Source organism: Myxocyprinus asiaticus, chromosome 39 (genome assembly GCF_019703515.2).
Source record: "Myxocyprinus asiaticus isolate MX2 ecotype Aquarium Trade chromosome 39, UBuf_Myxa_2, whole genome shotgun sequence".
In the NCBI taxonomy this organism is placed as follows: Eukaryota; Metazoa; Chordata; class Actinopteri; order Cypriniformes; family Catostomidae; genus Myxocyprinus; species Myxocyprinus asiaticus.
Window position 1 is genome coordinate 41,259,307 of NC_059382.1, and position 72,089 is coordinate 41,331,395.

A 72,089-nucleotide genomic window follows, 5' to 3' on the forward strand; every position below is an offset into this window, starting at 1 on the left:
CTGACTTTATTAACACGAGACTGTACGGGACTTCATAAACACGAGACTGTACGGGACTTTATAAATGCGAGACTGTACCTGACTTTATTAACACGAGACTGTACGTTACTTAATTAACACGAGACTGTATGGGACATTATAAAAACGAGACTGTATGGGACTTTATAAACACAAGACTGTACGGGACTTCATAAACACGAGACTGTACGGGACTTCATAAATGCGAGACTGTATGGGACTTTATAAATGCGAGACTGTACCTGACTTTATTAACACGAGACTGTACGGGACTTCATAAACACGAGACTGTACGGGACTTTATAAATGCGAGACTGTATGGGACTTTATAAATGCGAGACTGTACCTGACTTTATTAACACGAGACTGTACGGGACTTCATAAACACGAGACTGTACGGGACTTTATAAATGCGTGACTGTATGGGACTTTATAAAAGCTGTACGGGACTTTATAAACACGAGACTGTATGGGACTTTATAAATGCGAGACTGTATGGGACTTTATAAACGCTGTACGGGACTTTATAAACACAAGACTGTACGTGACTTTATAAATGCGAGACTGTATTTGACTTTATAATGGCGAGACCGTACGGGACTTTATAAATGCTGTACAGAACATTATAAACACGAGACTGTATGGGACTTTATAAATGCGAGACTGTATGGGACTTCATAAACATGAGACTGTAGTGACTTTATAAATGCGAGACTGTACGGGACATTACAAATGCGAGACTGTACGGGACATTACAAACGCGAGACTGTATGGGACTTTATAAATGCGAGACTGTATGGGACTTTATAAATGCGAGACTGTACGGGACATTACAAACGCGAGACTGTATGGGACTTTATAAACACGAGACTGTACGTGACTTTATAAACGTGATACTGTACGTGACTTTATTAACATGAGACTGTATGGGACTTTATAAACACGAGACTGTACGTGACTTAATTAACACGAGACTGTATGGGACTTTATAAATGCGAGACTGTATGAGACATTATAAACACGAGACTGTACGGGACTTCATAAACACGAGACTGTACGTGACTTTATAAATGCGAGACTGTATGGGACTTTATAAATGCGAGACTGTACCTGACTTTATTAACACGAGACTGTACGGGACTTCATAAACACGAGACTGTACGGGACTTCATAAACACGAGACTGTACGGGACTTTATAAATGCGTGACTGTATGGGACTTTATAAAAGCTGTACGGGACTTTATAAACACGAGACTGTATGGGACTTTATAAATGCGAGACTGTATGGGACTTTATAAACGCTGTACGGGACTTTATAAACACAAGACTGTACGTGACTTTATAAATGCGAGACTGTATTTGACTTTATAATGGCGAGACCGTACGGGACTTTATAAATGCTGTACGGGACATTATAAGCACGAGACTGTATGGGACTTTATAAATGCGAGACTGTACCTGACTTTATAAACGCGAGACTGTATGGGACTTTATAAATGTGAGACTGCACCTGACTTTACAAATGCGTGACTGTATGGGACTTTTTAAATGCTGTACGGGACTTTACGAATGCGAGACTGTATGTGACTTTATAATAGCGAGACCATACGGGATTTTATAAATGCTGTACCGGAATTTATAACGCGAGACTGTACGGGACTTTATAAACGCGAGACTGTACGTGACTTTATAAACGCGAGACTGTATGGGACTTTATAAATGCGAGACTGTATGGGACATTACAAACGTGAGACTGTACGGGATTTTATAAACACGAGACTGTATGTGACTTTATAAACGTGATACTGTACGTGACTTTATTAACATGAGACTGTATGGGACTTTATAAACACGAGACTGTATGGGACTTTATTATCACGAGACTGTACGGGACTTTATAAACACGAGACTGTATGGGACTTTATAAATGCGAGACTGTATGGGATTTTATAAACGCTGTACGGGACTTTATAAACACAAGACTGTACATGACTTTATAAATGCGAGACTGTATTTGACTTTATAATGGCGAGACCGTACGGGACTTTATAAATGCTGTACGGGACATTATAAGCACGAGACTGTATGGGACTTTATAAATGCGAGACTGTACCTGACTTTATAAACGCGAGACTGTATGGGACTTTATAAACGCTGTACGGGACTTTATAAACACAAGACTTTACGTGACTTTATAAATGCGAGACTGTATTTGACTTTATAATGGCGAGACCGTACGGGACTTTATAAATGCTGTACGGGACATTATAAGCACGAGACTGTATGGGACTTTATAAATGCGAGACTGTACCTGACTTTATAAATGCGAGACTGTATGGGACTTTACAAATGCGTGACTGTATGGGACTTTTTAAATGCTGTACGGGACTTTACGAATGCGAGACTGTATGTGACTTTATAATAGCGAGACCATACGGGATTTTATAAATGCTGTACGGGAATTTATAACGCGAGACTGTACGGGACTTTATAAACGCGAGACTGTACGTGACTTTATAAACGCGAGACTGTATGGGACTTTATAAATGCGAGACTGTACGGGACATTACAAACGCGAGACTGTATGGGACTTTATAAACACGAGACTGTATGTGACTTTATAAACGTGATACTGTACGTGACTTTATTAACATGAGACTGTATGGGACTTTATAAACACGAGACTGTATGGGACTTTATTATCACGAGACTGTACGGGACTTTATAAACACGAGACTGTACGTGACTTAATTAAAACGAGACTGTATGGGACTTTATAAATGCGAGACTGTATGGGACTTCATAAACATGAGACTGTACGGGACTTTATAAATGCGAGACTGTATGGGACTTTATAAATGCGAGACTCTACCTGACTTTATTAACACGAGACTGTACGGGACTTCATAAACACGAGACTGTACGGGAATTCATAAACACGAGACTGTACGTGACTTTATAAATGCGAGACTGTATGGGACTTTATAAACGCTGTACGGGACTTTATAAACACAAGACTGTGCGTGACTTTATAAATGCGAGACTGTACGGGACTTTATAAATGCGAGACTGTACGTGACTTTATAAGCACGAGACTGTATGGGACTTTATAAATGCGAGACCGTACCTGACTTTATAAACGCGAGACTGTATGGGACTTTATAAATGCGAGACTGTATGGGACTTTACAAATGCGTGACTGTATGGGACATTTTAAATGCTGTACGGGACTTTACGAATGCGAGACTGTATGTGACTTTATAATAGCGAGACCATACGGGATTTTATAAATGCTGTAAGGGAATTTATAACGAGAGACTGTACGGGACTTTATAAACGCGAGACTGTACGTGACTTTATAAACGCTGTACGTGACTTAATTAACACGAGACTGTATGGGACTTTATAAATGCGAGACTGTACCTGACTTTATTAACACGAGACTGTACGTGACTTAATTAACACGAGACTGTATGGGACTTTATAAACAAGAGACTGTACGGGACTTTATAAACGCGAGACTGTATGGGACTTTATAAACGCTGTATGGGACTTTATAAACACGAGACTGTACGTGACTTAATTAACACGAGACTGTATGGGACTTTATAAATGCGAGACTGTACGGGACATTACAAACGCGAGACTGTATGGGACTTTATAAACACGAGACAGTACGTGACTTTATAAACGTGATACTGTACGTGACTTTATTAACATGAGACTGTATGGGACTTTATAAACACGAGACTGTACGTGACTTAATTAACACGAGACTGTATGGGACTTTATAAATGCGAGACTGTATGGGACATTATAAACACGAGACTGTATGGGATTTTATAAACACGAGACTGTACGGGACTTCATAAACACGAGACTGTACGGGACTTCATAAATGCGAGACTGTATGGGACTTTATAAATGCGAGACTGTACCTGACTTTATTAACACGAGACTGTACGGGACTTCATAAACACGAGACTGTACGGGACTTTATAAATGCGAGACTGTATGGGACTTTATAAATGCGAGACTGTACCTGACTTTATTAACACGAGACTGTACGGGACTTCATAAACACGAGACTGTACGGGACTTTATAAATGCGTGACTGTATGGGACTTTATAAAAGCTGTACGGGACTTTATAAACACGAGACTGTATGGGACTTTATAAATGCGAGACTGTATGGGACTTTATAAACGCTGTACGGGACTTTATAAACACAAGACTGTACGTGACTTTATAAATGCGAGACTGTATTTGACTTTATAATGGCGAGACCGTACGGGACTTTATAAATGCTGTACAGAACATTATAAACACGAGACTGTATGGGACTTTATAAATGCGAGACTGTATGGGACTTCATAAACATGAGACTGTAGTGACTTTATAAATGCGAGACTGTACGGGACATTACAAATGCGAGACTGTACGGGACATTACAAACGCGAGACTGTATGGGACTTTATAAATGCGAGACTGTATGGGACTTTATAAATGCGAGACTGTACGGGACATTACAAACGCGAGACTGTATGGGACTTTATAAACACGAGACTGTACGTGACTTTATAAACGTGATACTGTATGTGACTTTATTAACATGAGACTGTATGGGACTTTATAAACACGAGACTGTACGTGACTTAATTAACACGAGACTGTATGGGACTTTATAAATGCGAGACTGTATGAGACATTATAAACACGAGACTGTACGGGACTTCATAAACACGAGACTGTACGTGACTTTATAAATGCGAGACTGTATGGGACTTTATAAATGCGAGACTGTACCTGACTTTATTAACACGAGACTGTACGGGACTTCATAAACACGAGACTGTACGGGACTTCATAAACACGAGACTGTACGGGACTTTATAAATGCGTGACTGTATGGGACTTTATAAAAGCTGTACGGGACTTTATAAACACGAGACTGTATGGGACTTTATAAATGCGAGACTGTATGGGACTTTATAAACGCTGTACGGGACTTTATAAACACAAGACTGTACGTGACTTTATAAATGCGAGACTGTATTTGACTTTATAATGGCGAGACCGTACGGGACTTTATAAATGCTGTACGGGACATTATAAGCACGAGACTGTATGGGACTTTATAAATGCGAGACTGTACCTGACTTTATAAACGCGAGACTGTATGGGACTTTATAAATGTGAGACTGCACCTGACTTTACAAATGCGTGACTGTATGGGACTTTTTAAATGCTGTACGGGACTTTACGAATGCGAGACTGTATGTGACTTTATAATAGCGAGACCATACGGGATTTTATAAATGCTGTACCGGAATTTATAACGCGAGACTGTACGGGACTTTATAAACGCGAGACTGTACGTGACTTTATAAACGCGAGACTGTATGGGACTTTATAAATGCGAGACTGTATGGGACATTACAAACGTGAGACTGTACGGGATTTTATAAACACGAGACTGTATGTGACTTTATAAACGTGATACTGTACGTGACTTTATTAACATGAGACTGTATGGGACTTTATAAACACGAGACTGTATGGGACTTTATTATCACGAGACTGTACGGGACTTTATAAACACGAGACTGTATGGGACTTTATAAATGCGAGACTGTATGGGATTTTATAAACGCTGTACGGGACTTTATAAACACAAGACTGTACATGACTTTATAAATGCGAGACTGTATTTGACTTTATAATGGCGAGACCGTACGGGACTTTATAAATGCTGTACGGGACATTATAAGCACGAGACTGTATGGGACTTTATAAATGCGAGACTGTACCTGACTTTATAAACGCGAGACTGTATGGGACTTTATAAACGCTGTACGGGACTTTATAAACACAAGACTTTACGTGACTTTATAAATGCGAGACTGTATTTGACTTTATAATGGCGAGACCGTACGGGACTTTATAAATGCTGTACGGGACATTATAAGCACGAGACTGTATGGGACTTTATAAATGCGAGACTGTACCTGACTTTATAAATGCGAGACTGTATGGGACTTTACAAATGCGTGACTGTATGGGACTTTTTAAATGCTGTACGGGACTTTACGAATGCGAGACTGTATGTGACTTTATAATAGCGAGACCATACGGGATTTTATAAATGCTGTACGGGAATTTATAACGCGAGACTGTACGGGACTTTATAAACGCGAGACTGTACGTGACTTTATAAACGCGAGACTGTATGGGACTTTATAAATGCGAGACTGTACGGGACATTACAAACGCGAGACTGTATGGGACTTTATAAACACGAGACTGTATGTGACTTTATAAACGTGATACTGTACGTGACTTTATTAACATGAGACTGTATGGGACTTTATAAACACGAGACTGTATGGGACTTTATTATCACGAGACTGTACGGGACTTTATAAACACGAGACTGTACGTGACTTAATTAAAACGAGACTGTATGGGACTTTATAAATGCGAGACTGTATGGGACTTCATAAACATGAGACTGTACGGGACTTTATAAATGCGAGACTGTATGGGACTTTATAAATGCGAGACTGTACCTGACTTTATTAACACGAGACTGTACGGGACTTCATAAACACGAGACTGTACGGGAATTCATAAACACGAGACTGTACGTGACTTTATAAATGCGAGACTGTATGGGACTTTATAAACGCTGTACGGGACTTTATAAACACAAGACTGTGCGTGACTTTATAAATGCGAGACTGTACGGGACTTTATAAATGCGAGACTGTACGTGACTTTATAAGCACGAGACTGTATGGGACTTTATAAATGCGAGACCGTACCTGACTTTATAAACGCGAGACTGTATGGGACATTATAAATGCGAGACTGTATGGGACTTTACAAATGCGTGACTGTATGGGACATTTTAAATGCTGTACGGGACTTTACGAATGCGAGACTGTATGTGACTTTATAATAGCGAGACCATACGGGATTTTATAAATGCTGTAAGGGAATTTATAACGAGAGACTGTACGGGACTTTATAAACGCGAGACTGTACGTGACTTTATAAACGCTGTACGTGACTTAATTAACACGAGACTGTATGGGACTTTATAAATGCGAGACTGTACCTGACTTTATTAACACGAGACTGTACGTGACTTAATTAACACGAGACTGTATGGGACTTTATAAACAAGAGACTGTACGGGACTTTATAAACGCGAGACTGTATGGGACTTTATAAACGCTGTATGGGACTTTATAAACACGAGACTGTACGTGACTTAATTAACACGAGACTGTATGGGACTTTATAAATGCGAGACTGTACGGGACATTACAAACGCGAGACTGTATGGGACTTTATAAACACGAGACTGTACGTGACTTTATAAACGTGATACTGTACGTGACTTTATTAACATGAGACTGTATGGGACTTTATAAACACGAGACTGTACGTGACTTAATTAACACGAGACTGTATGGGACTTTATAAATGCGAGACTGTATGAGACATTATAAACACGAGACTGTATGGGATTTTATAAACACGAGACTGTACGGGACTTCATAAACACGAGACTGTACGTGACTTTATAAATGCGAGACTGTATGGGACTTTATAAATGCGAGACTGTACCTGACTTTATTAACACGAGACTGTACGGGACTTCATAAACACGAGACTGTACGGGACTTCATAAACACGAGACTGTACGGGACTTTATAAATGCGAGACTGTACCTGACTTTATTAACACGAGACTGTACGTGACTTAATTAACACGAGACTGTATGGGACATTATAAAAACGAGACTGTATGGGACTTTATAAACACAAGACTGTACGGGATTTCATAAACATGAGACTGTACGGGACTTCATAAATGCGAGACTGTATGGGACTTTATAAATGCGAGACTGTACCTGACTTTATTAACACGAGACTGTACGGGACTTCATAAACACGAGACTGTACGGGACTTTATAAATGCGAGACTGTATGGGACTTTATAAATGCAGACTGTACCTGACTTTATTAACACGAGACTGTACGGGACTTCATAAACACGAGACTGTACGGGACTTTATAAATGCGAGACTGTATGGGACTTTATAAATGCGAGACTGTACCTGACTTTATTAACACGAGACTGTACGTGACTTAATTAACACGAGACTGTATGGGACATTATAAACACGAGACTGTATGGGACTTCATAAACATGAGACTGTACGTGACTTTATAAACACGAGACTGTACGGGACATTATAAACACGAGACTGTACCTGACTTTATTAACACGAGACTGTATGGGACATTATAAACACGAGACTGTACCTGACTTTATTAACACGAGACTGTACGGGACTTCATAAATGCGCGACTGTATGGGACTTTATAAATGCGAGACTGTACCTGACTTTATTAACACGAGACTGTACGGGACTTCATAAACACGAGACTGTACTGGACTTTATAAATGCGAGACTGTATGGGACTTTATAAATACGAGACTGTACCTGACTTTATTAACACGAGACTGTACCTGACTTTATTAACACGAGACTGTACGGGACTTCATAAACACGAGACTGTACGGGACTTTATAAATGCGTGACTGTATGGGACTTTATAAAAGCTGTACGGGACTTTATAAACACGAGACTGTATGGGACTTTATAAATGCGAGACTGTATGGGATTTTATAAACGCTGTACGGGACTTTATAAACACAAGACTGTACATGACTTTATAAATGCGAGACTGTATTTGACTTTATAATGGCGAGACCGTACGGGACTTTATAAATGCTGTACGGGACATTATAAGCACGAGACTGTATGGGACTTTATAAATGCGAGACTGTACCTGACTTTATAAACGCGAGACTGTATGGGACTTTATAAATGTGAGACTGCACCTGACTTTACAAATGCGTGACTGTATGGGACTTTTTAAATGCTGTACGGGACTTTACGAATGCGAGACTGTATGTGACTTTATAATAGCGAGACCATACGGGATTTTATAAATGCTGTACGGGAATTTATAACGCGAGACTGTACGGGACTTTATAAACGCGAGACTGTACGTGACTTTATAAACGCGAGACTGTATGGGACTTTATAAATGCGAGACTGTATGGGACATTACAAACGCGAGACTGTACGGGACTTTATAAATGCGAGACTGTATTTGACTTTATAATGGCGAGACCGTACGGAACTTTATAAATGCTGTACGGGACATTATAAGCACGAGACTGTATGGGACTTTATAAATGCGAGACCGTACCTGACTTTATAAACGCGAGACTGTATGGGACTTTATAAATGCGAGACTGTATGGGACTTTACAAATGCGTGACTGTATGGGACATTTTAAATGCTGTACGGGACTTTACGAATGCGAGACTGTATGTGACTTTATAATAGCGAGACCATACGGGATTTTATAAATGCTGTAAGGGAATTTATAACGAGAGACTGTACAGGACTTTATAAACGCGAGACTGTACGTGACTTTATAAACGCTGTACGTGACTTAATTAACACGAGACTGTATGGGACTTTATAAATGCGAGACTGTACCTGACTTTATTAACACGAGACTGTACGTGACTTAATTAACACGAGACTGTATGGGACTTTATAAACAAGAGACTGTACGGGACTTTATAAACGCGAGACTGTATGGGACTTTATAAACGCTGTATGGGACTTTATAAACACGAGACTGTACGTGACTTAATTAACACGAGACTGTATGGGACATTATAAACACGAGACTGTATGGGACTTTATAAACACAAGACTGTACGGGACTTTATAAATGCGAGACTGTATGGGACTTTACAAATGCGTGACTGTATGGGACTTTATAATAGCGAGACCATACGGGATTTTATAAATGCTGTACAGGAATTTATAACGCGAGACTGTACGGGACTTTATAAACGCGAGACTGTATGGGACTTTATAAACGCGAGTCTGGACCTGACTTTATTAACACGAGACTGTACGTGACTTTATACATGCGAGACTGTACCTGACTTTATTAACACGAGACTGTACGGGACTTCATAAACACGAGACTGTACGGGACTTCATAAACACGAGACTGTACGGGACTTTATAAATGCGAGACTGTACCTGACTCTATTAACACGAGACTGTACGTGACTTAATTAACACGAGACTGTATGGGACATTATAAACACGAGACTGTATGGGACTTTATAAATGCGAGACTGTACGGGACATTACAAACGCGAGACTGTATGGGACTTTATAAATGCGAGACTGTATGGGACTTTATAAACACGAGACTGTATGTGACTTTATAAACGTGATACTGTACGTGACTTTATTAACATGAGACTGTATGGGACTTTATAAACACGAGACTGTATGGGACTTTATTAACACGAGACTGTACGGGACTTTATAAACACGAGACTGTACGTGACTTAATTAACACGAGACTGTATGGGACTTTATAAATGCGAGACTGTATGGGACTTTATAAACGCGAGACTGTACGGGACTTTATAAACACGAGACTGTACGGGACTTCATCAACACGAGACTGTACGTGACTTTATAAATGCGAGACTGTATGGGACTTTATAAATGCGAGACTGTACCTGACTTTATTAACACGAGACTGTATTTGACCTTATAAATGTGAGACTGTACCTGACTTTATAAACGCGAGACTGTATGGGACTTTATAAATGCTAGACTGTACGGGACTTCATCAACACGAGACTGTACGTGACTTTATAAATGCGAGACTGTAAGGGACTTTATAAATGCGTGACTGTATGGGACTTTATAAAAGCTGTACGGGACATTATAAACACGAGACTGTATGGGACTTTATAAATGCGAGACTGTATGGGACTTTATAAATGCGTGACTGTATGGGACTTTATAAAAGCTGTACGGGACATTATAAACACGAGACTGTATGGGACTTTATAAATGCGTGACTGTATGGGACTTTATAAAAGCTGTACGGGACTTTATAAACACGAGACTGTATGGGACTTTATAAATGCGAGACTGTATGGGACTTTATAAACGCTGTACGGGACTTTATAAACACAAGACTGTACGTGACTTTATAAATGCGAGACTGTACGGGACTTTATAAACACGAGACTGTATGGGACTTTACAAATGCGAGACTGTATGTGACTTTATAATGGCGAGACCGTACGGGACTTTATAAATGCTGTACGGGACATTATAAGCACGAGACTGTATGGGACTTTATAAATGCGAGACTGTACGTGACTTTATTAACATGAGACTGTATGGGACTTTATAAATGCGAGACTGTACCTGACTTTATTAACACGAGACTGTATGGGACTTTATAAATGCTAGACTGTACGGGACTTCATCAACACGAGACTGTACGTGACTTTATAAATGCGAGACTGTAAGGGACTTTATAAATGCGTGACTGTATGGGACTTTATAAAAGCTGTACGGGACATTATAAACACGAGACTGTATGGGACTTTATAAATGCGAGACTGTATGGGACTTTATAAATGCGTGACTGTATGGGACTTTATAAAAGCTGTACGGGACATTATAAACACGAGACTGTATGGGACTTTATAAATGCGTGACTGTATGGGACTTTATAAAAGCTGTACGGGACTTTATAAACACGAGACTGTATGGGACTTTATAAATGCGAGACTGTATGGGACTTTATAAACGCTGTACGGGACTTTATAAACACAAGACTGTACGTGACTTTATAAATGCGAGACTGTACCTGACTTTATAAACGCGAGACTGTATGGGACTTTATAAATGCTAGACTGTACGGGACTTCATCAACACGAGACTGTACGTGACTTTATAAATGCGAGACTGTAAGGGACTTTATAAATGCGTGACTGTATGGGACTTTATAAAAGCTGTACGGGACATTATAAACACGAGACTGTATGGGACTTTATAAATGCGAGACTGTATGGGACTTTATAAATGCGTGACTGTATGGGACTTTATAAAAGCTGTACGGGACATTATAAACACGAGACTGTATGGGACTTTATAAATGCGTGACTGTATGGGACTTTATAAAAGCTGTACGGGACTTTATAAACACGAGACTGTATGGGACTTTATAAATGCGAGACTGTATGGGACTTTATAAACGCTGTACGGGACTTTATAAACACAAGACTGTACGTGACTTTATAAATGCGAGACTGTACGGGACTTTATAAACACGAGACTGTATGGGACTTTACAAATGCGAGACTGTATGTGACTTTATAATGGCGAGACCGTACGGGACTTTATAAATGCTGTACGGGACATTATAAGCACGAGACTGTATGGGACTTTATAAATGCGAGACTGTACGTGACTTTATAAACAAGAGACTGTACGGGACTTTATAAACAAGAGACTGTACGGGACTTTATAAACGCTGTACGTGACTTAATTAACACGAGACTGTATGGGACTTTATAAACGCGAGTCTGCACGTGACTTTATAAACGTGAGACTGTACGTGACTTTATACATGCGAGACTGTATGCGAGACTGTATGGGACTTTATAAATGATGTACGGGATTATATAAAAACTGTACGGGACCTTATAAACGCTGTACGGGACTTTACAAACGAAAGACTGTACGTGACTTTATAAACGCGAGACTGTACAGGACATTTTAAACACTGTACAGGACTTTATAAACGCTGTATGGGACTTTACAAACGCGAGACTGTACGGGACATTACAAACGCGAGACTGTATGGGACTTTATAAATGCGAGACTCTACGTGACTTTATAAACGCGAGACTGTATGGGACTTTATAAATGCGAGACTGTACGGGACATTACAAATGCGAGACTGTACGGGACATTACAAACGCGAGACTGTACGGGACATTACAAACGCGAGACTGTATGGGACTTTATAAACACGAGACTGTATGTGACTTTATAAACGTGATACTGTACGTGACTTTATTAACATGAGACTGTATGGGACTTTATAAACACGAGACTGTATGGGACTTTATTATCACGAGACTGTACGGGACTTTATAAACACGAGACTGTACGTGACTTAATTAAAACGAGACTGTATGGGACTTTATAAATGCGAGACTGTATGGGACTTCATAAACATGAGACTGTACGGGACTTTATAAATGCGAGACTGTATGGGACTTTATAAATGCGAGACTGTACCTGACTTTATTAACACGAGACTGTACGGGACTTCATAAACACGAGACTGTACGGGAATTCATAAACACGAGACTGTACGTGACTTTATAAATGCGAGACTGTATGGGACTTTATAAACGCTGTACGGGACTTTATAAACACAAGACTGTGCGTGACTTTATAAATGCGAGACTGTACGGGACTTTATAAATGCGAGACTGTACGTGACTTTATAAGCACGAGACTGTATGGGACTTTATAAATGCGAGACCGTACCTGACTTTATAAACGCGAGACTGTATGGGACATTATAAATGCGAGACTGTATGGGACTTTACAAATGCGTGACTGTATGGGACATTTTAAATGCTGTACGGGACTTTACGAATGCGAGACTGTATGTGACTTTATAATAGCGAGACCATACGGGATTTTATAAATGCTGTAAGGGAATTTATAACGAGAGACTGTACGGGACTTTATAAACGCGAGACTGTACGTGACTTTATAAACGCTGTACGTGACTTAATTAACACGAGACTGTATGGGACTTTATAAATGCGAGACTGTACCTGACTTTATTAACACGAGACTGTACGTGACTTAATTAACACGAGACTGTATGGGACTTTATAAACAAGAGACTGTACGGGACTTTATAAACGCGAGACTGTATGGGACTTTATAAACGCTGTATGGGACTTTATAAACACGAGACTGTACGTGACTTAATTAACACGAGACTGTATGGGACTTTATAAATGCGAGACTGTACGGGACATTACAAACGCGAGACTGTATGGGACTTTATAAACACGAGACTGTACGTGACTTTATAAACGTGATACTGTACGTGACTTTATTAACATGAGACTGTATGGGACTTTATAAACACGAGACTGTACGTGACTTAATTAACACGAGACTGTATGGGACTTTATAAATGCGAGACTGTATGAGACATTATAAACACGAGACTGTATGGGATTTTATAAACACGAGACTGTACGGGACTTCATAAACACGAGACTGTACGTGACTTTATAAATGCGAGACTGTATGGGACTTTATAAATGCGAGACTGTACCTGACTTTATTAACACGAGACTGTACGGGACTTCATAAACACGAGACTGTACGGGACTTCATAAACACGAGACTGTACGGGACTTTATAAATGCGAGACTGTACCTGACTTTATTAACACGAGACTGTACGTGACTTAATTAACACGAGACTGTATGGGACATTATAAAAACGAGACTGTATGGGACTTTATAAACACAAGACTGTACGGGATTTCATAAACATGAGACTGTACGGGACTTCATAAATGCGAGACTGTATGGGACTTTATAAATGCGAGACTGTACCTGACTTTATTAACACGAGACTGTACGGGACTTCATAAACACGAGACTGTACGGGACTTTATAAATGCGAGACTGTATGGGACTTTATAAATGCAGACTGTACCTGACTTTATTAACACGAGACTGTACGGGACTTCATAAACACGAGACTGTACGGGACTTTATAAATGCGAGACTGTACCTGACTTTATTAACACGAGACTGTACGTGACTTAATTAACACGAGACTGTATGGGACATTATAAACACGAGACTGTATGGGACTTCATAAACATGAGACTGTACGTGACTTTATAAACACGAGACTGTACGGGACTTTATAAATGCGAGACTGTACCTGACTTTATTAACACGAGACTGTATGGGACATTATAAACACGAGACTGTACCTGACTTTATTAACACGAGACTGTACGGGACTTCATAAATGCGCGACTGTATGGGACTTTATAAATGCGAGACTGTACCTGACTTTATTAACACGAGACTGTACGGGACTTCATAAACACGAGACTGTACTGGACTTTATAAATGCGAGACTGTATGGGACTTTATAAATACGAGACTGTACCTGACTTTATTAACACGAGACTGTACCTGACTTTATTAACACGAGACTGTACGGGACTTCATAAACACGAGACTGTACGGGACTTTATAAATGCGTGACTGTATGGGACTTTATAAAAGCTGTACGGGACTTTATAAACACGAGACTGTATGGGACTTTATAAATGCGAGACTGTATGGGATTTTATAAACGCTGTACGGGACTTTATAAACACAAGACTGTACATGACTTTATAAATGCGAGACTGTATTTGACTTTATAATGGCGAGACCGTACGGGACTTTATAAATGCTGTACGGGACATTATAAGCACGAGACTGTATGGGACTTTATAAATGCGAGACTGTACCTGACTTTATAAACGCGAGACTGTATGGGACTTTATAAATGTGAGACTGCACCTGACTTTACAAATGCGTGACTGTATGGGACTTTTTAAATGCTGTACGGGACTTTACGAATGCGAGACTGTATGTGACTTTATAATAGCGAGACCATACGGGATTTTATAAATGCTGTACGGGAATTTATAACGCGAGACTGTACGGGACTTTATAAACGCGAGACTGTACGTGACTTTATAAACGCGAGACTGTATGGGACTTTATAAATGCGAGACTGTATGGGACATTACAAACGCGAGACTGTACGGGACTTTATAAATGCGAGACTGTATTTGACTTTATAATGGCGAGACCGTACGGAACTTTATAAATGCTGTACGGGACATTATAAGCACGAGACTGTATGGGACTTTATAAATGCGAGACCGTACCTGACTTTATAAACGCGAGACTGTATGGGACTTTATAAATGCGAGACTGTATGGGACTTTACAAATGCGTGACTGTATGGGACATTTTAAATGCTGTACGGGACTTTACGAATGCGAGACTGTATGTGACTTTATAATAGCGAGACCATACGGGATTTTATAAATGCTGTAAGGGAATTTATAACGAGAGACTGTACGGGACTTTATAAACGCGAGACTGTACGTGACTTTATAAACGCTGTACGTGACTTAATTAACACGAGACTGTATGGGACTTTATAAATGCGAGACTGTACCTGACTTTATTAACACGAGACTGTACGTGACTTAATTAACACGAGACTGTATGGGACTTTATAAACAAGAGACTGTACGGGACTTTATAAACGCGAGACTGTATGGGACTTTATAAACGCTGTATGGGACTTTATAAACACGAGACTGTACGTGACTTAATTAACACGAGACTGTATGGGACATTATAAACACGAGACTGTATGGGACTTTATAAACACAAGACTGTACGGGACTTTATAAATGCGAGACTGTATGGGACTTTACAAATGCGTGACTGTATGGGACTTTTTAAATGCTGTACGGGACTTTACGAATGCGAGACTGTATGTGACTTTATAATAGCGAGACCATACGGGATTTTATAAATGCTGTACAGGAATTTATAACGCGAGACTGTACGGGACTTTATAAACGCGAGACTGTATGGGACTTTATAAACGCGAGTCTGGACCTGACTTTATTAACACGAGACTGTACGTGACTTTATACATGCGAGACTGTACCTGACTTTATTAACACGAGACTGTACGGGACTTCATAAACACGAGACTGTACGGGACTTCATAAACACGAGACTGTACGGGACTTTATAAATGCGAGACTGTACCTGACTCTATTAACACGAGACTGTACGTGACTTAATTAACACGAGACTGTATGGGACATTATAAACACGAGACTGTATGGGACTTTATAAATGCGAGACTGTACGGGACATTACAAACGCGAGACTGTATGGGACTTTATAAATGCGAGACTGTATGGGACTTTATAAACACGAGACTGTATGTGACTTTATAAACGTGATACTGTACGTGACTTTATTAACATGAGACTGTATGGGACTTTATAAACACGAGACTGTATGGGACTTTATTAACACGAGACTGTACGGGACTTTATAAACACGAGACTGTACGTGACTTAATTAACACGAGACTGTATGGGACTTTATAAATGCGAGACTGTATGGGACTTTATAAACGCGAGACTGTACGGGACTTTATAAACACGAGACTGTACGGGACTTCATCAACACGAGACTGTACGTGACTTTATAAATGCGAGACTGTATGGGACTTTATAAATGCGAGACTGTACCTGACTTTATTAACACGAGACTGTATTTGACCTTATAAATGTGAGACTGTACCTGACTTTATAAACGCGAGACTGTATGGGACTTTATAAATGCTAGACTGTACGGGACTTCATCAACACGAGACTGTACGTGACTTTATAAATGCGAGACTGTAAGGGACTTTATAAATGCGTGACTGTATGGGACTTTATAAAAGCTGTACGGGACATTATAAACACGAGACTGTATGGGACTTTATAAATGCGAGACTGTATGGGACTTTATAAATGCGTGACTGTATGGGACTTTATAAAAGCTGTACGGGACATTATAAACACGAGACTGTATGGGACTTTATAAATGCGTGACTGTATGGGACTTTATAAAAGCTGTACGGGACTTTATAAACACGAGACTGTATGGGACTTTATAAATGCGAGACTGTATGGGACTTTATAAACGCTGTACGGGACTTTATAAACACAAGACTGTACGTGACTTTATAAATGCGAGACTGTACGGGACTTTATAAACACGAGACTGTATGGGACTTTACAAATGCGAGACTGTATGTGACTTTATAATGGCGAGACCGTACGGGACTTTATAAATGCTGTACGGGACATTATAAGCACGAGACTGTATGGGACTTTATAAATGCGAGACTGTACGTGACTTTATTAACATGAGACTGTATGGGACTTTATAAATGCGAGACTGTACCTGACTTTATTAACACGAGACTGTATTTGACCTTATAAATGTGAGACTGTACCTGACTTTATAAACGCGAGACTGTATGGGACTTTATAAATGCTAGACTGTACGGGACTTCATCAACACGAGACTGTACGTGACTTTATAAATGCAAGACTGTAAGGGACTTTATAAATGCGTGACTGTATGGGACTTTATAAAAGCTGTACGGGACATTATAAACACGAGACTGTATGGGACTTTATAAATGCGTGACTGTATGGGACTTTATAAAAGCTGTACGGGACTTTATAAACACGAGACTGTATGGGACTTTATAAATGCGAGACTGTATGGGACTTTATAAATGCGAGACTGTATGGGACTTTATAAATGCGTGACTGTATGGGACTTTATAAAAGCTGTACGGGACATTATAAACACGAGACTGTATGGGACTTTATAAATGCGTGACTGTATGGGACTTTATAAAAGCTGTACGGGACTTTATAAACACGAGACTGTATGGGACTTTATAAATGCGAGACTGTATGGGACTTTATAAACGCTGTACGGGACTTTATAAACACAAGACTGTACGTGACTTTATAAATGCGAGACTGTACGGGACTTTATAAACACGAGACTGTATGGGACTTTACAAATGCGAGACTGTATGTGACTTTATAATGGCGAGACCGTACGGGACTTTATAAATGCTGTACGGGACATTATAAGCACGAGACTGTATGGGACTTTATAAATGCGAGACTGTACGTGACTTTATTAACATGAGACTGTATGGGACTTTATAAACAAGAGACTGTACGGGACTTTATAAACAAGAGACTGTACGGGACTTTATAAACGCTGTACGTGACTTAATTAACACGAGACTGTATGGGACTTTATAAACGCGAGTCTGCACGTGACTTTATAAACGTGAGACTGTACGTGACTTTATACATGCGAGACTGTATGCGAGACTGTATGGGACTTTATAAATGATGTACGGGATTATATAAAAACTGTACGGGACCTTATAAACGCTGTACGGGACTTTACAAACGAAAGACTGTACGTGACTTTATAAACGCGAGACTGTACAGGACATTTTAAACACTGTACAGGACTTTATAAACGCTGTATGGGACTTTACAAACGCGAGACTGTACGGGACATTACAAACGCGAGACTGTATGGGACTTTATAAATGCGAGACTCTACGTGACTTTATAAACGCGAGACTGTATGGGACTTTATAAATGCGAGACTGTACGGGACTTTATAAATGCGAGACTGTACGGGACATTACAAATGCGAGACTGTACGGGACATTACAAACGCGAGACTGTACGGGACATTACAAACGCGAGACTGTATGGGACTTTATAAATGCAGACTGTACCTGACTTTATTAACACGAGACTGTACGGGACTTCATAAACACGAGACTGTACGGGACTTTATAAATGCGAGACTGTATGGGACTTTATAAACGCTGTACGGGACTTTATAAACACGAGACTGTACGTGACTTAATTAACACGAGACTGTATGGGACATTATAAACACGAGACTGTATGGGACTTCATAAACATGAGACTGTACGTGACTTTATAAACACGAGACTGTACGGGACTTTATAAATGCAGACTGTACCTGACTTTATTAACACGAGACTGTATGGGACATTATAAACACGAGACTGTACCTGACTTTATTAACACGAGACTGTACGGGACTTCATAAATGCGAGACTGTATGGGACTTTATAAATGCGAGACTGTACCTGACTTTATTAACACGAGACTGTACGGGACTTCATAAACACGAGACTGTACGTGACTTTATAAACACGAGACTGTATGGGACTTTATAAATGCAGACTGTACCTGACTTTATTAACACGAGACTGTACGGGACTTCATAAACACGAGACTGTACGGGACTTTATAAATGCGTGACTGTATGGGACTTTATAAAAGCTGTACGGGACTTTATAAACACGAGACTGTATGGGACTTTATAAATGCGAGACTGTATGGGACTTTATAAACGCTGTACGGGACTTTATAAACACAAGACTGTACGTGACTTTATAAATGCGAGACTGTATTTGACTTTATAATGGCGAGACCGTACGGGACTTTATAAATGCTGTACAGGACATTATAAACACGAGACTGTATGGGACTTTATAAATGCGAGACTGTATGGGACTTCATAAACATGAGACTGTATGGGACTTCATAAACATGAGACTGTACGTGACTTTATAAATGCGAGACTGTACGGGACATTACAAATGCGAGACTGTACGGGACATTACAAACGCGAGACTGTATGGGACTTTATAAATGCGAGACTGTATGGGACTTTATAAACACGAGACTGTACGTGACTTTATAAACGCGAGACTGTATTGGACTTTATAAATGCGTGACTGTATGGGACTTTGTAAATGCTGTACGGGACTATATAAACACTGCACGGGACTTTAGAAACGCGAGACTGTATGGGACTTTATAAAGGCAAGACCGTACAGGACTTTATAAATGCTGTACGGGACTTTATAAACATGAGACTGTATGGGACTTTATAAATGCAAGACTGTACGTGACTTTATAAACGCGAGACTATATGGGACTTTGTAAATGCGAGACTGTATGGGACTTTATAAATGCGAGACTGTATGGGACTTTATAAATGCTGTACGGTACTATATAAACACTGTACGGGACTTTACAAATGCGATACTGTATGGGACTTTATAAAGTTAAGACCATATGTGACTTTATAAATGCTGTATGGGACTTTATAAACACGAGACTGTATGGGACATTTTAAACGTGAGACTGTACGGGACTTTATAAACGCAAGACTGTATGGGACTTTATAAATGCTGTATGGGACTTTATAAACACGAGACTGTATGGGACATTATAAACGTGAGACTGTACGGGACTTTATAAACGCAAGACTGTATGGGACTTTATAAATGCTGTACGGGACTTTACAAACGTGAGACTCTATGGGACTTTATATACGCGAGACTGTATGGGACTTTATAAACACGAGACTGTGTGGGACTTTATAAATGCAAGACTGTACATGACTTTATAAACACGAGACTGTACGGGACTTTATAAACACGAGACTGTATGGGACTTTATAAACTCTGTACAGGACTTCATAAACACGAGACTGTATGGGACTTTATAAACGCGAGACCGTACGTGACTTTATAAACACAAGACTGTACGTGACTTTATAAACGTGAGACTTTATGGGACTTTGTAAACGTGAGACTGTTCATGTCTTTATAAACATGAGACTGTACTGCTTGCCTATAGTAGCACTGGCTTCAGGTGCGTAATACGCATATATAGTCGCCACATAAAGTTTGAGTGTTGACAAAGTGGGTCCTGCGTCTAATCGCTCTTGAAAAAATAGAAAATTTTCATTTATAGGGCAGTTTGCTGGGTCATTGCTATGTGAACGACACCAATCAGTGAACACATCCCATTTTAGTGCATAGAAGTGTCTCGTGGACGGTGCTCTGGCCTGTAAAATGGTGTTCATGATTGAATGTGTCAGTTCTGATGCATTTAGTGCACTCCCTTCAGGGGCCACACATGCCGGTTCCACAGCTTGGGATGGGGATGCCAGGTTGTGCCTTGTGCCTGAGAGAGGAGATCCACCCTCAGCGGTATTTACCATGGCGAGCTGTTTAACATCTCTATCATTTCCAGAAACCATGGCTGATTGTGCCATTTCGGTGCAATTAACAGAACTGTTTCCATGTCCACTCGGACTTTGCTGATGACAGAATGAAGGAGGCACACCGGGGGAACACATACTTGCATTTTGCTAGCCATACATGGGCTCTCAAAGCTAGAAAGACAGCCAGTAGCTATAGGCGGTTGACGTGTCACGGCCGTTTTGCACCTGTTTCCAGGTGTCGAAAGTTGGACGTCCATTACACACCACGCTCCACCTGCGTTGGATGTATTTGCGGTCAGCACTTTCTGAAAAAGGGCTGGCGCTGTCCATGGTGCTAGAGCAGCCAGACAGTGATGAGTTACCGCAATGCACAGGAAAATGAAATGACTTCAGTGGTAATGTTTTTTCAGTTTGAGCTGAAACAGACACTGAAGAATGGTCTGTATGTGCTCGTTCATGAGGTGCGCACGCATGAACTCCTAAAAAGGAGATTTACTGGCTGGGGAAAAGTGTGCTTTTCACCAGTTGACATTAGACCAGATTTGAGTGTCAACCGTCTTAAGAACAATGAGAGTTCTGTGGACGCACCAAGACCTTTCCTCATACATGTCGTAAATCGGGAAATACACCCACAGTTAATGATTATCACATGATATCTAACCATCTCGACAAAGAGATCCTAAGGGCAGAAGTGATGGTCAATAGAAGACATCTTTTGTTCTTGAAGATAACCAATTTCTATGCTTAAAATTAAACTAAGAGGGATCATGAGACATCATGATCATTTCCTGCAAACAGCATTTGAATCTCTAACCTCTGACACAATTGCAAAATTTACTTTACTGTAATCTTATCCTGTACATAATCTGCCAAAGTGCCTAGAACTCTCATTCAAGATTTAACATGATAATATACCCTGACAATCATGTTTATCATAACATGTAATGTATTATCCATGTTGAAAAACGTCATGGTTACTGGTGTAACCTCCGTTCCCTGATGGAGGGAACGAGACGTTGGTGTCGATGTAGTGACACTAGGGGTCACTCTTGGGAGCCTGAGACACCTCTGGTCTTTGATAAAAGGCCAATGAAAATTTGTGAGTGGTATTTGCATGCCACTCCCCTGAACATACGGGTATAAAAGGAGCTGGTATGCAACCACTCATTCAGGATTTACGCTGAGGAGCCGATATAAGGTCCGGCCATTTCAGCGGGTAGTTCAGCGTTGTGGCAGGAGGGACCAACATCTCGTTCCCTCCATCAGGGAACGGAGGTTACACCAGTAACCATGACGTTCCCTATCTGTCACTCACTCGACGTTGGTGTCGATGTAGTGACACTAGGGGTCCCTATACAAAACGCCACAAGGCTGAACTGTGTTACGTTAACTGGCGGTGTGTGGTGGGCAGACTTGCTGTGTGCCTCATAGCCAGCACACCAGGTCGACACGTAACCTCCCCCAACACAGTTATGAGTGTCGAACGGCCCTTTTTGGGGACAAGTCGACTACCCAGAGACAGAGACAGGCTTAACCTAGTCGTGGCCTCTTTCCCCTTCTCTTTTTCCACTCCCTAAAAAAGAAGGGGGATTATCCGACTGGGCCGCCAGGTCTAGTCGGGGGGTGTCCCTCTCAAGGGGAGGACACCGCGGAGACCACACCTCGCCCCAAGAGAGGGGGGGATATTTAAGTGGAAGAATACATCACATGGTCTTTCCAACCATGTGGAGAGCATTCAAGGTAGATCCTGCCCAATGGGGGAGGAGTTACTACAACATGGAGACTGGGGCAGAGGGGCTCTGCCCAAGGAAGACACAGTTTGCCAGCAGGGAAATGAATTAGCGGAAGATATAGATCGCATGGGGTTAGCCTTACAGGGAACCACCACATGCGGAGCACCTACCCCAGAACCGGGATCTTAGTTAGCGCGCGTACTGGGCCGGCAGCGAGTCTCTCCGAAAACTCGACTGCCACAGGGCTCGGAGGAAGTCAACCAGGGAACAACTCTTGTGAACACTATTGGGAATTAACAACGCACGTTTTCAGCTCAAAAGGAGGTGGAAGGCGCTATGTGCAAGCGATACACCCGGCCGGCTCTCCCGGGCTTATCCGCTTGTTGCGTGCCACTACCTGGGACGAAACCGGTTCCACCCGGAGGTTGTAGAACCTTGCAAAGGTGTTGGGTGTTGCCCAGCCCGCTGCTCTGCAAATGTCTGTTAGAGAGGCACCTCTGGCCAGGGCCCAAGAAGCCGCTACACCACGGGTAGAATGGGCTCGTAGCCCTACCGGGGGCAGCATGTTTTGGGCGAGATATGCCATAGTTATGGCGTCAATGAGCCAGTGGGCGATCCTCTGCTTGGAGACAGCGCTTCCTTTCCGCTGTGCACCAAAGCAGACAAAGAGCTGCTCAGAGACTCTAAAGTTCTGCGTGCGATCCAAATAGATGCGTAAAGCGCACACCAGATACAGCAACGACAGGGCTGGGTCTGCCTCCTCCTGGGGCAGCACTTGCAGGTTCACCACCTGGTCCCTAAAAGGAGTGGTGGGAACCTTGGGCACATAGCCCGGTCGGGGTCTCAGGATCACGTGAGAATAGCCCGGACCGAACTCCAGGCATGTTTTGCTGACAGAGAACGCTTGCAGGTCACCTACCCTCTTGATCGAAGTGAGTGCAGTCAGGAGGGCAGTCTTCAAGGAGAGTGCCTTAAGCTCGGCTGACTGCAAAGCTCAAAGGGGGCTCTCTGTAGACCCTGAAAAACTACAGAGGTCCGATGAGGGAACGAGGCATGGCCTGGAGGGATTCAGCCTCCTGGCGCCTCTTAGGAACCTGATGATCAGATCATGCTTCCCTAAGGACTTACCGTCGACTGCGTCGTGGTGTGCTGCTATGGCAGCAACGTACACCTTCAAGGTGGAAGGGGACAGCCTCCTTTCCAACTTCTCTTGCAGAAAGGAAAGCACTGATCTGATTGCGCATCTCTGGGGGTCTTTCCGATTTGCCAGCGCGTCTATGCCGAGGAAGGCCTCGGTCAGGGCGTACCAGAGCGAGCAGTGGGGAGGATTCTTGGGAGGCGAACAGGTGCACCTGTGCCTGTCAAATCGACTCCAAATCAGCTGGACCATCTGAAGGTGGAGTCTCCACTCTCCCTTGAGGGTAACCTGTTGTGACGGCGCGTCCGCCGAAGTGTTGAGGTTGCCCAGGATGTGAGTGGCTTGCAGCGACTTGAGGTGCTGCTGACTCTGTTGGAGGAGACGGCGGGCGAGTTGTGACATACAGCGGGAGCGCAGACCGCCTTGGCAGTTGACATATGCTACCGCTGCCATGCTGTCTGTCCGAACTAGCACGTGCTTGCCCTGGATCAATGGCCGGAACCTCCGCAGGACGAGCAGAATTGCCAGTAACTCGAGGCAGTTGATGTGCCAACGCAGCCGCGGACCCGTCCAGAGGCCGGCGGCTGCGTGCCCGTTGCCAACAGCGCCCCAGCCCATTTTGGAGGCATCTGTCATGACCACGACGCGCCTGGAGACCAGTTCTAAGGGAACACCTGCTTGTAGAAATAAGAGGTCGGTCCAAGGGCTGAAAAGACGGTGACAGACCGATGTAATGGCCACGCGGTGTGTCCCGTGGCACCATGCCCGTCTCGGGACTCGAGTCTGGAGCCAGTGCTGAAGCGGCCTTATATGCATCGACCCGAGCGGGGTGGCCACTGCCGAGGATGCCATATGCCCCAGGAGCCTCTGAAAAAGTTTCAGTGGAACCGCTGTTTTCTGTTTGAATGCCTTCAAGCAGGCCAGCACCGACTGGGCGTGCTCATTCGTAAGGTGCGCCATCAAGGAGACTGAGTCCAACTCCAAACCGAGAAAAGAGATGCTCTGAACCGGGAGGAGCTTGCTCTTTTCCCAGTTGACCCGAAGCCCTAGTCGGCTGAGGTGTGAGAGCACCAGGTCCCTGTGTGTGAATAACACGTCTCGAGAGTGAGCTAAGATTAGCCAGTCGTCGAGATAGTTGAGAATGCGAATGCCCACCTCCCTTAACGGGGCAAGGGCAGCCTCTGCGATCTTCGTAAAGACATGAGGAGACAGGGACTGGCCGAAAGGGAGGACTTTGTACTGATACGCCTGACTCTCGGACGTGAACCACAGGAAGGGTCTGTGTCGAGGAAGGATCGAGACGTGAAAGTACGCATCCTTCGGGTCTACCGCCGCGAACCAATCTTGATGCCGGACACTCGCTAGAATGCGTCTTTGTGTCAGCATCTTGAACGGGAGTCTGTGTAAAGCCCGGTTCAGTACTCGCAGGTCCAAGATTGGCCACAACCCACCGCCTTTTTTGGTACAGTGAAGTAGGGGCTGTAAAACCCTTTCTTCATCTCGGCTGGAGGGAGAGGTTCTATCGCGTCCTTCCGTAGGAGGGTAGTGATCTCCGCGCAAGGTAGCAGCGTTTTCGTCTTTCACCAAGGTGAAGTGGACACTGCTGAACCTGGGCGGATGCCCGGCGAATTGAATCGCGCAGCCGAGTCGGACGGTCCGGACCAGCCCTTGTGACGGACTGGAAAGCGCAAGCCATGCGTCCAAGTTCCGCGCAAGGGGGACCAAAGGGACAACGTCATCGGATGTACCGGCAGGTGGGGTCTCGTGGCGGGGCGGAGCTCGAGGTGCCACACAACGTCGTGGCCGTGCTGAGTCCGAGGACATCGAAGCACTTACCTGGCTCCTTGTGACCACCCCCGGAACAGCCTGGGATGGGGGAGGAAGAGGCCTGTCCTCGTGACCCGTGGAGACTGTCACATCGGGGGCGGATTTGTGCCACAGCTGGGCACTCAGGGTGGGAGACCTCCGCTGGAGCGCCAACCTGCCAAATGGAGTGGTGGACAGTGGGCGTGATGCCAGCCTTACACACCGGATACGTGACCCAGGGAACAAGGAAACCACTCTTGCTGAGCTCATGAGTGCTGCAGCCACTTGGGCATGCAGTGCATTTAAATGCAAAAGGTAACAAAAAGATGAAGATCTGCTTACCAGCTCCAGAGCAGCAGGTTTCGTTGTCCCTGGGTCACCCATCTCAAGGGCGCTTTGAAGCCTTTCATGGGTTCTGGGCAGCCATGAGACGGGTGGCGTCTGCTTCCTGCGGTGGGCTCCAGGCCGAAGGGGCGGGCTGCGGCGGGGGACGCCCTTGGCGATGAGTAGATGGGGTGCGGGATCTTGAGCCGCGCCGGGGCAGGATATGCCGGCTAGCATCCATCTACTGCTCTACCATCGAGAACTGCTGGGCAAAGTCCTCAATGGTGTCACCGAATAGGCCCATCTGGGAAATGGGGGCAGCAAGGAATTGTGTCTTGTCGGCCTCACCCATCTCGACCAGGTTGAGCCAAAGGTGGCGCTCCTGGACCACTAGTGTGTCCACTGTCCACCCGAGAGACTGCGCCGTGACCTCCGTCGCTCGGAGAGCGAGGTCGGTCGCCGAGCGAGGTCAGTCGCCAAGCGCAGTTCCTGCATCAATCCCGAGGCGGAACTACCCTCGTGCAGTTCCTTTAGTGCCTTGGCGGACTTGCAGGAGAGCCATGGCGTGCAAGGCAGAGGCGGCTTGTCCAGCGGCACCGTAGGCCTTGGCCGTCAGAGACGACGTAAACCTACAGGCCTTGGATGGGGCTTTTGGGCACCCACGCCAGGTTGCGGCGCTCTGCGGGCATAGGTGCACCGCGAGCGCCTTTATCCACCGGGGGATTGCTGAATAACCCTTGGCCACTCCACCATCGAGGGTAGTGAGAGCGGGGAAGCTGAAAAGATCGGGACCGGGCAGTAAAAAGTGCCTCCCGCGACCTTGTCAGCTCTTCATGCACTTCCGGGAAGAAAGGAACGGGGCGAGCGTGGCTTTGAGTGGCGCCGCGAGCCCAGGAACCAATCACTGAGCCGCGAGGGTTCAGGGAAGAGCGGTGAAATCCACTCTAACCGACGCTCGCGGCTGCCCGGGAAAGCATGTCATCATCTCCGCGGCAGCCTGTGACTAGGCGATCGACCACTCGAGAGCTCATCACTTTCGCGGGCTCCGAATAAGAGGTCGAACTCGCCGTGAGATGAGCCGGCGGACTCACCCGGAAGCCCGATCGGGGCAGACGAGCGTGCTGGGGAATGGGAGGTCCGCGGGGGGATACCCGGCGGAGGAGGTTCCATTGGGGTCCCCAAATCGCCCCCAGTGCTAGCCGCGCTGGCCTCAAACCCGTGGGTAAGAGGACCGAGGCGGGAGCCTCTGGGGTGGCTCGCTTTCTTACGAAGGCGAGCCGCGACCGCAACGTTGCCATGGACATATTCTCGCAATGAGAACATGACCATCCACGAACGCTGTCTCCACGTGAGCAGTGCCCAGACATGAAAGACAGTGATCATGACCATTAGAAGGCGAGAGATAACGAGCACAACCAGGAATAACACACAATCGGAAAAGCATCTTTAAAAAGACGCGTCTTTAAAAAGACGTTCCGTGCGTGCGCTCTTTTAGAGAAATATATACTCTTTTATAGGGGAAAAATGCTCTTTCAGAAAATATACTCTCTAGTTTTTCTGCCGAAGTGCCCAGGGGCGTTCTCTGCAGTGCAGAGGAGGGAGAAGCCACTGAAATGCGCTGTCAGATCCAGCAGAGGTGAATGAACAGTAGTATTCAGCTCAGTGAGCATGACCGTTTGGCTCCGAAGAGAAAATCTGAATGAGTGGTTGCATACCAGCTCCTTTTATACCCATATGTTCGGGGGGAGTGGCATGCAAATACCACTCGCCAATTTTCATTGGCCTTTTATCAAAGACCAGAGGTGTCTCGGGCTCCCAAGGGTGACCCCTAGTGTCACTACATCGACACCAACGTCGAGTGAGTGACAGATAGGGAACTAATGACTTAACCATTATGATTTTTTATCAGGCATTTTCATGTGTTGTTACTTGCATGTTGAATATTCATGAAATTATGTCATATTTAGTATGTAAACGCTTGCCTGTTTATGTAGAGAATGTTGATGTTAACGAATATCATGTCTCTTTTCAAGACATAAAAGTTAATGATTAAACATTGCCCTATTTTGAGTGGGAAATGGGAGTGTTCACAGACAAAGGCTCATCAATCACCAATCAGAAGGAGGGATAGAAATTACCATATGACTCCGAAAAGGCATTTCTGATTGGCTCAGGACACCTTTGGGGTGCGGCCAATCTCAACCCAAAACTCTCCTACCAAGGAAGAATGTCCTCTTCGCCGGCTCTTAGCTCTCTTCCACTTCCTCTTCAGCTCTCTTCATCCTCTGCGCTCAGGCCCTTGTGGCTTGAAGCCTCGCTCCAGCGCCACTCAATTTCCATACAATGTAGAGTCCATGAAGGCTTGGAATCAAGTTCCGAGGAAGCTCTTCTCTTCTCTGCACTACAACTCACCAGCGTGATTGGGAGTCGTGAGTCTCCCTTGCAGAAGGCCTCGCTTCAAAGGCCCGCCTCATCATCCTAGCAACAAACTATCCATGATCTTAACAGAGGTCCAAAACATTGACGGAACAACCAGAACTTGTTTAAAAGAACCAAAGAAACAAAGCAATGCAAGGAAACACAGCAACACACAAGTACATCTCCAGACTTTTGCTGAAAGTGCTGGTGTATTATTTTAATACTTCGGGTAATCCGATTACAAATTGAGTTAAACTGAATCAAGTATTAATGGTTCTGAAGGCATTGTCTACAGACTCCATAATGTTCATTTTCTCTGTATAGATAATTTCATTCACCTTCTGTTACAATTCACTCACAACCTGTTTTTCATGTTTGTTTGTATGTGTTAGGGTTAGTTTTTATGTTTAGATTAGCAATAAAGTCTTGTTTGTATTCAAAGTTAATTTGACTGTGGTATATTTTGATAAATAATCTCGTCACTTGATTTTTCGAAGATCTTGCCCTGAACCTATACCTAAAATATTTGTGATATTATTTTCAATAAGCCATGAGAATAATATTACTCCAATAAGTGAATTAATCATAATTCGCTTATTAAAGCTAATTCCTTACAATAGAAATTGTAAGTGGATACAACAAGACGTTGTATTATGATTTTAATGATAGAGAATTTTATTCAGACAAATAACTGAATTATTTGTCATTTATCCTTCTTATAATGGTTGTCGAACGTGACTAATTCCATTATAAATTTCCTTACATAATAGTGTAGACATGCGGACAGTTTAATTTAATTCCTAACACACATACTGTTACCTACACATTTCGTGAACGTGCAGGGAGCCAGAGACAGACTGAAATGAAGGACTTTAAATTGATATGCAGTTCCCTTGAATGCAAATCTAAAAAGCCACCTATAATACAGTGCAATTGGTACATGAAGTGCGCGTCCTTCAGATCTATTGACGCAAATCAGTCCTGAGGATGGATGTGAGATAAGATCTGTTTCCGAGTTAACATTATGAATGGGTGCGTCGCGATTCCAGCATCTCAGAACTAGAATGGGCGGAAGCCCACCGTCCTTCTCCAGAATGAGGAATTAACGGCTGTAAATCCCACTCTGTGTGTCGCATTCTGTGCACGCAACACCGGCATATCGTGTAGTCAGACCACAGATTGTGCTCGATTGTTGTAAACACCAGCTCTGACACGTCCGTGAGGACTTGCCACGCATTCATGTAGCGGGACAGCAGACTTATTAATTTATATGAAACAACCTCTATCGCGTTCTTTGCGAGAAGATTGAGTATTTCGCCTCATAACACTGGCGTGTCTTCAGACGGAACTGTGGAAGACAGAACACCACTGAAACGGTGGCTGATGTGCAAATTGGATCGTATAACCATGTTCGATCGTTTTTTAGCACTCAGTCGGAATGCCAGTAAGAGCTCGCCATGCGTCTGCGTAACAGGACAGAGGGCAATTTGGTATGTTCATAACATGATATAATGCGGCGCATTAATATGCGGTTGCGCATAATATGAGACTTTGTGTGGGAAAGCCCTTTATTGAAAAAGTGTGAGCGTCTCGTGCTTGTACAACCAGCTCTGTAATCTTTTTTCAATCTTTGTATTTCATTACAAGATATAATGTGGCGCTCACCATTGGGAAGTGGTTGTGCATAATATAAGGCTTTGAAGTGCTTCGAGTTTGTGCACCTGCTTTTATTATAGCAGACAGCTTCGGGCCTAAAAGGGCGGGGCTCAAACACCATAGCCAATATTAGAATATTACATTACTGTAGAGAGGTTTGAACTAGGTTGTGTGGATTTTTTTTCTTGGCGCTCCATCTACTGGCAAAAATCGGTAGTATATCCTTTATCTATAATTCATAAATAGTATTTTTATTTGCTGTAGACAAATGATAAACTTTTCAGTTATTATTCAGTTTTACATTATACATTTTATACAGGAAGTATGGATGGTCAAAAAATGTACTTTGTTGTTCTCCAACATGACAACTATACCAGAAGACATTTTTTGTTGATAGGATAAAGCAATCCAAACTTATAGCACTTGGAACAATGGTTCACATGGTGGACTTATATTTATCAAAGTGTCCAAATAACCTCTCCAAACAATAATTAATATGTTTTATTGAACATTAAAACAGAATAACTGAAAACTATGAATGCAAAAAGCTTGTTTTTCCATCACTCCAAAAAAATTGTGCGTTGAGCGCTCTCTTGTACGTAGTCTATGTATGTGCGCGCTGGTTCATGTGGGACACGTGACTTGTCCAAATGTGTAATTTGATAGTCTCTAGAGATCCAATGAGAGCGATCTGACACATCTATGATGTGAATGATTGTTTCAGTGAATCATTCCCAGAGAACAGTGCTGCTATAGCCATCTTTCATGACACTGTTTGAGGAATATCTCTAGATTTACACAACATATGACGTCATGTGAGGGATTGTTTGATTCAGGATCGCCAGCTGTTAGTTGTGATTTGTCATTTTCTATATGTTGTTTATTTTTCATGAAGTAATAAACCAAAATGTGACGGAAAGGCTGTATCATTATTTTGACCAATACATTTGGATTTCACACACTAATACTCACTGTGGTTTGGTCTATGAATGAAATAAATTTGCTTGTTATATTCTGCAAATCAAGACCTTTCAAAAAATATATAAGACATGGCTGTGTGATCTTTTTGATCTTTTTTACTGGTTGTTTTTATTTGATTGTTGTTATCGCAAATTTGCACACAAAAAAAAAAAAAAAAATTATGGAACGGCTCTAATTTATCAACAAATTTAAAAGCAGTATTTTAGAATTGGTCAGATCAGCTATATTCATTGTAAAGATAAAAGTCTAAGCTTTAAAACTAAGCTTCTGGTGTATATGTGTTTTCAGTTTTGTTATGTTTGGACCTTGTGCACACAAAAAAGGCACTATATTAGTTATAGTTCAAAGCCAAAGAATTATTTGGCTTATATCTTCTAAACAATTTGACTAATCAAAATTCTTTGAACAACTTTTTGTTAGGAGGGTCTGTAGATGATGTATACAACATTTTGTACAAATTGGGAAAACGGCCTAGGACGAGTTAGAAAAAGTACCATTTTCAAAAAATCTTTCGGAAATTGAAATCCGCATTTCATCAATTGAATTGGGGGGCACTGGTGGATACAGAAGAAACAGAATGTTTTATTCTAACCCTTGTGGTTCGGAAGTTCTAGCAAAAATGCAAATTAGTTCATTGTAGTGCTATCTTGTGGCTGATTCTCACCAAATTTGGTAAACAACCTAATTTTGGTGACCTCTATGTGCAGTGTAAATTTCATAACGATCGGCCATTCGCAACGCAAGTTATTAGCTGCTGAAATTTGACTGGCTGCTGGCTGCCATTTTTGTTGATTTGTCTAATTGACAAACAACCAAGCCTTTGCAATAGCATCCAATTGCACCAAGTTTGGCTCGACAGACAGGAGCGTGCGTCAAATGCTACTGTAAAGCCCCGCCCTTACCTGGATTTCACTTTTGGCTCTCACTTAACAGTCTGTAGGACACATCTTCAGATCAGCCTCCTATAGGCATGTCTGCCAAAGGAATCCTGGTTAGTTTGCCCTGTTATTCAGATTGCAAGCCACACATTTATGTTTAATGGCTGCCCGCCTACTTCGTTGATGCTTCACTTCATGTTTAGAATACATTTGGTTTATTGTAAATTTCTCACAGGCCTATTTTTTCTAACCTAGCTAAAATGTTTTTTACATCTTAACTGTTATTGGTTAACGCTCTTAACCGAGCTATCATATGAGATCAAAGGCTAACGCACTTCGTATAATATGAGCAACTTTTCAGCATTTTTTTTCTCTTGTAGATTTGGCTTACCTGTTAATAATTTTCGATAATATCCTGACTGTTAATATGTTAAGTAAATTTTACTTGGTGAATTCTGTTTAGAACAGTCTATTAGGGTTGCTCTATTGGTCCTGCACTATTCATTCAATTGTTTTCAATAAATATGCCTGTATTTGCTAACATTGATTTAGTGAATGCATTTCATGTTCTACATTTAATGTTCAATGATCATAATGCAAGGCAAGTACGTCGCAGATAAATGCCCCTTTTCAGCAGAATGTAGTGTCAGATCTTGCCTACCAGCATTCAGTTCAAAGAGTTTTCACGCTGGAGAGAGATTCAATGTTAAGTGCACAAGCAGTGTCACCACATCGTTTGCATATCACCATTCTCACACTCTCTACAAAGGCTTCGGCCAGTGTGTGTTTGAAAATAGAAAATCAAGAGAATCAAACAAATCAACTACTAAGAATGCAGTCACCCTTAAGTTGCCTAATAGATGGCGCCATTGTATCACAAATTAGCTTCCTGCCCGCTATTGCAGCCCAATGCAATTTCTAAATGCTTCCCTCAATTCACATGTGAGGTAGTAGAGCTCACCGCTTTTCACCCACACGCCTTCTCATATTTGGAGGATGAGTGGTTGAATGCTCTGTGTCCTGTGAGTGAGATCCATATGTATATGTGAAGGACTGAGGCTCTCAGGTAGGGTGACCAGCTCTTTTTTCATGGGCTTCCCCCCAAATGGGTAAACCCATTTCAAAACAATACCTTTCCCATTGGCTTGTGGAAGCAATTTCTAAATATAATAAGGAGTTACAACCCACCTCAGGCCTTAGGGCCCATTCCATGAAAGGTATGGCTGGCATCCTGGGCCCTGTTTCAGGGGGTCTCACTGCAGGACATTTGTTCAGCTGCATGTAGGCTTTCACCCCAAACTTTTGTATGGTACTACCAACTTGATCTTACCAGAACCCCAGTAGTGCATTCTGTTTTGGGGGTGGGCTTTTCATAATGGGTTCCTTTATGGCCCTTGACCCCTTATATTATGTACTTGATACAATTCAGGTTACACGCCAAACATAATGCATAACCCCATAGCCCTGATTTTCTCGTATGATGGGTTGTGTGGCCTACTTATATTAGATAGGATGTGTGAGGCACCGCCTCTATGAGGTGACCATCCTTCTGTCCCTCTCTACTTGATGTTCAGAGAACTAGGGTTACAGAATATGTAACCTATCATTTATGAATGTCTCAATCGCTGTCTCTTTCTTAAAGGGGAAGGACCTTTTATTGCTGCATGCCTACTGACACCTAGTGGTTGGCAATTGCACAACAACATTACTGAATCACAAATCACAGCACCGAATGCATAATGTTTGGCAAATATAAGAATAATTTAATTAATACAGGGTGTAGTATTTATTACTCCAGTTATGTTAATATGTTTTCTTTTTATTTAGGGGTCACTTTGGCAACATTAACAGTTTAAGGGATTTGTATTATGGGTTAAACCAGGGGTTGGCAACCTTTTTGACATGGAGTGCCATTTTTTATTTTCCTGGTCAATGGCTGTGCCGACACATGAATGTGATTTTTTAGAAGTTTGAGTTCATTTGTGAAAATGTTTCTATTTTGCATTTTTCTATTTTAATCATTTGTTTTTCATTACAAATGATATTATCAGCATAACAGTTTGAGTGAAAAATTTGTGCAAAACTCGCATGTGAAAAGCCTTGCATGTGAATTTTCACAGAGCATTTTGTGAAAGTGCTTTAATGAAAGAAAACCTGTCCTTTTGTACAAAATGAATTAACACAGTTGATGTCACAAATTTGCTTATTTGATTACTGATCATGAAATTGTGTGGAATCTTAAATATTTTTTATATTATGTCATACATTTTTCAAAATCACACAGAGGGTAATTACTAGCACGCAAGCAACAGTGAGAGAGGATCTGACTATTTTATTTATATGAAGTTTTGTCACCTGACCTGCATTCCAAACTACATCTTGATGTAATCCTTCCTCATGATCACACAGCATGTTTTCATCAGCTGAACGGGAGGATAAACACTTTTAAAGTGTGACGAGACTCACACTGCACGTGCAAGCCATTCGCGCATCACAAGGCGATCAACTATTTAGCCCTTTTCGGTGAATCGCACCTGCAAAATCCTAAAACATTATTTCCAGATTTAATTTATATTTTGAATAGACTCAGATTTTTGAACCTCATGATGTGGGTTTGTTTTCTTTTTTTAATCATTTAATGTAATTTTGAGTGTGACTATGGTTTAAGGAGGGTGTACCTGTATGCTAGGTTGGAAACCTCAAGGATTAATAGTGGTGTATTCCTTATTGTATGTATAAATACAGTCATCTCTAGCACTCTTGATAGTGTCGACCCCTTCGATTAAAGAAAATTAAAGAAAAAAGCCATGCACCATGGTACAATGATCACACTCATGATCTCAAGAGAGCAGCTTGGAAAATGGAGTGCAAGTGGAAGAATACAAAATTAGAAGTATTTCGCGGTGCATGGAAGGATAGTGTCTGTAGCTACAGACAGGCACTAAAAGCTGCCAGGACAGCATATTTTAGCAAACTCATAGAAAATAACCACAACAATCCTAGGTGTTTATTCAGTACTGTGGCTAAATTGGTTAGGAATAAAGCCTTGACTTAACCAGATATTCCGTCACAACACAATAGGAATGACTTCATGAATTTCTTTACTGATAAAATTGAAATAATCAGAAATAGAATTGGAATTATGCAATCATCTGTCATAGAACCTCAGAAAACAGTGTCTCATAATTTTCCTCACGAGCAACTTCAATCTTTCGCTGTCATTGGTCATGAAGAGCTAACAAAACTAATTGAAACATCAAAAACATGTTTGTTAGATCCAATACCAACTAAGCTCTTAAAAGAGGTATTCCCTGTAATCTCAGAACATATTATTAACTCCTCGCTATCCTTAGGACATGTCCCAAAAAACTTTAAAATGGCAGTTATCAATCCACTTATTAAGAAGCCATAACTTGATCCTTGAGAACTGGCTAATTATAGACTGATTTCAAATCTCCCGTTTATGTTGAAAATTCTAGAAAAGGTAGTGTCCTCCCAACTATGTTCATTTCTACAGAGAAATAGTATATATGAACAGTTTCAGTCAGGATTTAGGCCTCATCACAGTACAGAGACTGCACTTATCAGAGTTACAAATGACTTGTTCTTATCATCTGATCGCGGCTGCATTTCACTTCTAGTGCTTTTAGATCTTAGTGCTGCCTTCGACACAATAGATCACAACATTCTCTTGAATAGGCTAGAGAATTATGTTGCCATTTGTGGAGTTGCATTAGCATGGTTTAGGTCCTATTTAGCAGACCGCTTCCACTTTGTCTATGTAAATGAGGAATTGTCAAACCAAAGTAAAGTATGGAGTGCCACAGGGATCAGTTTTAGGGCCTCTGGTTTTCTCCTTGTATATGCTTCCCCTGGGAGATATTATCAGGAATCGTGTAATAAGTTTCCACTGTTATGCCGACGATACCCAACTTTATATTTCTTCAAAACCTGATGAGATTTCACAATTCTCCAAATTAGCAGAGTGTATCAATGAAATAAAAGATTGGATGGCCAGAAATTTCCTTCTACTCAATACTGACAAAACAGAGGTACTAATTATTGGACCAAAAACCTCTAAAAACAAACCGCTAAAATATAATTTGACTCTCGATGGATGCACTGTTACATCATCATCAACAGCAAAGAACTTTGGTGTTATATTTGATACCAATCTGTCCTTTGAAAATCAAATTACCAATGTTTGTAGAACAGCATTCTTCCACCTAAGAAATATTGCTAAGTTACAACACATGCTCTCTGTTGCTGATGCCGAAAAACGAATTCATGCATTCATGACCTTTGGGAAAGCTCTTCTCCCCTGCCATCATCATCTTCTGGCAGGATCTGACGGTTCATGTGAGAATCTGAGCACTGAACTGTAGTAAGAGGCTTGTGCCAAAGGAAACTATTCTGTCACTAAACTTACAGTATGGTATTTCTCATATGCTCCAAGTCTTTCTGGGAGAATAACTTGTTTGTTTGTTTTATTTTCTGTAAGTACATAAATGCAAGCAAAATTTTAATCTTCATCTACTTCTGGATCTGTTTTTTGCACAAATCAGGAAAATTGCATCAACATAACTTAAATCAAGGAACAGGTAATAGTACTTAAAAATTACTTAACCTTGTTATTACCAGTACATGAATGCTTCTTGTTAGATTGTATGATTCTATGATTTGAGCCCAGATATGTCTGGGTAAGAGACAGACTGTGCGAAATCAACTATTATTTATATCAGACTGTATGATATAAAACTGTGTGCCAAGTCAAGTCATTTTTATTTGTATAGTGCTTTTCACAACACGCATCAAAGCAGCTTTACATAAAATCATGCATTTAACATAAAATTAAACTAGAATATTTATAAAGTCTTAGTCATCATTGTGTAGTTTGATAAATATGATTGTGAATTCTGTTTAAAAATAAGTAATTAAATAATAATTGTATTTATAACCCCAGTGAGCAAGCCGAAGGCGACTGTGGCAAGGAACACAAAACTCCATAAGATGTTGGTTAATGGAGAATAATAACCTTGGGAGAAACCAGACTCACTGTGGGGGCCAGTTCCCCTCTGGCTAACATCATGAATATAATGACAATATTACTTATGTGAGTCATGGTTTAAAATTATTAAACTAATTAATGACTAATGTCGTTGAGGTCCATCCTGGATTAACTGCAGAAGTTCACATAGATGTACTGTCCTTTATTAATTGGCTGATGAAGGCTTTTTTGGCAATTAATTGATAGTCTATGTATTCAATTTCAAGAGTGCAGTCCATCAATAGACCAAGGCGATGCAGGCAGAGATTAATGAGGTGCAACACAGTTCAACCAGCAGGTCATTGCGGTGAGGTTCGATGGGGTCCATCGTAAATCCAAGGTTCAGGCAATGGCATATGAAGTATCCCATGTCTGGAGTTGGCATCAGTTTGTCCTCTGAAGTCCATTGTAATAGACTGAAGTGATGTCTGACTGAAACCGGCTGCATTTAGTCGTCATCTCTCAGCGACACGTAGCAGTGGGAGTCCGACACCAAGCAGGAACAGAGCTGGATCTGGCCGGCTCTGGTAACCTCAGGATATGAATCCCGTGGTTGAGACATGGAAACAAAAATGTTTATATTAGCGAAGATGCCATTACATTTTTTGCAGAGTTATTGATCATGATGGATGTTTCTGGTTCCGGCAGACCTAACTAAAGCAGCTTAATTGTGAGTTGATGGATAAATTAGGTGTATGTCTGAGTAAGGAGGTTCAGTGCAAAGGAGGAGGCGAAAAGCAAGGTTTCCCAGTTCAGGTAGGTGTTTAATTTGTCCAGCTTGATGCTTACAGTTTTACAGGAAAATATTTACTTTAACATAAAACATCACAATAGCTTCTGTAGCAGTGTGGCTCTTTTATGCCGCTCTCCCCGTGCTCACTGAAATTAGAGACAGGTGTTAGAGATAATTTAGCTCTGGTGTAAGCGCTCTTACCGCTTTCTCTCTCTCCTGAGAGATGCTTGACCATGCCCATTGTCATCTAAATAGGCAGCAGCGTAAGCTGAATGCGGTCTGAGGATTCGGTCCATGAGCCGCTGAAACGTAGCCGGGGCTCCAAACAAACCGAACGGAAGTGTCACAAACTGGTGTAAACCAAACGATTTTCTGCTTGTGTTCGGGTAATCGGTAGGGGCGGCTATGTACCACGACCCCCGGCTCGGTCTTGATGTGGTGGTGAATGAGGTTTGTACACCCCAGTAGAGGGGAAAACACATCTGCAAACTCCTGTTGCAACCTAGCAACCTCTGCGAGTTGACTCGGTGAGAGGTGGTCTCCGCAAGTGACCGGGGTGAACTGTTTATGTTTTGAACTCACCTCCAGTCCGAGCTCTGCCTTATCGGGAACTACCGTAGCCAACGTCACAGGGACCGCCTCCCTCCACAATTTCAGGAGATTGAGGTGGTATATTTGACGTGCACCCCCTCTATCTGTTCGTTTCACCTCATAATCAAGATCTCCCACTCGTCGTGTGACCTCAAAGGGTCCTTGCCACGAGTAATTTAGAGCTCGATGTGGGAAGTAATACAAGCACTTTATCTCCCGGTGCAAATTCCCTTAGCTGAGTTCCCATCATACAGTCGGCGCTGTCGTTCTTGAGCTTGGAGCAAATTCTCCTGTATTAGCTGCCCCAAAGTGTGGAGTTTTGCTCTAAGATCAAGAACGTACTGAATTTCATTCTTACTATTTGAAGGTCCCTCCTCCCAGGCCTCTCGCAATACATCAAGCACACCGCGTGGGTGTCGCCCATACAGCAGCTCAAATGGGGAGAAGCCAGTGGAGGCTTGCGGGACCTCTCGTACTGCAAATAACAGGGGGTTGAGCCATTTATCCCAATTTTTAGGATCGTCGTGCACGAACTTACGAATCACGTTTTTGAGGGTTTTATTAAATCGTTCCACCAGGCCATCCGTTTGAGGATGGTACACGCTGGTGTGAATTGATTTAATACTCAACAATTCGTACAGCTCGCGTAGTGTCCATGACATAAACGTTGTGCCCTGATCCGTGAGGATTTCTTTCAGAATCCCCACCTGGGAGATTATTTTGAAGAGTGCCTCCGCAACACTGCATGCTGAGATGTTGCGAAGAGTCACTGCTTCCGGATATCGCGTTGCATAGTCCATTAGGACCAATACAACCACTCATTTATAATCGCAAAATAGGGGTATGAAAGGGCGATGTCAGGCTGGAGTCGTTGTCCATCGATGACTCTCACTTGATCGAAGGCGTGTTTGAGGGTCTCCTCTCACGACTGCTCCAAAGGGAAATCCCCCTTCAGGGAATTCCCTGAGAAGGGGAGGGGCTGCAGCCTCTCCCTGTCTCTCGTCATTATGACGTGGAGCTGTCGAGGATGGCTCCGGCTCTGCCTCCCCTGCCAGAGCATCGCACATTGCACATCTCCCTAATTTCATACAGGACCCATCCGCACAAATTCCCTTTAATAAAACTCTAAAGTTAGGCCAATCAGTCCCCAAAATCAGCGGATTGGTGAGGCAGGAACTAACCGCGGCCTCCACTCTATGCTTTTTCCCCCGGAATTTAATCGTCAGTGTCACCACCGGAAACTTGTGAATATCCCCGTGCACACATTTCACCCTCACCGTTTTAGTTGTGCCCAAAGCCTCAGGTTGAACCAAGCATTGGTGGATAGTGGTTTGATTGGTGTCCACCAATGCTTGGTGAGTACCCCCCTTGACACTTACCGGTATCCGGTACGCTCCGGCCCGGTCGGGGGCAGCCTGCGGGAGGTTGGAGACCCGCACCACCTTCCCCAGCTCCATCAGAGGGCACTGATCCCGGAAGTGGTCCGGGTCCCCACACCTCCAGCAGGCTGGCCCAGGTGCCACGCCCCCACTTGTGTCGGCGGGCGCCTTCATCTGAGAGTGAGAGCAGTGGGGCATCGGGGTAGGGGGAGGTGTCGCCTGCGTGGAGCAGGAACAGGCCCTGGGGAGAGAGCAGAACGAGAGGAGAGAGGGGAGGGGGATGAGACAGGGGAAAACACAGGGGGAGGGGAGAGAGAGTAGGAGGGCTCTTCCGCCCTCGGGATCGCCGCCATGTGGTCCTCCGCAAGCCGGACGGCTTCCTCCAGTGACGCCAGATAGTGGCACCTGGACCCACTCCGCCATCCCTTTTGGCAGTCGATGTGTTAATTGTTCCAGTACCACCTGGTTGATGATCCCGTCGTGCCATTGGGCGAAGGCAAACGGGTGGTCGGAGTTCTCCAGCTTCAGGCTCCGGAAGATTTGACGATTCTCTTCTGGACTCCGACCAACCCATTGTAGGATGGCTTTCTTCAAGTCACCGTAAGCCAGGAGGCTCGTCGCCGGCAGTTGTTGAGCTGCGAGCTGGGCTTCCCCAGACAACAGCGGGATAAGTCGGGCCGCCCACTGGCCAAGCGGCCAGCCCCAGATCTCGGCGGTACGCTCAAACAAATCCAGGAAGGCCTCGGGGTCGTCCACCATCCCCATCTTCTGTAACGCAGGCGGGGGCAACGGCGTGTGAGTGTCCGGGGTCGCGGCTGGGGATGCCTCCTGGCTGAGGAGGCTCCGGATCGCCTGCCGGTCCTCTGCTTGAGCGCGCAGGAGCTCGACAAACCGGCGATCTTGATCTTGCCGGAGCTCAAGCAGTGTTTGCTGTTGGATCCCATGTAGGCCAGCGAAGGCTTGGAGGATCTCCGCCAACTGGGAGGACTCTATGGGGCGACTTCCGTCCATCTTCAACCAAACTTTTCCTGGGTTTCGGCACCATCATAATAGCTTCTGTAGCAGTGTGGCTTTTCTTGTGCCAGTCTCTCTCTCACCGCGTCTACTGGCGGTGTGGCTCTTTTATGCCGCTCTCCCCGTGCTCACTGAAATTAGAGACAGGTGTTAGACATAATTTAGCTCAGGTGTAAGCGCCCTTACCGCTTTCTCTCTCTCCGGAGAGATGCTTGACCACGCCCCCGCTGCTACAGTCTGGCTAAATAGATGAGTCTTTAGTCTAGACTTAAACTGAGTGAGTGTGTCTGAGTCCCAAACAGTGTTAGGGAGACTATTCCATAGTTTAGGAGCCAAATATGAAAAGGATCTACCTCCTTTTGTGGATTTTGATATTCTAGGAACTATTAACAGGCAAGAATTTTGCGATCATAATGAATATGATGGAATATATAGGGTGACCATATTGTGGTTGCACAAAAAGAGAACACTGTGGAGATATGTATTTAATGCATTGTATTTAATATATTTAACAAATTGCATTAATTGTAACATGAATATTTAAAAATGTATAATATTTTTTATACATTTGAAATGTGTAAATCTTAAACAAATTAAAAAAAATTAATGATACTTGTTTCACCCCTCACATGGCCTGATCTGTGTTTTGTTCTGAATTTTTATTATTGAAGTACCAGCTTTACAGGTCAAGTACAGAGGTTGCACTAGAAATATCAGAGAAAGGGGTTGTACAATTTTAATCTTGGTCTATTTTATCCATCCTATTAGATTATGTAAACTCAGCAAAAAAAGAAACGTTCTCTCACTTTCAACTGTTTTTATTTTCAGCAAACTTAACATGTGTAAATATTTGTATGAACATAAAAAGATTCAACAACTAAGACATAAACTGAACAAGTTTCACAGACATGTGACTAACAGAAATGGAATAATGTGTCCCTGAACAAAGGCGGGGTCAAAATCAAAAGTAACAATCAGTATCTGGTGTGGCCACCAGCTGCATTAAGTACTGCAGTGCATCTTCTCCTCATGGACTGCACCAGAACTGTGAGATGTTACCCCACTCTTCCACCGAGTCACTTGCAAGTTCCCCGGACATTTCTGGGGGGAATGGCCCCAGCCCTCACCCTCCAATACAACTGGTCCCAGATGTGCTCAATGGGATTGAGATCCAGGCTCTTCGCTGGCTATGGCAGAACACTGACATTCCTGTCTTGCAGGAAATCACGCACAGAATGAGCAGTATGGCTGGTGGCATTGTCATGCTGGAGGGTCATGTCAGGATGAGCCTGCAGGAAGGGTACCACACGAGGGAGGAGGATGTCTTCCCTGTAACGCACAGCGATGAGATTGCATGCAATGACAACAAGCTCAGCCCGATGATGCTGCGACCATGACCCCAGACCATGATGGACCATCCACCTCCAAATTGATCCCGCTCCAGAGTACAGGCCTCGATGTAACGCTCATTCCTTTGACGATAAACGTGAGTCCGACCATCACCCCTGGTGAGACAAAACGCGACTCGTCAATGAAGAGCACTTTTTGCCAGTCCTGTCTGGTCCAGCGAAGGTGGGTTTGTGCCCATAGGCGACGTTGTTGCCAGTGATGTCTGGTAAGGACCTACCTTACAACAGGCCTACAAGCCCTCAGTCCAGCCTCTCTCAGCCTATTGCGGACAGTCTGAGCACTGATGCAGGGATTGTGCGTTCCTGGTGTAACTCGGGCAGTTGTTGTTGCCATCCTGTATCTGTCCCGCAGGTGTGATATTCGGATGTACTGATCCTGTGCAGGTGTTGTTACATGTGGTCTGCCACTGCGAAGACGATCAGCTGTCCTTCCTGTCTCCCTGTAGTGCTGTCTTTGGCGTCTCACAGTATGGACATTGCAATTTATTGCCCTGAACACATCTGCAGTCCTCATGCCTCCATGTAGGATGAGCAGATGAGCACGCAGATGAGCAGGGACCCTGGGCATCTTTCTTTTGGTGTATTTCAGAGTCAGTAGAAAGGTCTCTTTAGTGTCCTAAGTTTTTATAACTGTGACCTTAATTGCCTACTGTCTGTAAAATGTTAGTGTCTTAATGACCGTTCCACAGGTGCATGTTCATGAATTGTTTATGGTTCATTGAACAAGCATAGAAAACATTGTTTAAATCCTTTACAATAAAGATCTGTAAAGTTATTTGGATTTTTACAGAATTATCTTTAAAATGCAGTGTCTTGAAAAAGGGATGTTTCTTTTTTGCTGAGTTTATATTTAAAAGTAAAAAATTTTTTGCAACTTACATTATTTATTATTCTGGTTGAGAGCGCAGAGCACGTCTGGTGACATTTTGCCTACACACATACAGTGCGTGGCTGCGCATGCAGAAAGCAAGCGGGTGGGCAAGAGAGAGAGAGTTTTTTTTTTTTTTTTTTTTTTTTTTAAGACTGCACACTGGGGATTTCCGGGGACACCATGCGAGAAGCAGATGTGTGAGACATGAGTTCTGCGAACTTTGCTAGTTTTTTAAAATTATTTTCATGTTATAATCTGGTGAGATTCAATACACCCAGTTACATACTTGCTCTTTGAGGTAAACATGGCAAAGAAGTCAAAATCCTCAGACTCTGGAGACATTAAAAGACACTTACGTGTTCAAGCTGAGGCCTCTGGCCGGACTGCGAGACGGGGACTCGATTTGGACGGCACGTTGGTAGATGAAATTCAGCGTCAACTGTCCAACATGTCAGTGATGTTGACGAAGGTTGATGCTGACTTGGAAGATCTCGCTGTAATACGTCGATCGATTACGGCGATGGAAACAAAATTCTCTGAGTTGTTTACAAGAGTGACAGAAGTTGAAAAACGAATCGATTATCTTGAGTCATCGGAAAGGGAATTATCCGCTAATCCACCCACATCCAAAACAGATTTGGAATTCATTTCAGAAAAACTGGAATATTTTGAAAATATGAGCCGAAGGAATAACATACGAATTGTTGGAATTCCTGAGCATGAAGAGGGCAGAGATATGGTGAAATTCCTAGATGAGCTCTTCCCCAGTCTGCTCGACATAACAGGCCACAAGCTGGAAATCGAGCGAGCTCACAGAGTCCCTGCTCGCAGAACTGCTGAGGGAGACTGCGATTTTGGCCAAATTTCTGAGATCATCCGATAAAGATCTCGTGTTGCGCCAGGCGAGGAGCAAAGGAAAGCTTTCTTGGAAGAACCATAATATTTTCTTGTTCCTGGACTTTGCGAATTCGACAAGAGAGAAACGCGATCGGTTCAAGGAATGTAAGAAACTCTTACACCAGCAGAAGATCACTTTTGCAATGATGTTCCCGGCCAAACTGAGAATAGAAATGAAGAATTGTTGCAAAGTATTTACATGTCCAAAACAGGCACTCTCCTTCATAAATACATTGGAGTGAGTAAGCCATTTGATGTTTCTTATATTAGTGGACTGACTCGTGGTTCAGGGACTCTATTATCTGAGGAAGCTGGGCGCCATTTTAGTTTCTTTTTGTGTTGGCTCTGCCTAGCGGCTGGAGTTTGTTTTGTGGCATGACTCCAAAAAACATTTGCATTGACGAAGATCTTTTTTACACTGAAGTTTCCGGCCAGATTGAGAATGGACACTATGGATGACCGCAAAATATCTACATGCTCACATAAAGGACGTCTTTTATAAAGTTGACAGCCTGAGTAAGTTATGGTGTATTTTTCTTTTCTTTTTTTTTTCGGCCTCCGAGTTAGTTTGGTTCTTGATCATCCGAGGAACCAGGATGCTGGTTTTGTTTTTTGTGCTGGCTCCGCCTAGCGGCTGGAGCTTGTTCTGTTGAATATCACTCCTTTGGAACAGCTGTGGATAAATCTGTTTGTTCTTCATGCTTATTCCTCCTGCTGGCTGGAGTCTGTTTTGTTGAGTAATTTTACGGGACATTGGAATGATTATGTCATCCGCTGAACTCATAACAGCTGGCTCACTGAACAATTGCTTGTCTGTCCGAGGAAACTGAACGGCTTTATATCAGCTGGAGCTTATTTTGTGGAGGAACACACCTTCAAGACGGTTCTGTGAATGAGTCTACATGTTTTTTCTGTTATTCTGCCTGTTGGCTGGGGTCTGTTTTACAAAGTATTTTCTGTTATGTAATTTTGCCTTACAAAATTTGTATAGAAGCACCGGACTTGAGCAATCCGATGGCAAAGTTGTCGCGGGGGCTCTCATAGGCGTAGATGGACTCTTTGAGTTTTAAGGGATTGACGGCGGTTGGCGCTATCGTGCGTGGGGTTAATGCGCACGTTTTTCTTTTTTCTGTTTGTTTTGATCGGGGGGAAGTTCAGGGTTTGATTGTTGCATTAATGGGGAATGTGGTCTGTGTAATCTTGTTTTTGACACACAATTTATTTATTTCTATTATATCAATATGTCAAATGTTAATATGAATAAGTTTTCTCTCTCCACATGGAATGTGAATGGGTTGGGGCACCCCATAAAAAGAAGGAAGGTAATTTCTTTTCTTAAACGTAAGATATATGATATAGTGTTTCTTCAAGAAACACATCTTTCCCTGCAGGAAGCTGAAAAATTTGGGAAGATATGGGGTGGACATGTTTTCTTTAGTGTTGGCTCAAGTAAGAGCAGGGGAGTCATTATATTGATTAATAAACATCTACAGTTCAAATGTCTCAAACAGATTAAAGATAAATTAAGAAGAGTCATTATTGTTTTAGCAGAAATTCAGGGGCAATGGTTGATTTTGGCTAATATTTATGTGCCTAACGCTGATGATCAGGGCTTTTTTATAGATCTTGAAGGGATGTTGCAAGCCGCTGGCACCCCTCATGATATGATATTGGGAGGACACTTAAATCTTTTGATGGACTCAGTCCTTGATCATAGTGAAGAAAAAGTGTGTAAGCCCCCTAGATCAACGGTGACACTTCACAGGATGTGTAAAAAACTTGGTCTTGCAGATATTTGGCGACTTTTGAACCCATCCGGTAGGGACTATACATTAGTCCATAAGATTTATTCTAGAATAGATTTATTTTTGATATCTAAGTCCCTCATTTCATCTGTTGCGGATTGCTCAATTGGAAACATCTTAGTCTCAGATCACGCCCTGGTGAGTTTGGAGATGTTGCCACATACGGAGAAATAGAAATCATATAGTTGGTGCTTTAAATCAAATCAAAATCACTTTTATTGTCACACAGCCATATACACAAGTGCAATGGTTTGTGAAATTCTTGGGTGCAGTTCCGATCAACATAGCAGTCGTGACAGTGATGAGACATATACCAATTTACAATAACATCAAATTAACACAACACAATTTAAAGTCTAATATACACATAATTACACACAACACAATATAAAAATAAAAACATACACTGTACAGTACAATACACACAATATAGATATATATTGAAAATTCAATAAAAAAAGTATATATAGTATATATAGAATGTACAGTAGGTTGTATTGTACTGTATTGACATTCAGGCTGTCGGTTGATAGTAAGTTGTTAAGAGAGAATATAATATAATTTATGACAGTCTGGTGTGAGATATAAGAGTAAGAGTAATAAAGTGCAGTGCTGATGTATTTTGATCGTGGCAGATCAAGAGTTCAAAAGTCTGATTGCTTGGGGGAAGAAGCTATCATGGAGTCGGCTGGTGTGGGTCCTGATGCTGCGATACGGCCTGCCTGATGGTAGCAGTGAGAACAGCCCATGGCTCGGGTGGCTGGAGTCTCTGATGATCCTCCGAGCTTTTTTCACACACCGCCTGGTATATATGTCCTGGAGGGAGGGAAGCTCACATCAGATGATGTGTCTGGCAGTTCGCACCACCCTTTGCAGTGCTTTGCGGTTGTGGGCTGTGCTATTGCCGTACCAGGCGGAGATGCAGCCAGTCAGGATGCTCTGTACAGTGCAGGTGCAGAACCGTGCGAGGATGTGGCGGTTCATTCCAAACTTCCTCAGCCATCTCAGGAAGAAGAGGCGCTGATGAGCCTTCTTCACAACGACTTCAGTGTGGATGGACCATGTGAGTTCCTCAGTGATGTGGACACCCAGGAACTTGAAGCTGCTGACTCTCTCCACTGGTGCTCCATTGATGGTGATGGGACTGTGTTCTCTGTCTTTTCTTCTGAAGTCCACCACAAGCTCCTTTGTCTTACTGACGTTGAGGGAGAGGTTGTGCTCCTGACACCAGTGTGTCAGAGTGTGCACCTCCTCTCTGTAGGCTGTTTCATCATTGTCAGTGATCAGACCTACCACCATCGTGTCATCAGCAAACTTAATGATGGCATTGGAGCTATGTGTTGCCACACAGTCATGTGTGTACAGGGAATACAGGAGTGGGCTGAGAACACAGCCCTGTGGGGCTCCAGTGTTGAGGGTCAGTGATGAGGAGATGTTGCTGCCTATTCTAACCACCTGGCATCTGCTTGACAGGAAGTCCAGGATCCAGCTGCACAGCAAGCTGTTTAAGCCCAGAGCCCAGAGTTTCTCATCTAGCTTGGAGGGCACTATGGTGTTGAATGCTGAGCTGTAGTCTACAAACAACATTCTCACATAAGTGTTCTTTTTTTCCAGGTGGGAGAGAGCAGTGTGTATTGTAGATGCAATGGCATCATCAGTGGAGCGGTTGTTGCGGTAAGCAAACTGCAATGGGTCTAGAGAGAGAGACAGCACAGAGCAGATGTAATCTCTGATTAGTCTCTCAAAGCATTTGCTGATAATGGGCGTCAGAGCAACAGGACGCCAGTCATGTAAGCAAGTGATTTTTGATTGCTTTGGAACAGGCACAATGGTGGATGTTTTAAAGCATGTGGGGACTACAGACAAAGAAAGGGAAAGGTTGAAAATGTCCGTAAAAACACCAGCCAGCTGGTTCGCGCACGCTCTGGTGACGCTGCCCGGAATGCCGTCTGGGCCCGCGGCTTTGTGGATATTCACCCGTCGGAAGGATTGGGTTACATCCGCTACAGAGACGGAGAGTGAACTAACCTCTGTAGCTTCGGCCGCGAGAGCTCTCTCCGCAAGGGCGGTGTTATTTCCCTCTAAACAAGCATAAAACGTATTTAGCTCATTTGGGAGAGAGGCAGCAGTGTTCATGGCAGAGTTTTTGTTCCCTTTAAAGTCTGTGATGATGTTAATTCCCTGCCACATGCTTCTAGAGTTGGTTGTGTTAAACTGTCCTTCAATCTTGTTCCCTTTTTCAAAATCCTGATTTCCAACAAATGTTAAAGACCGAAATCAATATTTATATGGAGATCAACTGGTCCTCAGTATCCTCTGTGGGCGTAGCTTGGGAGGCACTTAAGGCAGTTCTTAGGGGTCGGATCATACAGTATGCCTCATTCTCCAAAAAATCCAAAGCACGAGAACTTCATTGAGAATGTCATTGTAAGGGGGTTCAGTGGAAAGGAGGAGGCAAGAACTGGCTTGAGAATATAAATAATAGTTTAATGATCAACTTAACCCAAAACACACAAACATAACCACACACAGGGCAGCTGCCTGATTGGGGACCGGGTGTGTGTCATTCCAGCCCGGCCCCACCCTCCTTGGCTCTACACACCTCCAGGCGTTGCCTCAGGCCGGGGAGTCCCCGGCATGACATACATCCCCCCTTCCTCTCTCGGACAGAACACCCCTCCGCATTCCCGGCGACCCGTGGGGACACTCCTCCGCCCCTGGCAGCAGCCCTACCGCTCCAGGTGGTCGGGGAGTCGCTTCCCTCCTCCCCTCGTGGACGGCGGCCTTCTCACGACCCCTCTGCGTTTCTGGTGGACGGCAGGGCACTCCTCTGCCCCTGGCAGCAGCTCCATTGCTCCAGGTGGTCGGAGAGTCCAGTCCCCACTCGCCTCATGGATGGCGGCCGTTCCCCACGTCCGGGTGGTCGGGCTACTCCGTCCCCCGGCGGATGGTAGCAGTGCTCCCCTGGGTTGACGGCAGTGTCGAGGACTCTGCGATGGGCATCCCTCCTCCTTCCCGGGTTTCGGCACCAGTGTAAGGGGGTTCAGTGGAAAGGAGGAGGCGAGAAACGGCTTGAGAATATAAATAATAGTTTAATGATCAACTTAACTCAAAACACACAAACATAACCACACACAGGGCAGCTGCCTGTAATTCTCTCTCTCTCGAACTGTCGTCCATGGCCGCCTTTATCCCTCGCGCGCCCCATTAGGCTGATTGGGGACCGGGCGTGTGTCATTCCAGCCCGGCCCCACCCTCCTCGGCTCTACAGTCATCTGATGGCCTCAGAGAATTGACTAGATTGAAATACAGATATAATGCTATTTTGTCGCAGAAAGTGGAGTTTTGGTTATTCAGGGCAAGACAGTCATACTTTGAGTCAGGGGACAAAGCAGGGAAGCTTTTGGCTTGATAGATAAAGCTGAGAGTCTTTTTCCCTCAGTGAAATCTGCTGGTGGTGAAATATTTACCTCGGCCACTGATATTAATAATGCCTTTAAAGAGTTCTATCTTGATCTTTATAGTTCCACGTCTTCGTCTACTGATGAAGATATTAGAAACTTTGTGGAACCATTAAAACTTCTTAAACTGATGACTGAGCAAAGAAATTGTCTTGATTCTGAGATAAACTTGGAGGAACTTGATGAGGTAATTAAGTCCTTACCTACAGGCAAAGCTCCATGGCCAGATGGTTTTGCTGCTGAATTTTTTAGATCTTAGGCTACAGAACTGGCTCCACTTTTGTTAGAAGTTTATACAGATTCATTAAAGAACAGAAAGCTTCCTCCAACCATGACATAAGCCCGGATCAGTCTGATTCTTAAAAAGGACAAAGATCCGTGTGTGTGTAAAAGTTTCTGTCCAATTTCCCTGATCCAGCTAGATCTAAAAATTTTGTCCAAAATTTTGGCTAATCGTTTAAGTAAGGTTATGACATCTCTTATACATATAGATCAGGTGGGGTTTATTCGAGGCCGCAGCTCTTCTGATAACATCAGGCGTTTCATTAATATCATGTGGTCAGTAGCGAATGATCAGTCTTCGGTCGCTGCCATTTCACTTGAAGCCGAAATTCGTTTGATATGGTAGAATGGGATTATCTTTTTAAGATTTTAGAAATGTATGGGTTCGGGAGTACATTCATTGGTTGGATTAAGTTACTTTATAGACATCCTGTAGCAGCGGTACAAACAAATGGACTAATTTCAGATTATTTTACTCTGGATAGGGGCACTCGGCAGGGTTGCCCTCTTTCCCCATTATTGTTCTGTCTTGCCCTGGAACCATTAGCAGCTGCGATAAGAAAGGAGGATGATTTTCCAGGGGTGGAGGCGGGAGGTATGGCGCATAAACTTCTGCTTTACGCAGATGATATTTTATTATTCGTCTCCGACCCCACTAGATCTATGCCTGCCCTCCACAGAATTATTAATTCCTTTTCCAAGTTCTCAGGATACAAAGTCAATTGGTCTAAATCCGAAGCTTTGGCTCTGACAGCATACTGCCCAGTAACGGCTTTCCAGCCGGGCACCTTTCAGTGGCCCAAACAGGGCATTAAGTATTTGGGTATTTTATTCCCAGCAAATTTGTCTGATTTAGTTAGAGTTAATTTTGACCCTTTAATTAAAACGTTATCGAGCGATGTGGGCAGATGGGCTTCATTACATTTATCGATGATTGGGAAGATTAATGTTACTAAAATGAACTGTATTCCAAAATTCAACTACTTGCTACAGTCTCTCCCTGCAGATGTCCCCCTCTCTTATTTTAAGCAATTTGATAGAATTGCGAAGTCCTTCATTTGGAACGGTAAACGTCCCAGACTACATTCCAACAAATTACATAGGCCAATTGACAAAGGTGGGTTAGGCTTACCCAAGATTTTGTTTTATTATTATGCGTTCGGTCTCAGGCTTTGGCTCATTGGTTGCTTCCACCTGAGAGAGCCCCTACCTGGTTTTCTATTGAACAGGAAGTCCTTGCCCCTATTTCACCATTGCAAAGTCTTTCTATTAAACTAACCGGAGAAGTTAAGTCACACCCCGTTATTTCACATTTGCACATGATTTGGACAAGAGTGGCCAGAGTATTTAATTCGGACGTTTATTTAAATGTTGCCTCAAGCATATGGCTGAACCCAAAACTATGTATCAATAAATCCCCTTTCTGTTGGTCAGAGTGGATTGTGAGAGGGGTTGTTACACTTGGCGACCTGTATGAGAGTGGAGTTTTGAGATCTTTTGAGAATCTGGGTCATCATTTTGGGATTCCCAGATCTCAGTTTTATAGGTATTTACAGCTGTGCCACATGCTCTGTACTATTTTTGGGAGTAGCACACACCCCCCTAAAGTGGCAGATGCTTTGGGAGAGGTGATTACCGTTTTTGGAAAAGGTCATGAGGCATCAGTGTATTACTCCCTGCTGGTTCGGAGTCTGGGGGATGGAGCTTTAGCTTCTATCAGGAGATTATGGGAAAAAGATTTGAATTTGGTATTGGAGGAAGAAGTGTGGACATGGATTCAAAAAAATGTCAAGTCTGCATCTAGAGGTGCAAGGGTTCGCCTTATGCAGTTTAAGATTCTACATAGATTTTAATGGACCCCCTCTAGATTATATAGGTATTATATAGGTTGGGTGTCTTAAAGACACACCCAACTGCTGGCATTGTCAGTCAGAAGTTGGAGACACAACTCATGCCTTTTGGGGGTGTGTTAAGATTCAAGATTTTTGGATGAAGGTGTAGAGCTATTTGTTTGACGTTTTGGGCACTCAAGTTTTGCTTTGCCCCAGACTTTGTATTTTGGGCGATGAAGCTGTCATAAATTTGGGGGACAAATTTATAAATAATTGGGGTTTAACAAGTGTTATGATTGGCAGACAAGTCATTTTAAGGGGTTGGAAGTCCGACAGAGTGCCATCATTTCTAGAGTGGTGTACAGAGATGGGGAGGGTGGCAGCATTTGAAGATGGGGTATCTAGAGGATTGGGTAATTTGGACTTGTTTATGGGAAAGTGGGGCAAATATTTGGCATTTTTGGAGGGCTCTCGGCGAGGGACAGTGGAGAGAGAGATGTAGAGGTTATGTGTGTGAATTATTATATTTTATTAATTATTTTATTTTTTAATATTTGTTTTTGTGTGTCTATAATTATGTGGGACCACTAGGATGTTGTTTTGGGTAGGGTTGGGGATGGGGGGGTAGTAATAGAGGGGGTTAAGTATCGATTCTGTTTGTATATGTTCTTGCTTGTATGTGTTAATATAGGAATCAATAAAAAAAATGTTAATACAAAAAAAAAAAAAAAAAAAAAAAGACATCACACTTAGGGTGCTTCTCAAATGGAAGGATGCAGCCTAGTAAGGCTGTGTCCTTCCTAGACCAGTCCTTCTGAGGCTGTAGGCTAGACTCCTCCTCAACACTCAATGCTAGAATGAAACAGTCTAGTAAGTGTACATGGTGAACCATAAGCTTAGAACCATGTGATATTTTACTTTTACATGTGATGTTTAGAAAACCCATATACTTCAGAAAACGAGAAATATGTCCTTAATACCTTAATTATTTTAGCAAAATGTTTTATTCACAAAGCTAGAGTCACTCAAAAAAGCCTTTAATAATAATAATAATAATAATAATAATAATAATAATAAATGTTATTTATAGGCGCCTTTCAAGACTCAAGGACACCTTACAGACATAATCAAGTTTCTCTTTCTTTTAAGAGAACATAAAAGATAAATAAAAATCTAAAATCACAAATAAAAATTAGCATTATCATAGGAACAAATACCTTCATAAATAAGAGCTATCTGTAGTAAGCTAATTTAAAAAGGTGGGTTTTGAGGAGGAACCTGAAAGTGGAAAGACGATCACAATTACGGATATCTGGCGGTAAAGAGTTCCAGAGACGTGGAGCAGCACTGCTAAAGGATCTGGACCCTATAGAAGTCAGACAAACTGAAGGTATCACAAGAGAGAGAGAGGAATAAGATCTAAGAGTGCGGATAGGAGAATAATATGAAGAAGATAGAGAAGAAAGGTGCTAGGCTATGTAGAGCCTTGAAGGTCATTAACAGAATCTTGTAATCAATAAGAAATTTAACAGGAAGCCAGTGAAGTTGTTGGAGAATAGGAGTTAAATGGACAGAGTTAGGGGTTTGTGAAATAATCCGTGCAGCTGAGTTTTGTACCAGCTGTAATTTATGCTGAGGTTTTTGTGGTAGACCAAATAGAAAGGAATTACAATAAACCAAGTGGGACGTGACCAGAGCATGTACGAGAGTGGCAGTGCTGTGAGTTGAGAGGGAGGGGCAAAGACGATTTATATTGTGCAAGTGGAAATAAGCAGACCGGGTAATATTATTTACATGTGCTTCAAAAGAAAGAGTGCTATCCAGAATGACACCCAGACACTTAACTTTCAAACAGGGAAGGACAGTGGAATTGTCAATGTTCAGAGCAAAACTTTTTGATTTGGCAAGATTAGACTTAGTATCTACAAGAACCTCAGTTTTATTACTATTGAGTTTGAGAGAGTTACAAGAAAACCATGATTGTATTTCAAGTAAACAGTTATAAAGGGAAGACGGTGGGAGAGAAGAATTTGGCTTGGTGAACAGATAGAGCTGGGTGTCATCTGCATAGCAGTGAAAGTGGATTCCAAATTTCCTAAAAATATAGCCGAGAGGTAGAAGATAGATTATAAATAATAAAGGGCCCAAGACAGATCCCTGTGGAACACCAGTAGTAACAGGAAAGCACTGTGAATTAAACATTCTCAATTTAACGAACTGAGTGCGACCAGAGAAATAAGATTTAAACCAAGCAAGAGAAGTGCTGCTAATACCAATGGATACTAATCTCTCTAAAAGGATGTTGTATGAGATAGTGTCAAAGGCTGTGCTTAAATCAAGAAGAATGAGTATAGACAGAAGTCCTGCATCAGCTGAGATTAACAGATCTTTAGTGATTTTGACCAGAGCAGTTTCAGTGTTGTGAGTGGAAACCTGACTGGAACTCTTCATAAAGGTTATTAGTTAGAAGATGTGTGTGGACCTGAGAAGCAACTATCCTCTCTAAAATTTTTGAAATAAATGGTAAATTGGAGATAGGTTGGTAATTTTTAAGTATTTGTGGGTCTGAACCAGGTATCTTCAGTATAGGACTAATCACAGCAGTTTTAAAAGATGACTGGACACACCCAGAAATAAGAGATGAGTGAATATATAATATATTTTGCAACATTGATCTTAGAATTTATATTTAAACCCTTTCAAATATGAAAAAACAGAACCCTAGACTTGTAAAAACTATAAAAGTAATTCAAGTAATTGCCTTTTTTTTCATCTCCATTTGTCAAAGTCCACATGTAAGAAAATCATTAGAAACAAGTCAAAATGCTGTTATTTCATAGCTATTTGCATAATATAAAGTGGCGCAAAAACAATTTGGACACTTCTGTTTCCTTAAGTCACTTAAAATTGTCTGAATGGAATTGCATTAGATCACAAATCACCAAAGCAAATTTCACATTCTCTTAATCACATTTTTTTTTGTTGCTTGAAATTGTGCTTGTTCCATCTATCTTTTTTTGTTGTTGTTGTTGTAATTTACATTTTATATTGATTCAAAAATACACAACAGAGAAAAACACAACACATACACAACGAATCAACATTTAACCCCCACAAATATCCCTCCCAAATCACCAACCCCACCCTTGGATTTTAACACACCCCCAAAACACATGGGTTGTGTCTCCAACTTCTGATTGGCATTGCCAGCAGGTGGGTGTGTCTTTAAGACCAAGCCTATACAATATAGAGGGGGTCCAATAGAATCTATGTAAAATCTTGTATTGCATAAGGCGAACCCTTGCATCTCTAGATGCAGACTTGACATTTTTTAGAATCCTAGCCCACATTCCCTTCTCCAATACCAAATTTAAATCTTTCTCCCATAATCTCTTCAGAGAGGTTCAAGCTCCGACCCCAGGATCTGAATTAGCAGGGAGTAATACACTGATGCCTCATGACCTTTTCCAAAAGCAGTAATCACCTCTCCCAGAGTATCTGCCACTTTAGGGGGGTGTGTACTACTCCCAAAAACAGTACAGAACAGGTGGCGCAGCTGTAAATACCTATAAAACTGAGATCTGGGAATCCCAAAATGTTTAAACAAATTCTCAAAAGATCTCAACACTCCACTCTCATACAGGTCACCGAGTGTAGTAACCCCTCTCACAATCCACTCTATCCAGCAGAAAGGTGACTTATTAATACATGATTTAGGGTTCAGCCATATGCTTGAGGCAAGATTTAAATAGATGTCTGAATTAAATACTCTGGACACTTTTGTCCATACCGAGTGCAAATGTGAGATAACGGGGTGTAACTTAACTTCTCCTATTAGTTTAATATAAAGGCTTTGCGATGGCAAAATAGGGGCAAGAGCTTCCTGTTCAATACAAAACCAGGGAGCCAAATGTCTGAGACTGAATGCATAATAATAAAACAAAATCTTGGTTAGGCCTAGCCCACCATTTTCAATCGGCCTATGTAACTTATTAAAATGCAATCTAGGATGCTTACCATTCCAAATGAAGGACTTTGCTATGCTAGACAAATTTGCTGGGAATAAAATGCCCAAATACTTAATGCCCTGTTTGGGCCACTGGAAGGCGCCCTGCTGTAAAGCCGTTACTGGGCAGTACGCTGTCAGAGTCTAAGCTTCAGATTTAGACCAACTGTCCCTGCTGGGTGCCCCTATCCAAAGTAAAATAATCTGAAATTAATCAATTTGTTTGTACTGCCACTAATGGGTGTCTATAAAGTAATTTAATCCATCCAATAAAAGTATTCCCGAACCCGTATATTATAATATATAAAATCTTAAAAAGATAAACCCATTCTACCATATCAAACGCCTTTTCGGCGTCAAGTGAGGTGGCCGCTACCGGAGTCTGATCATTCGCCACTGACCACATAATATTGATGAAATGCCTAATGTTATCAGAAGAGCTGCGGCCCCGAATAAACCCCACCTGATCTATATGTATAAGAGATGTTATGACTTAATCGGTTAGCCTGAATTTTTGACAATATTTTTACGTCTAGCTGGATCAGGGAAATTGGATGGTAACTCTTGCACTCGCTTGGATCTTTGTCCTTTTTAAGAATCAGAATGATCCGGGCTTGTGTCATGGTTGGCGGAAGCTTTCCATTCTTTAATGATTCTGTATAAACTTCTAACAAAAGTGGAGCCAGTTCTGTAGCATAAGATCTAAAAAATTCAGCAGCAAAGCCATCTGGCCCCGAAGACTTGCCTGTAGGCAAGGCTTTACTTACCTCGCCAATATACTCCAAGGTTATCTCAGAATCAAGATATTTTTTTGCTCATTCCTCAATTTAGGGAGATCTAATGGTTCCACAAAGTTTCTAATGTCTTCATTAGTAGACGAAGATGTGGAACTATAGAGATCATGATAGAATTCTTTAAAAGCATTATTAATATCAATGGCTGAGGTATATATTTCACCACCAGCAGATTTCACTGAGGGAATGGTAGAAAAAGACAAAATAGTATTATATCTGTATTTCAATTGGATCAATTCTCTGAGGCCATCAGACGACATTCAGCGTTTCAGCTCTGCTTTGGCACTTTTAATATTCCCTTCCGATTCCACGAGTTCTCGTGCTTTGGATTTTTGGTGAATGAGGCATACTGTATGATCCGACCCCTAAGAACCGCCTTAAGTGCCTCCCAAGCCACGCCCACAGAGGAATTCAGGATTTTGCAAAAGGGATACATTAAATTGCCAACTATATGATTTATTTTTCTCCATAAGTGGCAACACCACTAAACTCACCAGAGCGTTATCTGAGACTAAAATGTTTCTAACTGAGCAATCAACAACAGATGAAATGAGGGACTTAGATATAAAAAAATCTATTCTAGAATAAATCTTATGGACTGATGAAAAAAAATGTATAGTCCCTCCCAGATGGGTTCAACAGTCTCCAAATATCTGTAAGACCAGTGTTGCTCTAGGGGGCTTACAAATTTTTGCTTCACTATGATCAAGGACTGAGTCCATCAAAAGATTAAAGTCTCCTCCCAATATCATATCATGAGGGGTGGCAGCCGAGATATCCAGCCTAACGAGGCTGCAGGCTTCCGATTGAGAAGCACCCTTAGTCTGCTGCTCTCTGTCAGAATAATAATGTAAGGACACGTGAACATGAAAATTGTTGCAGAGTATCAAATACACAGTATGTATGAGAGTCCTAACTGCACGTCAAAATGAAGAAAGCCAAATCCTGGACATTTATAGCCAGTTTTGAAATCCTGGCTGGATGCTTTTTTCAGGTCCAAAAAAAGAGGACATGTCTGGGAAAAAGAGGACGTATGGTCATCCTAGGAATATAGTGTGGTAGAAGGTCACTTAAATACTGGGGAGCTAAATCATTCAAATCTTTGTAAGTAATTAACAGAATTTTAAAATGAATACAAAATTTAGCCGATGTAACGACAATAAAATGGGGCTAATGTGATCATATTTCTTGGTTCTCTTCAGCACTCTGGCAGCTGCTTTTTGAACCAACTGAAGTTTATTTTTTGACATCATGACACAGCATAATTGCACCACGGATGGCCGACTCGGTGTAGAGCACTCCTATTGTTTTGTTGTTTTTGTTTGTTTGTCCTGTGTTTAGTAATCTTTTTCCAGTCAGTTTTACCAGAAATGAACTGCTGAACATTCGACAGCATATACCAGTCAATCTTTTCCTGGATTTTGAATATTCGGACGTTTAGTTGGACATTTTAGTTGGAGGCGCGGCTGTGCTGTTTAAAAGCACTTTGAGACGCAGGCGAGGGAAGCAAGCAGGCGTGCTGAACAGGCTGCGTCGGTGCAGATTTCGAACAGCGCTGCCGAGCATTCATCTTGCAAATCTCCGCACTTTCCCTAACAAAACGGATGAACTATATCTCCTCACCCGTACAAACAAGGACTTTTCAAACTCTCCTGCCTTGTGCTTCACAGAAACCTGGCTGAGTGAAGCCATTCCAGACAGCGCGTTACATCTGCCGGGCTTTCAGCTGTTCAGAGCGGATCACATCGCAGAGTTAACGGGGAAAACGAGAGGTGGTGGAACATACTTTTACATCAATAAAAGTTGGTGTACAGATGTAACAACGTTAAAGAAGATGTGCTGTCCTAATTTGGAAGCACTCTTTATTAACTGTAAGCCTTTCTACTCACTGCAGGAGTTTTCCTCGTTTATTCTGGTGAGTGTGTATATCGCGCCAAATGCGTGTTTGAATGCGGCGCTGCAACAGCTGGCTGATCAAATCACAGACATGGAACAACAATACCCGGACTCAGTTATTATTATTCTTGGGGATTTTAAAGCAAACCTCACACGTGAACTGCCCAAATACAAACAGCACATTACACGACCAACCAGAGACAGAAATATACTGGATCACTGCTACACAACAATAAAGGATGCATATCGCTCTGTCCCTAGAGCAGCTTTGGGACTATCTGATCATTGTCTGGTTCATCTTCTTCCAACCTACAGACAGAAATGAAAATCTGCTAAGCCTGTAGTAAGGATTGTAAAGAGATGGACCAATGAATCAGAGCTGGAACTACAAGCCTGCTTTGACTGCACTGATTGGAGTGTTTTTAAAGCTGCAGACACCAATCTGGATGAGCTCACAGATACTGTAACATCATATATCAGTTTCTGTGAGGATATGTGCATTCCTACTAGGACTTATTTAACATTTAACGACAACAAACCATGGTTTACAGCAGAAGATGCTTACAGAGTTGGGGATAAAGTCTTGTACAATCAGGCCAGGAACACACTGAATAAGGGAATCAGAGTGGCTAAAACAAGATACTCTGAGAAGCTGAAAAACAAGTTTTCAGCTAATGACCCTGCATCAGTGTGGAGTGGCATGAAACAATTTACGAATTACAGGACTCCTGCCCCCAACCCTGTGGTAGACCAACAACTGGCTGATGACCTGAATGTGTTCTACTGTAGATTTGAAAGGCCCAATCTCACACCCCACACCCACTCTGACCTTTACTTCACACAAACACCAACATCTCCTGCAACCCCCCCTCCTCCCCCCTCCTGCTACTCAACCTGCACTTAAGATCTGTGAAGATGTGTGCCGTGTCTTTCGAAAAACAAAGGATAAGGAAAGCACAGGGCCCAGATGGCGTTTCAGCTGCATGTCTTAGATCCTGTGCTAACCAGCTGGCCCCCATCTTCACACAGATCTTTAATAGATCACTGGAGCAGTGTGAAGTCCCATGCTGCTTCAAACATTCCACTATCATCCCCATCCCAAAGAAACCAAAAAAATCACAGGACTTAATGACTACAGACCTGTCGCCCTGACGTCTGTGGTCATGAAGTCATTTGAGAGACTGGTGTTGGCTCACCTGAAGGACATTACTGGACCCTTTCTAGATCCCCTTTAATTTGATTATCGAGCAAACAGATCTGTGGATGATGCAGTCAACACAGTATTGTATCATAACCTGCAACATCTGGACAGACCAGGGACATATGCAAGGATCCTTTTTGTGGACTTCAGTATGGCTTTCAACACCATCATCCCAGCTATTCTCCGGACTAAATTACACCAACTCTCTGTTCCCATGTCTATCAGTCAGTGGATTACCAGCTTTCTGACAGACAGGCAACAGCTTGTGAGACAGGGGAAATTCACTTCTAGCACCTGTACAATCAGCACTGGTGCCCCCCAGGGACATGTGCTCTCCCCACTACTCTTCTCCCTCTACACCAACGACTGCATCGCCAAGGACCCCTCTGTCAAGCTCCTGAAGTTTGCAGACGACACCACTGTCATCGGCCTCATCCGAGATGATGATGAGTCTGCATACAGAAGGGAGGTTAAACAGCTGGCTGTCTGGTGCAGTCAAAACAACCTTGAGCTGAACACGCTCAAAATGGTGGAGATGATTGTGGACTTCAGGAGGAACCCCCCAACACTGTCCCCCTTCACCATTCTAAACAGCACTGTGGCAGCAGTGGAGTCATTCAGGTTCCTGGGCACTACCATCCCACAGGACCTGAAGTGGAAGACCCACATTGACTCCATTGCGAAAAAGTCCCAGCAGAGGTTGTACTTCCTTCGCCAGTTGAGGAAGTTCAACCTGCCACAGGCGCTGCTGATACAGTTCTACTCAGCAGTCATTGAGTCTTTCCTCTGCACTTCTATAGCTGTCTGGTTTGGTTCAGCTATGAAATCGGATCTCAGAAGACTACAAAAGGACAGTTCGGACTGCTGAGAGGATTACTTGTTGCCCCCTGCCCTCCCTTCAAGAACTATACACTTCCAGAGTGAGGAAAAAGGCTGGAAAGATCACTCTGGACCCCACTCACCCTGCCCACTACTTTTTGAACTGTTGCCTTCTGGCTGATGCTTCAGAGCTCTGAGCACCAGAACCGTCAGGCACAGGAACAGTTTTTTTCCCCTAGGCTATCCTTCTCATGAACAGTTAAAACTGCCCCTTTGAGCAATAATTAACGTGCAATACATAGCTTAGTTTTTTTATATTATCCAACACATCCTACATCTTCTGCCATTACATTCCCTAGCACTGTATATAACCGATTTGTATTTAGATTTGCACTACGTATGTGTATGTGTGTGTGTGTGTGTGTGTGTGTGTGTATGTATGTGCATGTATATATATATATATATATATATATATATATATATATATATATATATATATATATTCATATATATGTATATGTATGTGTGTATGTATGTATATATATATATATATATATGTATTTGTGTGTGTATGTATGTGTGTGTATTAGTATGTATAATATATATAAAATGTGTGTGTGTATATATATATATATGTGTATGTGTGTATGTGTGTATATATATATATATATATATATATATATATATATATATATATATATATATATATATATATATATGTCTACTGTGTATTCTATATATACTTTTTTCTTTTCTATATTTATCTATTTTTTATTCAATTAGAATTATTTTTTAAAAGTCTTGTTTCTGTTTTTGTATTGTTGTGTACTGGAAGCTCCTGTCACAAAGACAAATTCCTTGTATGTGTAAGCATACTTGGCAATAAAGCTCATTCTGATTCTGATTCTAATGCATTACAATAATCTAGTCTTGAGGTCATGAACGCATGAATTCAGCATCAGAAACAGAGAGCATGTGTCGTAACTTAGCAATATTTCTGAGGTGGAAGAATGCTGGTCTACAAAAATTGGAAATTTGATTTTCAAAGGACAGATTGGTATCAAATATAACACCTAAGTTCTTCGCTGTTGAAGACGATGTAACAGTACATTCATTGAGTCAAATTATATTTTAGCTGCTTATTTTTAGAGGTTTTTGGTCCAATAATTAGTACTTCTGTTTTGTTGGAATGGAGAAGGAAATTTCTGGCCATCCAATCTTTGATTTCATTGGTACACTCTGCTAATTTGAAGAATTGTGAATTTTCATTGGGTTTAGAAGAAATATAAAAGTTGGGTATTGTCAGCATAACAGTGGAAACTTATTCCATGTATCCTGATAATATCTCTCAGGGGAAGCATGTATAAGGAGAAAAGCAGAGATCCGAAAACTGATCCCTGTGGCACTCCATACTTAAATTTTGTTTGATTTGACAATTCCTTGTTTACACATACAAAGTGGTAGCAGTCTGCTAAATAGCGCCTAAATTGTGCTACAGCAAGTCCACTAATGACAACATAATTCTCCAGCCTATTCAAGAGAATGTCATGATCTCTGGTGTCAAAGGCAGCACTAAGATCTAAAAGCACTTGAAGAGAAATGCAGCCGCGATCAGATGATAAGAGCAAGTCATTTGTAACTTTGATAAGTGCAGTCTCTGTACTGTGATGGGTCCTAAATCCTGTAAATTACATTAAAAAAAAATTAAATTTACCCTCAGTTTTCAAACTTATGACTTGCCTTAATTTTTTTGTTAAATTTTTGTTTCTGTCATCATTCATTAAAGGAGAAAAATATGCATTATAGGTACATTTTAACTGAGACTACATTTCTTAACATCTCATTTTGTGTTCCAAAGAAAAGAGTGTCATATTAGTTTGGAGCAACATGAGGGTGAGCAATTGATGATAGAATGCATGTGTTTTAGAGTAAGCTATCCATTAAACTTTTTTAAAACTGTGACCTTAGGTTAAACCTTTTTTTTTTTTTTTTTTTTTTTAAAAACACTTTAGTAAATCGTTGGCTTTAATGTAATTTACACATTCACCTCCCCGAGTGCAGTTATATCTCATCTAAATAGTTATTATTCAAATTTAATATATAATATTAATTCTCCAAGTGTTTTCAGTTGTGTGACATAAAAATTATATTCACTATTAATTTTTAATCACTGTTTTTCATAGGGATTTCTGCCTACTTGCAGCATAAACTCCTCCCACTTTGAAGCGCTCGTCTACTTGTGGCATAAGCTCTACCCACTTGGGGGTGAGCCCCTCCCACTTAGAAGTCTCCAGTCTGCAGCTATACATACATGTTGCTGAAAAACTAGAATGAAAGTATCGTCAAATCAACGTGCAATGCAACGAAATTGCTTCTTCTCTGCAAACCATACCAGAGTCAATAGCGAGAAAGACAATGAGGATTTTTAATTTAAAAAGAAAAATAAGTCTGGTCTCCCTAATTAGAAATAACTATTCCCATTGTTTAACACTGTAGTCTTGGGCAACCAGTAATATGTGCAACCAGTAATTTGTTCCCTCCAAAAGTATTAGTGGTCATTTGTGTACATGTGTGATCAATAAATTCATTAATTATTCATTCATTCATTCAATCAATCATGGTGAATAAGGGTGATGTGCCAGTTGCAGTGTTGGGTTTTTGGGTGAGAAACAGGTCAACCTTGACAGCAATCTCCTTGGCGATCAAGATTAAGCTCGATTACGCTTTCTATAGCACCATCTATCACTCTGTGCATGTGTCAAGCTCTAGTAAGAGTAATCAAGCTTGAAATCATGATCGTGCCTAGAGTTTTCATCCAAAATCAACTGGACTCTTGAGAAATATAAATTAAACCACTGGAGTCTTATGGACTACTTTTAGAGGTTTTTGGTCCAATAATTACTTATCCATAAGACTCCTGTGGTTTTATCAGTGTCTTCTGAAGCGATCCAATAATTGAGAACACACCAAAATATAACTCCTTTTTTTGTTAGGAATACCCAGGCTCGAGGATGGTGTTGAACCCAATAGCAGGCGTTTATTGTGACACAAATCACAAAGACAAGCAGGTGAGTAGAAATAAAGCAGTTGGGGCAGATATGTAAGTCGATGATGTGAAGATGGCTGGTGTTGACTCAGGAGGTGTGAGGTTGGTGGTGGATTGACGTAGGGAGTTCTGGGCATACTCGGCCCAGCGGTTCTGGTGGTGATGACAGAAGGTCCTGAGGAAACGGCTTATCTCCCGAATCTTTCTCTCCGTCTGCCCGTTACTCTGTGGGTGGTAACCAGAAGAAAGGGTGATGGTCACTCCCATAAGAGAAGAAAGCCCTCCAGAATCTGGAGATGAATTGAAAGCCTCGGTCAGAAACGATGTCTTCAGGGATCCCATAATTTCTGAACACATGGTTGAAGAGAGCTTCTGCAGTCTCCAGAGCGGTGGGAAGTCCCTTGAGGGGAATCAGTTTGCAAGCTTTGGAGAAGCGGTCTGTGGTTACCAAAACACAGGTGAAGCCATCAGGAGGAGGCAGATCTGTGATAAAATCAACCCCTTGGTGTGACCAGGGTCGACGCAAGATGGGCAGTGGAAGGAGTTTACCGGCCGGTAGTTGTCATGGTGTTCGGGACATAGCACATTCTGGATGTCCCTGGACAAACCTTCTGACATCTCGATCCATATGAGGCCACCAGAACCGGTCCTGGATTAGCAAGAGGGTCCTATTGGTCCCAGGGTGGCCAGTGCCCAAGGAGGTGTTTACAGAGTCGATGAGTGTCAAACGTAGGGAGGAGGTTACATAGGTTTTATTAGTGGGGCATCCCGATGGAGCTGGTTCCGTGGTGGCAGCTTTGATGATACCATCATCCAGGGACCATTGGATGGGGCTAACAATGATGTGAGGTGGGAGAATGATGTTGGGTTCCTCTGGACCCTCCTTGGGAGCGTAGAGATGGGAAAGGGCATCCGCCTTGGAATTCTTGTCGCCTGGACGATAGGAAATGGTAAAACTGAAGCGAGTGAAGAAGAGGGCCCATCGTTCCTGGCGGGGATTGAGGCGATGAGCCTCTCAAAAGTACTCGAGGTTCTTGTGGTCCGTCAGCACCAGGAAGGGATGTTGGGCCCCCTCTAGCCAATGCCTCCACTCTTCCAGGGCCAGTTTGATAGCCAGTAGCTCCAGGTTTCCAATGTCATAGTTTTGCTCCGCCAGGGAGAGTTTCCTGGAGAAGGCAGCACATGGGTGAAGAAGAGATGGTTGCTGAGACAGGACAGCTCCTACGCTGTTGGTGGAGGCATCTACTTCAGCTATAAATGGTTTATTAGGATCTGGGTATACGAGGAGTGGAGCTCTTTGATGGTGGTTGGAGTGGGCCAGGATCGTACCGCTGTTACCTTCCCCTCGACCATCTGAATGCCTTCTGGGCTGATAATGTAATCAAGGAACTGGAGGGATGTCTGATGGAAGGTACACTTCTCAGCCTTGAGGTACAGGTGGTATTCCCTCAGCTTTTCCAACACAAGCGCTACATGCTGATGATGGTGGGTCTCATTCCGGGAGTATATCAGAATGGTCAATGTAGATGAGGATGAATCGATGGAGATACTCATGGAACACCTCATTCATGAAGTCTTGGAACACGAAGGGGGTGTTGACCAGGCCATACAGCATCACCCGGTACTCGTAGTAGCCTTCGTGACTCCCAACGGCCGTCTTACATTCGTCCCATTTCCGAATACAAATGCGGTAGTATGCGTTGCGAAGGTTCAGCTTGGTGAAAACAGTGGCTCCTCTCAACAGTTCCAAGGCAGCTGGGACGAGGGGAAGTGGATACCGGAACTTGACTGTGATACTGTTGAGGGAGCGGTAGTTGATACAGGGCCACAAACCTCCATCCTTCTTGGCCACGAAGAAGAAACTCAAAGCAGCAGGGGAAGTAGAGGGCCAGATGTGTCCTTGATGGAGGGCCTCCTCGATATAATCCTCCATGGCCTTCTGCTCAGGAATGGAAAGAGGGTAAATTTTGCCACAGGGCACTGGCTCACCGGGGATGAGGTCTATTGCACAGTCCCATGGTAGATGTGGAGGTAGCTGAGAAGCATGTAAGGGACAGAAGACGTCCTGTAAGCAGAAATAGCAGGAAGGGATCTCCACAAGGTGGAACTTGCCAGACTCTCGATGGTGGTTGAGTTGAGAGGAAGAGATCTCCTGACAGAAACTTTGGGTTTGGGAGTGAGACGGTTTGGGAAACAGGTAGGAAAACACTGGGGAACCCCACTTCAGAACGTCACCGGAAGACCAGGAGATGACCGGGGAATGTTGTATGAGCCACGGACATCACAGTAGGATGTCAACGGTGGAACTCTCCAGAACCAGTAGGGTAATTTTCTCGCTGTGCAACCATCCCACTTGGAGTTTGACTGGAATTTGGAGCTTTGCATCACATGGTCGCTTTTGGAGTTGGAGTTTGTGGCAGAGCGCGTCTGAGATGAAGTTACCAGCTGAGCCAGAGTCGAAGAGTGTGGGTACTGAAAGAACCATAGGTAGTAAGCATTACACTGGTTAACAAGGGAGAGGTACAGACCCTTGGAGTGTTTGAGACTCACCAGTGGACGGGGAGGACGAATGGGACACGAGATTACGTGTCCCTTACCGCCACAGTACAGGCACAGACCCTGGTTCAGCCGGTGTTGGCGCTCTGCCGAGGTCAGTCGAAAAGCATCCATCTGCATGGGTTCACTGTTAGGTTCTGGAGAGTGGTAAGGGGACTTTTGTGGAGGGAAAGGCGGAGACTGCAAGGCGGGCAACTCATCGAGGCAGTTCTTAATGCGGTTTGCCAGTCGGATGGAGAGTTGGATGAAGTGCTCCAGCTCAGTGGTGTCGTAGGATGAGAGATGCAGCCGCAGCTTCGTCTTGAGTCCTAGGCGATAGGTGGTAATCAGAGCAGGTTCATTCCAACCACTAGATGCTGCCAGAGTGTGGAATTTAAGGGCATAGTCATTGATGGAGCTCTGACCCTGATGAAGATTATGAAGCTGTTCTGCAGCTGAAGTGTCACCCTCAGGATGTCCAAACACTTCCTTAAAGTGCTGGGTGAAGCTATCCAATGATTGTGTAACCGGACTATTCTGAACCCAAAGTGAATGGGCCCATTGTAATGCTTCTCTGGACAGCAAGGAGATGATGTAGGCAACCTTAGTCCGCTCTTGGGGAATCGATGCGGCTGCATCTCAAGGGCAAGCGAACATTGGTGCAGAAAGCCACCACAGTTCTCTGCCAATCCAGAGTAGGGCGCTGGATTGACCACGGGACTGGCAGAATAGACCAAAGAAGAAATTGCAGAAGTGCCGGGTGATGTTGGAGGTGCTGAGGGGTTAGCCGCTAGTGTGAGTGCTTGCCGGAGAGCATCAACCTGCTCCTGGAGGGGATTCGGACCTGCTGGGTTCATGGCTCTAGTTGGTCTGGTCTTCTGTTAGGAATACCCAGACTCGAGGATGTTGCTGAACCCAATAGCAGGTGTTTATTGTGACACAAAACACAGACAAGCTGGTGAGTAGAAATAAAGCAGTTGGGGCAGACATGTAAGTCGATGACGTGAAGATGGCTGGTGTTGACTCAGGAGGTGACTTTAAGGTGGCGAATACACAAAGGCGCTTACGTTGAGGAGATGGATATAGGGATTGCTGGAGTAGAGGTGGAGAGGAATCGAGGAGCAGGTGTACGGAGACACAGGTATGTGAGTCTGTATTCCAGGTTGAGACCAGACACTGAATGAATGGAGAGCGAGGTTTAAATAGATGAGCTGATTGACGTGGTGATTGGAGGCAGGTGTGGGTGATCAGTATTCAGGGGAGTGAGAGGGTTGAGTGAAAGTGACAGGCAGGTCAGATGGACCTGTGACATTTTCATTATAAATCATGACATCAGCAGTCTCCTTGACGATCATGGTGATCATTTCAAGCTAATGAGTGATCGAGCTTGAAATCATGATCATGCCTCGAGACTGTAACGACAAGATGTACAGTGAAAAAGGAGTTATTCATAAAAGGATAGGATCTATTTTTTCAGGATCACATTTAGGGAATAGTTCACCCAAAAATGAAAATTCTCTCATAATTTCTTCACTCTCATGTCATCCCAGATGTGTATGACTTTGTTTCTTCTGCAGAACACAAATTAAGATTTTAGAAGAATATCTCAACTCTGTAGGTCCATACAATGCAAGTCAATGTGTGCCAAAAGTCAGCATAAAAGTTATCTATATGACTCCAGTGTTTTAATCCATATCTTAAATTCAGAAGTGATATTATAGGTGTGGGTGAGAAACAGATCCATATTTAAGTCTTTGTTTTACTAGAAATTCTTCTCCCTGCCCAGTACTGGTCGATATGCAAGAATGTGAATCACCAAAAACACAAGAATGTGAATATGAAAGTTAAAGCGGAGATATTTTATTAAATCATCTTCTCTTAAACAAAAATGTACAAGAAACAAAGTGTGCAATGCAGGGCATTATTTTGCAACAATGTTACTATGAATGCAAACTTTAATACAGTGAAAGACACTCTATTAGCATAACATATATATAAAAATTTCCAACATTCTTTTGAATGTCCATGTACTAAAATAAAATATTTGATGCCATGAGTGTACTTTCATTAACCATTAGTATTTTTTTGAATGGCCATGGAAAATGAAGCAATGTGACAATTTTACCTGGTCGCAAAAAGTAGTCCGTTAATTTACCTGATGAACTTTCACCTTTTGCTGACCCTTTATGCATCACAGAGCTAATGTGTGCTTCTAAGTCACTTGCACCTTTATTAGCAACTGACACGCAAGTGCCAGCTTTACATGTCATACATTCTGCTTCCCACGGATCTCGACCTGGATGAAAGCATGGGAATGTTTTTGCAAATCTTCTGTAAATTTGCACTTTCGTTTGGGCATCGTTTCCACTCAGCTGTTATTTGCTGCTGCCGTCAAGCAACTGTTTCACAGAGAGATTGACAGGCAGGAATTTGGCCAAAAGTTGCTGCAAGCCTCTTATAATTGACCAATTGGTGTGCGAGAAGGCGGGACTTACAAAGAGGGGTTAAAGCAATGCAAATATGCGCGCACACACACAATTAAGTATTAGACCAGATGCACATCATAATGCAACTAAATGTCCAGGATTTGGCTTTTCGCAAATTTAGAAATCCCGGCCGGACGCTTTAAGGTCCGAAAAAGAGGACATATGGTCACCCTACATTAGCAGTGGTGTAGAAATTACTTTTAACATGGGGGCGATGAGGAAACATTTAGAAAATCAATTTAAAGTGACTACTACTAACAGAAACACATGTTGTAATACTAATGTCATGCTTGGGTGGAGACAAAAAGTAAACAGGACTTATGGTGCTGCCTTGCTGCCATCTTGACAAATCACTCTGGGATGCTTTCGCTTCAAGTGTTAATTCATGGCGGTTGTACTGCTGTGATAAGCCATTTCTAATTTGCATAGCTTACACAGCACCACATTGTTGGGTCTCTGGCTAAAATACTCCCACGCTTTAGATGACCGTAGGCGAGTTTTTTTTAGCTGCAGCTTGTTCTTCGGGGAATCTATACTTAAACCGGGCACTGCTATTTTAATTACTCCATTGCTACGCGCCGACGCATGTTATGCAAATCGACGTATTTCTGTAATCATTGATGTTGATGAATCATCCCAGCCCTACTCTGTACCAAGGGTGTATCCAGGAAAATACTTTTGGATGGGCCTCAAAAAAATGGATGGGCCAAGGTTTCACCTACATTTTTATTTTCCAAATTTTCCTTAACAGAGAAGCGGTGCATTCAAACAGTTATTTCACACTATCAGAAATGAGAATTTACCTGTATGCATTTTTTAAACTTTTATAAGTACATATTTGTATATCATATTTAAGTCAAAGAACAATCGCAAATATTCTGGGTCTAATTTGGGGCCACCCTTGACTATGCCACTGCTCTGTACGGGTAATAACACTGTAACAGGGAATGTTACCCAAGAATTTCAGTTTTTAATGAGACTTTGAGCTATAAAACATTACTGATTGATTTATAGTTTAACACATTCTGTGAGGCTTCAATCACTCTTGCAATTTTAATAACACTTTGTTTCACTGTCCTGAAAGTGTCTCATATTGACCCCGGGTCAGTGGGCCATGATGGCCATCCTTACTCTTGCTGAGAAGACTTGCGCTGGGAAAAATACAATCTATCCAAAACCGTGGCGTGGCCAAGCGATGAGGAGGGACGGCTGGGGAGAATGATTGCAATCAGCTGGAAGAGGGATAAAGAGAAGCTGGTCCCAACATCAGGCCCTTCTGGACTTACATGCGGAGCAGGAGCAGTGTTTCCAGGTCCTGCTCCAAGCCCAGGTGGAAGACCGACAGGTACTGCGGAGCTTGATGGCCCAGGGGAGTACTCCAGCCGCGACCCCGGCCACAGCTATAGCCCTGCCCCACATCATGCTCGTATAGATGGGGGGGGGGGGGTCACAAGGTGATCCAGAGGCGTTCGTCGAGCTCTTCGAGTGGGCGGCTGAAGTGTGGGGCTGGCCAAACACCCAGTGGGCAGCCTGTTTGCTGCCCTTGCTGTCCGGGGAAGCCCAGCTCATGGCCCAACATCTTCCGGTCGCTAACGCTATGGAGTATGCGGACCTAAAGCGGGCCATCTTGCAGCGTGTCAGCCGTAATCCAGAACACAGTCAGTGCTTCCAGACACTGCCGTACGGCGAATGCAGTCACCAGTTTGCCTTCGCCCACCAGCTCCGCAATGCCTGTCGGAGGTGACAGCTGGCAGACGATCACGATGCCGAAGCTGTCATCGACCTTGTGGTGTTGGAACATTTTGTCAGCCGGCTACTGAAAGGAGTGGCTGAGTGGGTCCAGTGCCACTGCCCGGCGTCGCTGACGGAGGCAATCCAGCTGGCTGAGGACCATTTGTCGGCATACCCTGGGGCCAGCAAGCCCCCGTCTCATGCTTTCTCTCCCCTCTCCTCCCCCCACCTCTCCCCCTTTTTCTGTCCCTGTACCTTGGAAAGGGGTTTGCAGTTTCCCAAAACTGGCGGCCTATGGGTTTCCCTAACTCGCTGGTTTCCTCTCTCTCTCTCTCTCTCTCTCTCTCTCTCTCTCCCCCCTCCCCCCTCCCCCACAGGTTGGTGACTCCCGCTGCACCCCTGGCAGTGGAAAGCGTGGACCAGTCTGCTGGCGCCGTGGGGAACCTGGACATTTTCATGACCAATGCCAGGCGATGGAGCTAGGGGCATTGGTTTGGGTCCCTGATGTGCCGCAGGCTGCCCCGGACAAGCAGGGACGTACAGGATAGCGGTGGTTTGGGTCCCTGATGTGCTGCAGGCTGCCCTGGACAAGCAGGGACATACAGGATAGCGGTGAGTATCCAAGGGGGTACATACCAAGCCTTGGAGGATTTGGGATGTAATCAAACCTCTATACACCAATGCTTGGTTCAAGACGAGTCTTTGTTGGCTGCACGGAGGGTGAAGGTGAGGTGTGTGCATGGGGATATACACGAATACCCTTTAGTGCCTGTTATTGTTTTTTTCTGAATTTTTTTTTTGATTCACATATTGAACACAGAAAAACAAAACGTGTATATTACACACACAGAATCAACAATTAACCCCCACTATTACCCCTCTCAATCCCCAACCCCACCCTGGCCCCCAACAACATCCCAGTAGTCACACATGATTAGACACAAAAAAAAATAAAATCGCATCCAGAAACACCAGATATCTGCCCCATTTCCCCACAAACAAGTTAAATTTCCCCCAGTCTTCTAAATGATCCTTCTTCAAAGGCTGCCACCCTGCCAATCTCCGAGCACCACTCCTGAAATGAGGACGCTCCAGCCGACCTCCATCTCCTTAAAACTATCTGTCTGGCGATCATGACACTGGTTAGGACCCAACTCTTTGTGTCTATTCTCTACATCGATGACTACCCCATCACCCAAAATAGAGAGTCTGGGGCAAAATGAAACCCGAGTGCCCAATACATCACACACAAAACTCTGAACCTTCAAACAAAACTCCTGTATCTTAACACTCCCCTAAAGGACATGGGTTATGTCTCCATCCTCTAATTGGCGTCGCCACAATCTAGAGGGGGTCCAATAGAATTGATGTAAAATCTTGAATTGCATAAGGCGTACCTTTGCTTCTCTAGATGCAGACTTGACATTTTTTAGAATCTTAGCCCACTCTCCCTAGTGCCTGTTATTGTTAAATTCCAGGGACAAAAACATAGAGGTGGTGGTTAGTCTCCGCCTCACCCATCCGCTGATTTTGGGTACGAATTGGCCAGAATTTCAATCATTATTATGG